A 72,089-nucleotide genomic window follows, 5' to 3' on the forward strand; every position below is an offset into this window, starting at 1 on the left:
GTGAGCGCTCTGTGTGCAGCGTGGACCTGTGAGGAATGCTAAAGCGCCGCGAGTCGGCGAGAGCGCCTTGTGTGTCCTGTGCAGGAATGCGGAAGTGCAAAGAGCCGGTGAGGAACTTGGTGTGCAGCGCGCTTCGCGCAGTGTAGCAGAGACGTGGAGAACCGGCGGGCGAATGGAGACGCCGCACAGGTTGGTGGCTGGTTTTGCAAAGCTTTATCGTGGTCGAAGGTGAGCAAGGTTCAGAGCCAGAGAGACAAGAGAAGGTCCGTGATCCGAATTCGTGGTCGTTGAGGCAAATCCAAGGGTCGATAACAAAACTCCGTGAGCGTGAAATCCAAACGTGAGACAGTGGCGTGGTCGAGAAGAAACGAAGCGTGGTCGGTAACAGGCAATCGAGACATGAAACTAACGCTGGAAAATTGGGCTAAGAAAGGCACACAATAATCTGGCAACGTGACTGTGGCAGAGCGTGGTTTAAATAGGTAAGGAGGATGATTGCAGATAATGCACAGGTGTGTTGAGAGCGGAAGGTGAGGTGGCAAGAAGCAAGGAGTGGTTGGGAACGTGGAGCAGGAGTGCTTATATGATCATGGCAGAGCTGTAGCTTGACGGGTTGTGACACAAAGGTTGATAAACGTGTGTTGTACAGTATATACACCGCGACAGCGCGCGCAGTTACTCACTTTTCACCTTTCATGTAGGTCTGCTCGGACTTATTAATTCATTTTAAACCCCTTAAAAATGCGTGTGTATACAGCTTAAAACCGCCATCAGTTATTAAAGATAGCATCTATTTAGAAAAAATGCCCCAGTGATTTCGGAGCTTCAGGAAATCTCCCGGCGCTCTGCGCATAACACCGGACCAACTCATGTCGGAAAGAATTTATAAACGGTTTCTAAACGTGGGCTATTGTTTTTTTACTTATAATATTTGTTAATTTAAATGAGGTTTGGGCTCAGGACTTTAATTCGGCATCGTGATTCTCCTCTTTAATTTACTCCATAGTTTTAATCAGCGCTCAGCCGCATGCATGGAGTTTTCCAGAGCGCACCGGCAGAAGTAGACTAATGATTATGAACGCGTCGGGAAAACAGCAAGCAGACTGACTCTGACCATTTAAAAAAACCTTTGCGTTCATTTTCTGACGCGCTCAAGTTCACCAAAAACAATACAGAGCAGCGCAGCTTATTTGCTTTCAAACATTTATAAAATCACGTTTTTTCGTTATTGTGAGTGCGCTTAAATAAAAGTTGAGTCTTATAAAGGCATGTAGTCTTATATAGTTTTATTATATAGTTTTTGCACATTAATCAGAGTCCTCATCTGTTACATTTTTGAGGACAATAGTTTTTTCAGCCTGTCACGGCGTGCGCCCAAATCAATATCGCGCCTCGCTCACTAGTTAGGCGGCCTCTCCTTTAGATATGCGAAGCAGCGGGGCCGCGGAATTAGGCACGGATAGTAATAGTTAAAATATTAACAAGGGGAATGTTTGATGTCATGTGGGCATTATACGATTTGTACTGAAACTTCTTACTAAAAAGTGGCGGCTGGCACGCCTAAAAATGGACGCATGTTAATTTTTTTTATAGTCCAAATAAAAATCCTCCTCTTTAGTGCCTCCTATTCCTATTAATCCTGGGTTGTTGTTCGTTTAGTGTCACTGCGCTTTACAATGCCAGACAACATTCAAATGCAAATTATTTACTCTCCCCATGTGTAAATCAGCTGTTCTCACCTATACATTCAGAGGAACTTTAAAAACCTTTAAAAAGACTTTCAGTGATTAAGGCCTCTTTTTAAATTTGTGTACATTTTATCTTCTGGATTCTAGATTCTAAAGTTGACATTGTCACCGTTTTTAATTCTTGGAATGGAAGAAATTTATATTTTCTTTATGAAAGCATAAATTGCATTTTTTTTAATCAAAAAGGCCAATTTGTCTTTTCCTCATAAAGTGTTTAGGTGAAATTCCACCTATACAAGTGTGCCAAATATGCAAAGAAAAAAAATAGGAAGGGGCAAATACTTTTTCATGGCACTGCCCATGTAGTCAGATTGTTCCACTGGGATCCGTGGTAACATAAACACGCGCTCTTTGTCGGCGGCGCACTTGCGCATCCATATGCGTAGAAAAGAAATGCATGGTTTTATGGTTTCCGTCTTTTTTTTTTAATATATACATATATTTGCGTACTGACTGGGCTGCCCCAGATTGGCCAGCGGCCCACGAGGAAAACCCCCGGTGCTCCAGATGGCCAGTCCGCCACTGCTCCTCCTTACTTTCCTACTAGAATCAGCGCTTAACCGCACGCATAAAGTTTTGTAAATTCGTTTAACTTGTATTTCATAAGGGTTTTGCCAGCGATGGTACAGCGCAACGGGGGTAATTATTTACTATTAAAGAAAATTATGATGATCTGCCACGGCGTGTGCCTGTGATGGGTGTGCGCCCATATCTACTATCGATACTTGCTTACTGCGTAGGCTCCCTGAATAGGCGGCAAAAGGACGGAGCCGCTTATTCGTTTCGGCTGGCGATAATTAACGTTAATATGATCTCAGGCTTGCTCCACATTATAAAAGCAAAGCGCGGAGTTTAGTCCGAGGTCAGGGAAGTACGTGATGTGGTGGGGAATAGGCAGTGGTGGTTCTACACTAAATTGCTCCCCGGGCGAGACTCTCCCCCGTCCAAAGAGCCACCAGTACCCATCTAGGTTTAAAGCGCATAAAAACAATAAAACAATAATGTTAGGCTAACATCATACATCTTTGTAGTCCTTTTGCACACGCGCGGATGCATTACAATAATAATAATAATAATAATAAATTCGGAGAACTACTACTAATAATAATAATAATTCTGAATGAAAATGAAGAATAAATACATATCAGTTTGAGCTTGACACGTTTATGAGCTCTGTCGCTTGCTGTCAATAGGCGCCTAAGAGACTGTAGCGTTTTAACGTAATAATGACAATGAATAGCTTTCAGCATTCTTCATCATTAATATGTAGGGTTTACATAATAAAGACAACGAATGACGGTTGCATTGTCCACCAATAAATATAGACATTTTAATGTGGACACAATGCCAACGCATCTAGCCCTGTTATTCGCTACAAGACATAACATTTTTCAGCTTCAGTAGACACACAATACTTTAGAATGAAACACGGCTGCCCCCTACAGGTAATGAAGGGCATTTTCACAGTTCCGAAAACGTGCGATTTTAAAGGCCAGATCTGTAATGTACTCAATGGTGATGAATTTGCCGCTTTAAAGTTACTGGAAATTCCCTTAAAATACAAAAACAAAGAAAAGTAGGTCAGAGCAGTCGTGACAGCAGCTGACCTCACCGGCGCAATCTTGGACATTGACATTGCTTTGAAAAAATTCAGCATTGTTCTGAAATGTAGATAATAAAATAACAAAAAAAAAAACATTGAATTAGATGGTACGTCTAAACTTCATAAAAAGTAAGGTGTGGGTCATGAACTGGAAAAAGGAAGTGCTCATAATACACAGAACTAAACAAGAATTTATACAAACTACAAAACACTTAATTGAATTATGCGCAAATAGACTACAACAGTTATGTCAGGACATTATGACAGTTCTGACACAAACATAAACACACACACAAAACATTTTGAAATTGCATCACTTTAATTAGTGCTTAAATCAAGTATTTAAACTCGACCAAAGGATACTAAAAGAGACTTTTAGACTATTTGGAGACACTTCTGTCCACAAGGTGGCAGCAAATAAAGAAGCAACAACAGCAGAGATGGGATTACTACAGTGGGAGCCACGTCAAACAGCCGCTTGGAGCATGATAGGTCCATGACAGGACCGTGACAGGACCATGATCGATCCGTGCACGGAATGTGATCCCCCGCGATGACGTGGTTAACGATGCCCCGCCCCATAAACGCCCCCATGCGCTTTCTAAAAAAGATGGTTGCAATGCTGTATAATTCCGCCAGATGGAGCATTGACTGCTTCAGTTAACTGCAGTGTCCAAGCAGCCGGTTACTATATTTAATATATATATAACATAACTTACATCAACATAGTTTCATAAAAAGATGATGTGGTAAAAAAGAGGGATAAAAACGATTCATAAAACAGGTTTAAATCACTCAATACACAACCCATGATGCTTATGCTATTTTTAATTAATGATTAATTTAATTAATTAATAAAACTACTTATTGCAATATTTTTCACGACATCCTTAATAATACTTAAAGACACGGTAACATCTGTAATTTATCTATACCAGTCTTTGTAGGTACGGAATACAAATGCGGGCTATGTACAGTATTTTACATTATGGTGTATTTTATCTATTTCCGTTTAATACACTGGTAGATAATATTTTGCTGCAAAGTAAAGCTTGAAATTTACCTCCCGCTTGAGTTTGTTTTCATTATATTTTTGATGTTTTCGCTGATGTTTTTTTTCGCTGATAGTCAAAAATTGGCATAACAAATCGATTAATAACGCATAATATCTGAAACAAATATCTGTTCATACGGATCAGTCTGTCTTTGGTCATTTAACCAGCATAACGTTCCCCCATCAAAGATCTGATGGGGCATTAATCACTTATCACTACGGTGAATAGATGCGGCAGCAGAGACAGATTAAATCCCCATAAACATTCACACCTAAACACAATACTAACAGAACTAAACAGGTCCAGAGGGTCAGCGCCTGTTATCAGGACAGGGATCACCTACAGGATACTACTGTAATTTTCACTGCTTATATATTTTTGCCATAGTTTCATTTGGTTTTACGCGATTTCATGTTTTATTTGTCTGTGTGTGTGTACGTGTGTGTGTGTGTGTGTGAGAGAGAGAGAGAGCATGCGCGGGAGAGGGCTTATATTGTGATTTATCCAAGGTTACTAAAGCCTGGCTTACTACTACTAATAAAAAATATTTCAATGTAACCCATGGGTCTCAATCACAAAATCAGCCAACGCTGTAAACAGATGACAAGACAAATTATATAGGCTACTCTGAAACGTTAATTTGAACATAAAAAAAAAATATATATATATATATATATATATATATATATATATATATATATGTATATATATAAATTACGGGGCTTCTCAGTCTTTCGTTAATTTTAGTACTGACTGGAAACCAATGTGGCTTATTAAAGATGCACTGTTTTATTGGACATGGCTGTTTTGTAATGTTCTGCAGAATAAACCCTGTCTACGGTTCGAATATACTGTAAACGTCTCAAAGTCACGTCTCTAGATCCTTCTGCAGTAATGTTATCGTGGTGTAAATTATTAATGTATCGATGTATTTCACTTGCAGACAAAATAGTCCAGTAACGAAAGTAACGAATTTGTCACTACTCTTCTCTCACGCAACACGGCTAAAAAGATAATAAAAATGACACCAAGCACTTTTGTGTAATTTTTATTATCTTTTTAGCCGTGCTGCATAAGAGAAGAGTACTGACAAATTCGTTACTTTTAATAACGTGATGTTTGGTTGGATATTATATAATTTCCAAGTTTGATAGTGTCGATTTTAGAGTGCATCACGTGCGATGCGAAAAGGAAGTAAATAAACACGTAGCAATGCAAAGAGGACAGAGCTGCGAAATATTTAAGCAATGCAAATTCAACAGTGTGATCGTAATGGTTGTTGTTGCTGCTGTTTAGGTAATTGTTTCCACCGTCTTACTGAACGCAACTGTGTTCACAAAACCGAGCATATAGGGAAAGAAAAAACACTCGCTAACGCGTTTGAATGAAAAGGGGCGGCGGCTTTTCTTTGAAGATAGCGATTGCGTAATGGGGGGCAATCCGTGGCTTGGGGGGGTGGGGGTGGGGGTTAGGGCATTACACACCTCTGAACGTCTTTTGTCTTGTAAATGACTTATCTTCGTTCACCTTCCAATCCCCCACAGCGCACACACTCTCTACACTGTTGCTATGTCTGTTGGGGCACTTGGTTATACACAGCACCTTAATGTATGAAACACTTACTTCCTGGTTTGTTTTATTTTAAATATTGCTTATTACCTTTTCCCGCAAAATAAACATTAAACATAAACAACATGTTATCATTGTGTAAGGACAAAAGGCAAGTTAAGGACAAAAACAGACCCTGCGCTTGTGTTTAGGACTGATGCTGAACAGCTGTGTTCATAGGTTTAATCAACGATTTACAAGACAACAGTTAAAGCGTTTGTGGATGAGAGGTGTGTGTGTGCGCGCGCTCCTGCATTTCTCCATTGGTTTAACACAAACATTGTGCAGACAAGTAAGCCTGAAGTACCCCTCCCCCCCGCCAAACACACACACACACAGAGCAATTAGCACCATGTCATAGTCAGTATTCTCCACTGAGGTTTCTTACCTTCCACTCCTTCTAAGTTTCTTAAAACCCCCCAAAAAATTATACTGAGAAAAAAATGATTATGGGTCACATAATCACAAACACAAACTAGCACAGATACATATGATCAAGTGTTTAACTGTTGTTTTCATTTGTTTCTATAACCAGTAATAATAATAATAATAATAATAATTATTATTATTATTATTATTATTATTATAATTATTATTAGCCCAACTCTTTGACTATTTAAAACAATGTCGGGTCCCATTTTTTGCACATTGAAGTTGTTGGTTTAAGTAAATGTATTTTTAAATACACAAACAGTCCCCCAACAATTAAAACATGCACACATGACTTTAAAAATAAAATTTATCCTTCCAAAACTAGTCAAAGGTAAAACAATAATTTGTATAAAACAGGTGAAAATGCTTAAAGGTCATTAAAATACCCGGATAACACCAGCTGCTTATCAGTCTCTATCTGGTTCTTTTATATTAAAATATAATTTTTTTTTATATTAAAGATGGAACTGTTTAATTCTTTGTTTCCCCCATAAAGTATCAGACGTTTTGCAATTCTATGTTCAGAATATACAGTAGACCTGACCAAACATCATTCTAAAGCTGTTGCACTGTGACGTCATCCCTCCTACAGCTCCCTCAACAGCTTGTTCAGGCTCCTCCAGTAGCTCCAAAAGGCCAACCGTCATCCGTCTGACCCCCCAATCCTCCACAGCAGAGCTCTGCTTAAAGACAACAGGAGAATTTAGTGAAGACAAAGATAAATAAACTTTACAGAATATCTAGTTGTAATAAATATAAAAGATATTAGTAAACCTACACCACAGAGTGTGTAAAATACTGTTTTGGGGAATTCTGGAATGTAAATAAACTGGGATAACTTTAACCATTGAACTTTGTTAGTGTTAACCCCGGTTTGTCTGTATTATCGTCTGCATTAAATTAAAATGCGCTTTTCATACAAATAATTTAGGCGATATAACACTCGTATATATTAGTTCATCTCTGAAGCCAAACTATAACCTTTCCGAGTACTGAAGCCCCCCTCACCTCCCCACACCTCCACACACACACCCTCCCCCCCACTCCTTAACTGATAAACACTTCAGAGTTTTTATCCAGCTCGGTAACTAAGCGCTCGCGCTACCGCGCAAAGTCACGGCCAAACTGAAAAAAATATAAACCGGGTTATGAGTGTTTAGCTCGCGAGCTCCTGTACATCTATCCTCAGCTTGTGTCCTTCATGAACTGCATCACATTATATTGACAGAAATAACCTGCAGATTAACTCTTACCCAAAGAATAAATTAATTCTAATTTAAACAGACACGCGGTCAGACTCTAAAGGCATTTTTATAAAACACAAACACTCTTCATCGGGTAGTGCAGCTTTTGTAATAGGGACATTTATAGTATTTTCGAAGCTTTAGTGTCTTTTTTTAGTTAAAGAGGAGTGACATTGTGGGTTTGTGACACTGACAGTAAGCTGTAATGTTAACTCCAGACTTGGTAAACAGATCATTAAGATATCTAAAGTTACATCTGACCGCTGCTGGTGCTGCCAGTGATTTTCAAAATGGCCGGTAAAAAACTAAACTGGGAAATAAACTGTAAACTAATCCCAAACAAATTTTATAAATTAAAACACCACTTACCGCGAATAGTCCATTAAGCCGCCATCTTCATCTCTAGTGCAGTTTGGCAGCGTCAGTTCGGCGGGGGTGGGGGTGGGTTGTTAAAATCACGTGATTGCAACTCAGCGCAGCTAAATTGCTGGCTTGTGTTAACGTGTCCTTGAGAACGAAGCGCCATCTAGTGGTGGAACCAGGTAAATACATAAATAGGGCTTGAATGGGCGTGTTTACTGTGAAATCTTGACACGCCTTTCTCGAAGAAAAAGGAGGGGGGACTACGGCGTGCATAGGGCAGCCGTACGCCATTCGTACGCAATTCACATGGCCGCGGCTATTTGGCGTGGCTCCATCTGTAATGGGATAAGTAAATAAGTGTTTCAAACCTTTTCAAGCCAACAAAAAGTAGTCCAGCCTTGCTGTGACTCCATATGTCAAGGCACAATTATATATGAAGCTGGTTCATCATGATTGTCATAAGAAAAAAAACAGGGTATTAAATACTGATTCTCTTTGTATGGTATTTGAGATTATCTTCTTCTTTGTCTTTTAGCTGTTTCCTTTCAGGGGTCACCACAGCGAATCATTTGCCTCAATCTAATCCTATCCTCTGCATCCTCTTCTCTCACACCAACTAACTTCATGTCCTCTCTCTCACTGCATCCATAAATGTCCTCTCCTACTCTAGACCTCCTGCCTGGCAGTTCCAAACTCAGCTTCCTTCTACTGATATATTCACAATCTCTCCTCTGAACATGTCCAAACCACCTTAATCTGGCCTCTCTGATTCTATCTCCAAAACATCTAACATGGGTTGTCCCTCTGATGAACTCATTCTTGATCCTATCCATCCTCGTCACTCCCAAAGAGAACCTTAACATCTTCAGCTCTGCTACCTCCAGCTCTGCTTCCTGTCTTTTCTTGAGTGCCACTGTCTCTAAGTCATAGGGCATTGCTGGTTTTACCACTGTCCTGTACACCTTTCCTTGCACCTTCTTTACCTCTGCTCCCTGTAGCCTCACCGTTCCTCTTGGGTCCCTGTCATGGCGTGTGCCTATCACTCCTTGCTCACTCCATAGGCTCCCTTCTGCAGGTATGCAAAGGGACGGAGCCACCTATTTGGGCCGACTTACAAAAAGTGCTTTAAAGTTTACGTCACTGGATAAATACTTACACTGGGTTAACTAGATTAACAACTAAGTGCCATTAGTCAAACACAACTGGAAAGAGTTTTTTTTTTTTTTGGGGGGGGGGGGGCGGTACAGGGGTTTGCCCTCGATCCCTGATGGTAGGATGAGGCCAGCAGTGCTGGAGGATTGGAGGGAATGTGGTGCAGTGCATGGTGTGATTAGAGCAGAAAGGTAAGTGGGTGCTGGGCCATTTTTAGCTTTGTAGTCAAGCATCAGCGTTTTGAATTTAATGTGGGCAGCTACAGGAAGCCAGTGCAGGAAGTGGAGGAGTGGGGTGGTATAGAAGAACTTGGGAAGGTTAAAAAAACAAGACGTGCTGCTGCATTCTGGATCAGTTGTAGAGGACGTATCGTGGATAGAGGCAGGCCTGCCAGGAGTGAGTTGCAGTAGTCCAGTCTTGAAATAACAAGGGACTGAACAAGCACCTGAGTAGCCTGTAAAGAAAGAAATGGGCCGATTCTTCTGATATTGTAAGGAAGAAATCTACAAGCGCGAGTAAGGTTAGTGATGTGTGGGGAAAATGTCAGATGATTGTCCACAGTTACCCCAAGATTGCAGGAGGTGGCTGAAGGAGTGATTTGATTGTTGTCTAGGGATATCACAAGGTCTTGACCTGGGGATAAGTCACAAGGGATGAACAACAGTTCAGTTTAACTCGGATTGAGCTTTAGCTGATGAGCTGCCATCTAGGATGAGATGTCTGCCAGACATGCTGAGAACCGGGTGGAAATCTGAGTGTCAGAGGGAGGAAAGGAGAGAATGAGTTGGGTGTCATCTGCATAATAATGGTATGAAAATCCATGCAATGATATGAACTTACCAAGAGACCAGGTATAGAGGAAGAACAGAAGAGGTACTGAGCCCTGCGGGACACCAGTAGAGAGTCTACATGGGGCAGATGTAGATCCCCTCCAAGTTACCTCGCATGACCTATCTTGTAGGTAAGAAGCAAACCATTGCCATGCTGTTCCACAAATTCCAGGGCTTGTAAGAATAGATAATAGAATCTTGTGGTTCACTGTGTCAAATGCAGCTGACAGGTCCAGGAGGATGAGGACATTTCAGCAGATCATGCAGCATGGAGCTTCTCAGTGACTGACAAAAGGGCAGTCTCTGTGGAATGTGCCACTTTGAATTCAGATTGGTTGGGATCATTAAGGTTGTTTTGCTTTCTGTAAAGAGGCATTTGGTTATAAACAGTCCTTTCAAGAATTTTGGAAATAAAATAGAGAAGTGATACCAGGCGAGTTTTTTAAGGATGGGAATAACTCTTGCCTTCTTAAAAGCAGCAGGAACATGACCAGATGATATAGAATGGTATGTCAAAAGTACAGAGGCTTCCAGCTTTTTTCTGTAAAAGGTAGTTTTGGCAGAAGTCACGTCACATGAGAATTTAGAGAGAAGAGTCTGGTAAGAAACAAGATTTGCATCAAGCTGCGATTTCTTCCATCTTCTCTCTGCAGTTCTTAATTGTCTGCTGTTGTTGCATAGTACATCAGATAGCCAAGGAGCAGGACCAGATGTCTCCCTTGGTTTAGATAACAGCGGGGAAAGGAGATCTATGGATGAGGAGAGAAAGGAGAGGAAAGTTTCAGTCGCAGTCTCTAGTGGTAGAGAGGAGAAGGAGTCTGGGTCTGGGAGGGATGTTAGGGTGCATGAAGACACAGAGGAAGGGAAGATAGAGTAAAGGTTTCTGTGGGTAAAAGAGCAATTTTGGTTGTTAGTTTTACATAGAATAGGAAGGGTTATGGTGAAGGATACAAGGTAATGATCAGATTTATGAAGAGGAATAGTAGTGATATCTGTGACTGGGCAAGGGCGGCAAAAAACGAGGTTGGGAGAATTTCCTGCCTTGTGTGTGGGAGGGCAGCTGTTTAGAGTTAAAGAAAAGGAGTTAAGGAAGGTGTTAAGGAGAGGGAGACTCTTTAAGATCTTGTTAAACAAACTATTCAGAAACTCTACTGCCACCTCTCCTAAGCACTTCAATACCTCCACAGGTATGTCATCAGGACCAACAGCCTTTCCACTCTTCATTCTCTTCAACATTATTCTTACCTCACTTTTACTAATTCTTGCTTCTTTCTGCTTTACAACAGTCACCTCTTCTACTCTGTTTTCTTTTTTTTTAAAGTTCTACTTCTTTCCCAGTTTTCACCACTTTGTCCTCTGCTCTGCCTTTGTCCTTTTCATCTTCCTCACAACCAGGGTTATTTTACACACCACCATCCTGTGTTGTCTAGCTACACTCTCCCTTACCAACACTTTGCAGTCACTGATCTCTTTTATGATTACAATGTCGACACAAGATGTAGTCCACCTAAGAGCTACTGCCTCCATTCTTATATGTCACCCTATGTTCCTGCCTCTTCTGGAAGAAAGTATTTACTACCGCCATTTCCATCCTCTTTCACCACCATCTGTCTACCACCATCTGTCCTTCTACGTTCCTGTCTGTCAGGATGAACTAACCTAGGCGACCAGATAAATTAGCTTTAGCGATTAGCCCAATGTAGCGTGGATGGTGAACCCAAACGCGGAAGAAAGCGAGTAGGTAGGATAACCACGCGTTTTAGTCTAAGGACTCTCACAAAAGGGGAGCAAGGGAAAAACACAAATTTAACCCGCATCCTATAAACACACATTCAAGATCAGAAAGCGAAACCCAAATAAAGTGAGTACTCACGAATCGATTATGGACAACCAGAACCGACATGGGCTGAACTCAATGACTGAGCGCTGAATCGTGGTTTGGTTACTCCTCTTATACTTCCTGATTCGCGACCGCTTTACTTTCGGGTCCTAGTGCTGGTCGCCGATTGAGTGTGCATGACAGTACCCCCTGTCCAGGACCGGCTTCTGACGGTCCTGGGGTGGAGGATACCCGACGACGGTAGTCCCGGATTAATTCGGGGTCGAGAATGAACCGGGCCGGGACCCAAAACCGTTCCTCGGGGCCGTAGCCCTCCCAATCGACCAGGTACTGGGTGCCCCTGCCCCGGGGGCGTGAGTCGAGGATCCGGCGCACAGTGTAAGCGGGGCCACCGTCGATGATCCGGGGAGGAGGAGCAGGGGGGGTGGGTGGATTCATTGGAGAGGTGGTGAAGTGTTTTAGTTGGGAGGTGTGGAAAACTGGGGGGATCCGGAGCGCCGCAGGCAGCTGGAGCCGGTAGGTGACAAGGTTTATCCGGTGGGTGATGCGGTATGGACCGATGAACCTTGGAGATAGTTTGCGTGATTCTGTATGCAGGTGCAGATTCCTTGTGGAGAGCCATACCTTGTCACCTACGTGGTACAATCGTCCCGGAGGGTGTCGGCGGCGATGCTGGGCAACGTAGGTGGTATTGGCACGTTGGATGGCGAGGTTGGCTTGGTTCCATAACCGCCGACACCTACAGACCAACTGTTGGGCCGATGGTACGTCAAACCATACGTGGAAACCATAACATACCTTAAATGGACTTAGGTTGGTGGCTGGAGAGACGTGAAGGTTGTGGGATAGCTCGGCCCATTTGAGGTAGCGGGCCCAGGAGCGCTGGCGATCCGAAACAAAACACCAGTTGTTGGTAGCGCTCCAGTTGTTGGTTGGCCCGTTCCGTCTGACCATTAGTCTGGGGGTGATAACCGGAGGACAGACTGCAGGTGGAATTGATCAGACGGCAGAAGGCCTTCCAGAACTGGGCGGTGAACTGGGGCCCCCTGTCCGAGATGATGTCCTTGGGGAACCCATGCAGGCGGACTACATGTTCCAAAATCAGCTGGAAGGTGTCTTTGGCTGATGGGAGTCCGGTGAGGGCCACCAGGTGTACGGCTTTGGAGAACCGGTCGATGATGGTTAGGATGGTGTTCTTTCCTTCGAAAACCGGCAGGCCCGTGATGAAATCTAAGGCGATGTGCGTCCAGGGCCGTCGGGGAACGGGCAGAGGCTGGAGCTCTCCGGAGGTAGGCTGGTTGAAATCCTTGGCCCTGGCGCACACCGGGCATGCCTGAACAAACTCTTCAATGTCCCTCCTCATGGTGGGCCACCAGAACGCCTGTCTTACAAACTGTAGTGTGCCCCGAGTCCCTGGGTGTCCTGCGATGGGCGAGGAGTGGCCCCACTGGAGAACTTCGGGAACCAGACGCTGAGGAACAAAGAGTTGTCCAGGCGGCGCACCTGCCGGCCCAGTCTGCTCAGCCTGAGCCTGGCGAACCCTCGTCTCGATGTCCCAGTGGATGGGTGCGATGATCCGTGAGGTGGGGATGACAGGCACGGGGTCCGCCTGGGGCATCTCCTCTTCTTGTTGGCGGGAGAGGGCGTCGGCCTTGGTGTTCTTGGAGCCCGGGCGGTATGACAGATGGAAATTGAAGTGTTCAAAAAACAATGCCCACCGTGCCTGTCGTGGGTTGAGTTGTTTTAAATTCCGGATGGTGATGAGGTTCTGATGATCCGTCCAGACCATGAACGGCTCACTGGCGCCCTGGAGCCAGTGGCGCCATTCCTCCAAGGCCCACTTTATGGCCAACAGCTCGCGGTCCCCTACCCCGTATCGCTGCTGAGTGGGGTCAAATTTCTTGGAGAAGAAGCCACAGGGGTGTAGCCCACATCTGACGCGTCCACCTCTACAACAAACGGTTGGTTGGCATCTGGGTAAAGAAGAATGGGTGCAGTGGTGAAGCGGTGACAGAGTTCTTGGAAGGCGGAGGTGGCTTCAGGAGTGAGATGGAAGAGACGAGAGAAGGGCCTGGTCAGACTGGTTAGTGGTGCTGCAACTGTACTATAGCCCTGGATAAAGCGACGATAGAAGTTTGCAAACCCAAGAAACCGTTGAAGCTGTTTAAGCGTCCTGGGTAGGGGCCAATGACGGACAGCTTCCAGTTTCTGCGGATCCATGGCCACACCCTGGGACGAGATGACAAAACCCAGGAACGTGGTGAAGTGCTGGTGAAAAGCACACTTTTCCAACTTACAGTACAGTTGGTGAGCGAGCAATCTCTTAAGAACTGCCCGTACATGTTGGATATGTTCTTCGGTGGTGCGAGAGTAGATGAGGATGTCATCTAAATATACAAACACCCATCGGCCTAACATGTCTCTCAGGACATCGTTTATGAATTGCTGGAAGGCCAAGGGTGCATTGCATAGTCCAAAGGGGATGACCAGGCTCTCATAATGTCCTGTGGGAGTGATGAAGGCCGTTTTTCACTTATCACCCTCTCTGATGCGCACCAAGTTGTAGGCGCTCCGGAGATCCAACTTTGTGAATACGGTGGCACCAGAGAGGGCGTCCAGGGCTGAGTTGGTGAGCGGCAACAGATGTCGGTTTTTGATAGTGATTTTATTCAACCCCCGATAGTCGACACATGGACGAAGTTCTCCCCCTTTCTTCTTCACGAAGAAGAAGCCGGCGGCCGCTGGAGACGAGGAGGGCCGGATGGTTCCATGGGAAGGGCTTTGGCGACGTATTCCTCCATCGTCTGTGTCTCAGCCGCCGACAGTGAGTACAGATGACCACGGGGGGGAACAGAACCTGGCTGCAGCTCTATCGCCAGGTCGTAAGGGCGATGTGGTGGAAGGTGAGTAGCTCTCCGTTTACAAAAGACTGCAGCCAGGTCACTGTAGGCAGAAGGAATGGCGTTGGTGTCGACATCGGGGGCCTCGGACTCCGTAGAACACGTCCCAGCTGGGTCCCGTAGGCACAGCTCAGTGCAGGTCGGCCCCCACTGGAGGATTCTATTTTTAGTCCAGGAGATGAGAGGGTCGTGTTGTAGCAGCCAGGGGTATCCGAGAATGATGGGAGGTGAGGAAATGGAGGTGTTCGTGGTGTTGATTGATGATGAGGGTGATGGTCTGAGTCTGGTGGGTGATGGGGCTGGATGACAGGGGCCGACCGTCGACGGAGGTGATCTGCACTGGCTGGGATAACGCCTTAATCTTTACCCCCAGTTCTTTGGCATAAGTGGAGTCAATGAAGTTGCCGGCGGCACCGGAGTCGATGAACGCTGCACTTCTGACTCGTTTGTGGCCAAATTGAAGGATTACCTGAATAGTAAGACGAGAGGTGGTTGTGTCGGTTGTGCTGGAGATTTGGAGGGAGCTGCGCGTTTCCCGGACGAAGAGGGCAAATCGCCCGGTGGTGTGCCGCGGACCCACAGTAAGCGCACAACCCCTCTCGATACCGGCGTGCGCGTTCTGCTGTAGTCAGGGAGGCGCGTCCTAATTGCATGGGTTCCCCGGCTTTGGTGTCAACCATGGCAGGAGGTGGAGATCCGACAGGTCCAGTGGTGGCAGCGGTGAAAATGGTCGGTGGTGGAGGTGTAGGATGGTAAGAGGTGAAAGCAGGCGGCAGGGTCCTCGGGGCTGGCTTCGGACGAGAGAGAAGGCACTGGTCAATGCGGAGGGCTAGCTGGATTAATCCCTCCAGTGTAGCTGGAAGCTCTCGTCCGGCAAGCTCGTCCTTTATGCGTGACGCCAGCCCCTCGTAGTAGGACGTCCGGAGCGCGGCGTCTCCCCAAGATGTCTGCGCGGCGAGGGTTCTGAATTCCGCGGTGTAGCGGCTCACGGACAATCCACCCTGCTGCAGGTAATAGAGTTTAGTGTCGGTCACCACCTCGCCCGCAGGGTGTTCGAAAGTGAGTCGAAGCTGGCGTGTAAATTCGTTGTATGAATGGGCGGTGTCCGAGTCTGATTTAATCACTGCCGTGGCCCACTCAGCTGCCTGCCCAGTTAGCAACGAAACGAGAAGAGCAATGCGTAGCCGATCGGTGGAGTATTTGGTGGAATTAAACTCAAACACCAGATCGAGCGCTGTTAAGAACACACTACACTTCCCGTCCGTGCCATTCCATTTCTCTGGTAATGCAAGAAAGACATCAGAAGAAGGGTGGGGGGGGCGGGGTGATGCGTGGCTGCGACATCAACAGCCGCCCGGAGCTCCGCGTTCTCCCGCCTGACCGCCGCGACGTCTTGGACGCCCTGGCGCAGAGTAGCGACCTCCCCGGTTAGCTTATTGATTAGCTCGGCATGCTGGTCAACCACGTCGAGGAGATGCGCGTAATCCGCTGGGTTCACCGCTTTTGGCTCAGTCATTCTGTCAGGATGAACTAACCTAGGCGACCAGATGACTTAGCTTTAGCGATTAGCCCAATGTAGCGTGGATGGTGAACCCAAACGCGGAAGAAAGCGAGTAGGTAGGATAACCACGCGTTTTAGTCTAAGGACTCTCACAAAAGGGGAGCAAGGGAAAAACACAAATTTAACCCGCATCCTATAAACACACACTCAAGATCAGAAAGCGAAACCCAAATAAAGTGAGTACTCACGAATCGATGATGGACAACCAGAACCGACATGGGCTGAACTCAATGACTGGGCGCTGAATCCTGGTTCGTTTACTCCTCTTATACTTTCTGATTCGCAACCGCTTTACTTCCAGGTCCTAGTGCCGGTCGCCGATTGAGTGTGCATGACACTGTCCTGAAGATCAAACCTGCCCATCACATTTACATTACCCCTGTTCCCTTCCCCAACATGTTCATTGAAGTCTAAATCACCACTCTTTCGACTCTGGGGATGCTCTGAATCACTTCATCTAACTCACTCCAGAATGTCTTTTTCTCTTCTTACTTACATCCTACCTGTGGGGCATAGCCACTAACAACATTTAACATCACCCCTTCACCCCATACTCATCAACCTGTCTGATACTCTTTTCACCTCTAGAACATTCCTTACAAACTCCTTTTTCAGAATAACTCCTACTCCATTTCTTTTCATATCCACACCATGGTAAAACTATTTGAACCCTGCTCCTATGCTTTTAGCCTTGCTACTTTTACACCTGGTCTCCTGGACACACAGTATATTCACCTTCCTTCTCATATCAACCAGCTCTCTTGCCTTCCCTGTCATACTGTAGTCCCAACATTCAAAGTCCCTACTGTCTCTCCTAAATTTTGACCAACAGTAGCCCAATTTCCACCGGCACCCTGTAGGTCAACAGCTTTTGTGGATTTCATTTTTTTATTAACTTTTTCTTAATGTTTTTTGGAAATTGTAAATTAAAAAACTTGCATGTACAGACACTAGGTATTTAGTGCGCTTAATGCCTTCTGTGGTCTTTTGTTTCCCCAGTGCATGACATCATATTAATTAAGCTGTCAATCAAATTTGAGGGATGTGCTTACTTTTTAAACTATAAAAACATCTGACCAGACTGATCTCTAATTTATTTGTTCATGATGTAACAGAGACTTTTTATTTTAAAATGCATGTATTGATGAACCTGTCAGAGTTTAACCAGTCTGATCTCTGTCAGCATTTCTTGTGTCCAGAGAGATCTGTATCTCCTGCAGTTTATATCCTACTGTACATGTGTTTAGCTGCTGTGGTTCTGCTAACAGTTTGTGGAAATCTGCTAGTCATCATCTCTGTTTTTCACTTCAAGCAGCTTCACACACCGACTAACATGCTCGTGCTCTCTCTTGCTGTGTCAGATTTCCTCATTGGGGCGTTGGTGATGCCACCGGTGTTGATCTGGACCACTGAGTCATGCTGGATTTTTGATAATTGTTACTGCATCAGTTTTTTTGTAATTGCTTATATTCTCACAACCCTGTCTATATATCATATTGCTCTGATCGCTGTGGATCGGTATTTGGCTCTCTCAAACCCATTTCTCTACACAAACATAATCTCTACCAGGACTATGAGCATTGTGGTTTCTTCCAACTGGTGTGCTTGTCTGGTTTATACCACAGCAGTCAGTTATTTCAATGAAATCTTCACAAGTTCTGTAATGTGTCCTGGAGAGTGTCATCTATTTCTGAATGAAGTTTGGTCTGTAGTTGATCTTGTAATAACATTTATATTTCCACTTTCTGTTATAATCATATTCTATACTCTGGTTTTTGTGATTGCTAAGAAACATGCCACTGCTATCAGAGAGCTTAATAATCACAAACAGCCTAAAACGCAGAAAATTACATCACACTCGATGAAATCTGAGAGAAAAGCAGCTAAAGTCCTCGGCATTTTAGTGTCTGTGTTTCTTGTGTGTTTACTTCCATATTTTATTTACAGTTTATTAGGTGATCTTATTGAGCTAGAGACAGAAACATTTCTTAAAGTCTTCATTGTGGTTTATCTTAATTCCACCATTAATCCAGTTATTTATGCTCTGTTTTATCCATGGTTTAGAAAAAGCATTAAATTAATTATAACTCTCCAAATATTCCAAGCAGACTCTGCATTAATCAATATTCTGTCATGAATAAGCTTTTGGGTATGTACATTATGTAACATAATACATTATTTAATTTAGTGTGGTCTAAGGATCTGGAATTAATGAAATAATGAAAATTTTTGAACAAAAATAAGAGAAGTGTAATGTTTTGAATGTTCAGTATTCACAATTCTGCCCTAGTTTCAGTTAACTATTTAAATGTAAACACATTTGTGATATTGATTATGTTAACTTTATGCAAAAGACCAAGATTCAGTTTTCATTAACTCTTGAGTCTGAAAATTCATTTTATTTAAGCATTTGTTCAGACAAAACATTTAATGACTTCGATATAAGATGTATAATCAGGTTTTCGAGAAACTCACGGAGAACGTGGAGTCTCTGGCACCATTAGTACAGAATCTAATTAAAGCAAAAGGGGGAAATTCTGATGTTCATGAACTTCCCATTTTTACAAGATATAACATATACTATATCTATAATATGGGCATGAATCAAGGATCCGACATACAGTGGCCACTGTTGATGATCCGGGGAGGAGGAGCGACCATGGGAGATGAAATGAAGGGTTTGAGTTGTGAGGTGTGAAATACCGGCTGATTTCGGAGCGCCACAGGCAGCTGGAGTCGGTACAGGAGTGATTCGGAAGTTGATGCGATATAAACCTGGGTGACAGTTTTTTTGATTCGGTATCGAGGTCTAGATTTCTTGTTGATAGCCACACCTCGTCACCTATATTGCAGAAGGCCTTCCAGAACCTGGCAGTAAACTGGGGCCCTGTGTCCAAGACGATGTCTTTTGGGAACCCATGCAGACGCACTACTGTATGTGCTCTAATATCAGCTCGGCGTTTTTAGTTGACGGAAGTCCGGTGAGGGCCACCAGGTGCACGGCTTTGGAGAACCAATCTACGATGGTCATGATGGTGGTCTTCCCCTCTGAGGCCGGCAGGCCCGTGATGAAATCAACGGCAATGTGCATCCAGGGCAGGAAGCGGTTGGAGTTCTCCCGGTGACGGCTGGTTTGTGTCCTTTGACCTGGTGCACACTGGGCATGCCTGGATGAACTCGACGAAGCGATGACAGAGTCCATTGAAGGCGGAGATGGCGGCAGGGTTAAGGGGAAAATGGTGAGGTGATGGATGGGTCAGAGCGGTTAAAGGTGCCCCAACTGTACTGTAGTCCCTGATGAAGCGACGATAGAAGTTCGCAAACCCGAGGAACCGTTGAAGTTGCTTGAGGGTCTTGGGTAGGGGCCAACGACGCACAACTTCTAGTTTCTGCAGCTCCATGGCCACACCCTGGGGCGAGATGACAAAACCCAGGAACCTGGTGGAGAGCTCGTGAAAAGCGTACTTCTCCAACTTATAGTCCTCCAGATATGCGAATGCCCACCGCCCTAGCATGTCCCGTAGAACATCATTGATGAAGTGTTGGAATGCGGCAGAGGCATTGCAGAGTCTAAAAAGAAATAACCAGGCTTTCGTAGTGTACAGTGGGGGTGATAAATGCCGTCTTCCACTCATAGCCCTCTCTGATACGCACCATGTTGTAGGCGCTCCGAAGGTCCAACGTAGTTAAGATGGTGGCACCAGAGATGGCATCCAGGGCAGAGTTGGTAAGAGGCAATGGATGTCGATTTTTGATGGTGATGTTATTCAGCCCCCGATAGTCGACACACGGGCGAAGTTCACCGCCTTTCTTCTTCTCGTGTCTCGGTGGCTGAGATGGAGTAGAAATAGCTGCGGGGAGGCACAGAGCTCGGCTGAAGGTCTATCGCCAGATCGTAGGGGTAATGGGGAGGAAGATGAGTGGCATGCCTTTTGCAGAACGCTTCAGCCAGGTCTCGGTAGGCGGGGGGGAGCTGGTCAGTCCCCACTATAGAATTAGGTTTTGTGTCCAGAATAAGAGGAGGTCGTGTTGTCTGAGGATGATAGGTGGTGATGATATGGTAGTGAGATGAAATTGGATCTGTTCTTGGTGCGTGTCGATGGTCAGGGTGATGGGTTGAGTTTGAGTGGTGATGGAGCTAGATGATAGGGGCCAACCGTCGACGGAAATGATCCGAACTGGCTGAGATAACGCCCCGATTTTTACCCCAATTTTTTGTCATAAGAAGTGTCAATAAAGTTACCTGCGGCCCCGGTGTCAATGAACGCAGTAGTTTCGACCTGTTTGTGGCCAAATTGGAGGTGTATTTGGACCAAAAGACGGGAGGTGTTAGTCGTGATGAAGGAGAGTTGAAGATGACCCGGTGAGTCGAAAGGTGAGCATTTCCCGGGCGAAGAGAGCAGATAGCTCGATGGTGTGAAGCCGACCCACAGTATGCACAGAGCCCTCCTCGGAATCGCCGTTCCCGTTCTTCAGCGGTCAAGGAGGCGCGTCCTAATTGCAGGCGTGTTTGAATGCAGGTCGAGTTTTAGGAATCACAGCCGCTGTGACGGGCGGTGGACCAGCCAGAAGAAGAGCAGCCTCGTGGAAAGCCGCGTTCTCTCAGAACTCTCTCTAAGAGCAAGAGTCTACACCAATAAACTTGCGTTTTTACAACACACACTCGGTCAGGAAGATAAACCCAGAAATAGTGAGTACTCATGATTTGGCAGGTAAAGTCGGAACCAGCATGGGCAACTCAATGAATGAGCGATGTGAAGCGCCATTTTGGCGCCTTTTATGCTTCCTGCGTTGCCGACCGTACTACTTCCGGGTCCTTCCGGTCGTGGAGCGAGTATGTATGACAATAAATGCTTTACGGAAACATAAGTAGCAGACACATCTTACTAACAACTGTTTACAGTTACGTAGATTAGACGCCTTTAAAGTTTTACAATGTAGAAAGTCATAAAAGATCAGGAGAAACCATGGAATTAGTGGGTGTTTAAACTTTTGACTAATACTGTGTATATATAATATATTTGTGACATGTAAAAGTGGACAGTAACTCAAACTGTGCCAAGAACATTGTTTCACAGGTGATACAGAAAAATAGGTGAACATCATACAAAAACATGTAGACATACACACTACAAGTCAAAAGTTTGTACACCCCTCTCTAACTCCATTGTCTGTCCTGATTGTTATTTCTTTACAATACTGATACTGAACAATACTGAAGGTGTTTATCCAAAACACACAATAATCTCCTTTGAACAGTTGATATTGAGATGTATATCTGCTACTTCTGCTCTGTAAAGCTTCATAACGGCTCTAATCTGAGGTGCTGGTTGTTAATTGGTGACTCTAAATAAACTTCTCCTCTGCAGCAGAGCTCAGTTTTAGTCTTGCTTTCCCGGGAAGGTCTTCATGAGAAACAGTTGTTCTTTAATCACATATTGCCATGTTTATTATTACATCTAATACACAGAACTAAACAAGAGTTTATACAAAGTACAAAACACTCAATTGAATTATTCGCTAACAGACTGTAATGTTTATGTCAGAACATTATGACAGCTCTGACAGAAACATAAACACAGACACACACACAACATTTGTAAATTTTAGCACTTTGATCAGTGCTTTAATCAAGTATTTAAACTCGACCAACAGATGCTAAAAGAGGTTTTAAGACTATTTGGAGACACTTCTGTCCACAAGGTGGCAGCAACTAAAGAAGCTAATGGGATGAGTAATGAAGTGTTTCAAACATTTTCAAGCCAACAAACTGTAGTCCAGCCTTGCTGTGACTCCATATGTCAAGGCATAATTATATATAAAGTTCGTTTATCATGATTGTCATAAGAACAAAACCAGTGTATTAAATACTGACTCTTTTTATGCTATTTGAGATTACCTATTCCTAATAAATGTTTCGTTTATATAATGTATCACATTTTCTCTTTATTCACACTGTAACATAATTAAGAACATGTAGTTTTGTGAATTTCATTTTAAAAAAATATTTACTTTCTCTTAATGTTTTTTTTTAAATTGTAAATTAAAGAACTTGCACGTACAAACACTAGGTATTTTGTGCGCTTAATGGCTTCAGTGGTCTTTAGTTTCCCCAGTGCATGACATCATGTTAATTCAGCTGTCAATCAAACTTGGGGGATGTGCTTACTTTATAAACTATAAAAAACATCTGACCAGACTGATCTATAATTTATTTGTTCAAGATGTAACAGAGAAATTTTATTTTAAAATGCATATATTGATGAACCTGTCAGAGTTTAACCAGTCTGATCTCTGTGAGCATTTCTCCTGTCCAGAGAGATCTGTATCTCCTGCAGTTTATATCTTACTGTACGTGTGTTCAGCTGCTGTGGTTCTGCTAACAGTGTGTGGAAATCTGCTTGTCATTATCTCTGTTTTTCACTTCAAGCAGCTTCACACACCGACTAACATGCTCGTGCTCTCTCTTGCTGTGTCAGATTTCCTCATTGGGGCGTTGGTGATGCCACCGGTGTTGATCTGGACCACTGAGTCATGCTGGATTTTTGATAATTGTTACTGCATCAGTTTTTTTGTAATTAATTATATTCTCACAAGTCTGTCTATATATCATATTGCTCTGATCGCTGTGGATCGGTATTTGGCTCTCTCAAACCCGTTTCTCTACACAAACACAATCTCTACCAGGACTATGAGCATTGTGGTTTCTTCCAACTGGTGTGCTTGTCTGGTTTATACCACAACAGTTTATTTCAATGAAATCTTCACAAGTTCTGTAATGTGTCCTGGAGAGTGTCATCTTTTTCTGAATGAAGTTTCGTCTGTAGTTGATCTTGTAATAACATTTATATTTTCACTTTCTGTTATAATCATATTCTATACTCTGGTTTTTGTGATTGCTAAGAAACATGCCACTGCTATTAGAGAGCTTAATAATCACAAACAGCCTAAAACGCAGAAAATCACCTCACACTCAATGAAATCTGAGAGAAAAGCAGCTAAAGTCCTCGGCATTTTAGTGTCTGTGTTTCTTGTGTGTTTACTTCCATATTTTATTTACAGTTTATTAGGTGATGTTATTGAGCTACAGACAGACACATTTCTTAAAGTCTTCATTGTGGTTTATCTTAATTCCACCATTAATCCAGTTATTTATGCTCTGTTTTATCCGTGGTTTAGAAAGAGCATTAAATTAATTATAACTCTCCAAATATTCCAACCAGACTCTGCATTAATAAATATTCTGTCATGAATGTGCTTTTGGGTATATGTACATTATGTGACATTGACATTTAATGTGGTCTAAAGATCTGGAATTAATGAAATAATGAAAATTTTGGAACAAAAATAAGAGAAGTGTAATGTTTTAAATGTTCAGTATTCACGATTCTGCACTACTTTCAGTTAACTATTTAAATTTAAACACATTTGTGATATTGATTATGTTAACTTGCAAAAGATCAAGGTTCAGTTTTCATTAACTCTTGAATCTGAAAGTCCATTTTATTTAAGCATTTGTTCAGACAAAACATTTAATGAATTTGATATAAGATGTATAATCAGGTTTTAGAGAAACTCACTCTCTCTGTCATTAATTATCTTGGTCATTCCATTGATACTAATGCTTATTCTATCAGATCTCAGTGCTTCTTTTAACACCCTTAGCCTAGCATTTTGTTCTCCTGGCTTTTCTCGATCACTGTTTTGACTTATTTCACATTTTATATTTCAGATAGAGATTTATAACCACTGGTAAACGTAAATGCTTTACTGCTCCCTGTTAAATCTTTTACCCCTTGTTTTCTCCTTAAATCTGACGCATGGAAATGATCCGCTGTTATTATATATATATATATATATTCAGCAAAAAAAGAAACGCCCCTTTTTCAGGACTGTGTATTTCAACAATAATATTGTAAAAATCAAAATAACTTTACAGACCTTCATTGTAAAGGGTTTAAACAATGTTTTCCATGCATGTTCAATTAACCATAATTAATTAATTAACATGCACCTGTGGAATGGTCGTTAAGACCTTAACAGCTGCCTCGCCTTTGTGACACAGATTAAAGAAATGCGTCTTGAGTCTACTTTTGAATTAGGAAACCGTGTCTAAGCCCCGAACACTGTCTGGAAGGCTATTCCAAAGCTTTGGAACTAAATATGAAAAAGCCCTACCCCCTTTTGTAGATTTTAAAATTCTGGGAATTACCAGAAGTCCAGAGTTTTGTGATCTTAAGGGACGTGGTGGATTGTAGCGAATCAGAAGACTGGTTAGGTATGTGGGAGCTAAACCATTTAAAGCCTTGTATGTAAGTAGTACTATTTTGTAATTAATTCTAAATTGAACAGGTAGACAGTGCAGGGATGATAATATTGGGGTTATATGATCATATTTTCTGGATCTAGTGAGAACCCTGGCGGCTGCATTTTGGACTAACTGAAGCTTGTTTATTGAGGATGCAGGACAACCACCTAGTAATGCATTACAATAGTCCAGTCTGGAGGTCATGAATGCATGAACTAGCTTTTCTGCATCAAATACAGATAGGATACTCCTAGGCTTGGCAATATTTCTAAGATGGAAAAAGGCTGTTTTTGTGATATTGGAAGTATGATTTTCAAAGGACAAGTTACTGTCTAATATTACGCCCAGGTCTTTTACTGTTGAGCTGGTAGTAACAGTACATCCTTCTAAACGCAGGCTGAATTGTGAACGCTGTTGTGTGCGGGTTTTTGGGCCGATGAGTAATATCTCCATCTTATCTGAATTTATTAAAAGAAAGTTATTGGTCATCCAATCTTTTATGTCCTGGACACACTCAGTTAATCTAGACAAATGGGGTATTTCGTCTGGTTTTGTTGAGATATATAATTGGGTATCATCAGCATTAACAATTAGCTGATATCGGTTGCTCAGGAATCGATTTTTGACTCCTTTTGCATGCCAGCGTTAAGAAAGACGGCACTTTCTATGCAAATTAAACAGTGCATTGAATTCTTTTAATTGCGTTTCTTTCGACATGGGTTAACTTATCAATAGCATGCGATAATAGACAAATATATAAATTAAATCACCAAACTGTCGCTTATATTTTCATGTAACCTGTGGCGGTGAAACGAACCGAGTATACAGTACAATCATAGTTGATTGACAAACAGCTGACAACACTCTTCACCAGCTTCAGAAACAATGCGAAGTATGTCAGTGGTCGGGGTTTTATAGCGCACTATGGAATGAATACGATGAGATGACAGAGTGGAGGTTAATACCACTATCTCCCCTACACGGTTTCGCGCGGTGGCTGTAAGTGCAGTTCATGATGATTTAGCGCAAGTTTTGGTGCCATGATATAAAATAACCGGGAAAGGATGCGGGGTTTGAAACTCCCATGTTTATTTTCTCATTTAACTAAATCTAATTTCATCATAAAATAAAATGTGTCAAAAGAAAAGTCCATCCAGTCATAAATGATGGCTAATGATCAATGAAACATTTTAAACAAAAGCAGCGAGCAGCTAGACATCGGGACGTAGAGCGCAAGTACAGTACTGTACGACGCGTTGGCCTGGCAAGTGCAGGTCTGAGCAGGTCAAGAAGCTCCATAATCTGTTGCCTTGGAAGGCGAAACTTTTTTTTTTAAATATCCACCTCAGGCAAAATATGAAAAGGGCTGAAATTTTCCCTAAAGGAAAGATGTACATGAACCACACGGCTCCACGGACGGCGTCGTCTTCAGTTTAGCACAACAACACGCTGTATCGCTGCCAAATTATTTGCCACCTGTTCAATATTAAAAGTGATCGCCAATTTTAATGCATTAGTCACATTATGAAATAGGCTAATTAAAAGTAACTATATTAGTTCTGATATTAAATAAAATAAAATTCATAAACAGGTCTAAAGTATATTCCATCATTAATATGACTTTGATAACGTGCCATAATGTGCTTCCATACGCCGCTGATTTATAAAGACACTGCTGCTCAGTGGCGGCGAATAGCGTCGTGAGCTGAAACTACTTACTTAGCGTAAGAATGTTTCGGAAAATGCGCCATAACGTTCAGAGAGAGGTTAAGGTACAACTTAAGAACTACTTAGCGATAAGAAGCTTTTGAGAAACCGGGCCCAGACAGGTATGATCTAAACCATTTTAATGCCTGCCCCTGAATACCTATGTGATTTTGTAAGCGATCTATAAGAATATTATGATCTATAGTGTCGAATGCAGCATTAAGATCAAGTAAGACTAGTATTGAGATGCAGCCTTGGTCCGAAGGTAAAAACAAGTCGTTTCCAATCTTAACTAGTGCAGTTTCTGTACTATGATGGGGCCTGAAACCTGACTGAAATTCTTCTAGGATGATGTTTTCCTGCAAGAATGTGCATATTTGAGCTGATACTACTTTTTCTAATATTTTTGTTATGAATGGAAGGTTTGAAATTGGTGTGTAATTTATTTCATTCGCGTCCAAATTAGATTTTAGATTTTATTTTTTTATTAACGGAAAGACTGTTGTTCTCCTCTAAATTATTCAAGCTTCTCCAATTTATTTGTAATGTTGCTTGCGACAGCGTAACAGCCCGTTAATTCATGCTCGTGTAATGATGAGATGGACAAACTGGTCGATGCCCGTTCTTTTATTTTCTGCATTGTCAGGTTATAGTACAACCTTTCGGGTGGATCCTGCACATAAATCCAACTAAAAAAACTACTGAAGAACAAAACTCAGGCTCTATATCCTAGCTTACATCTCGCATTCGTGTTCACACATACTGGACTGCATTACCCACAATGCATCACGCACACTAGACTACACTTCCGTAAACAGCAGTCAAAAATCAAAATCTCTCTCCCGCTACACTGTTTTATCTGAAATTAGCAATAAACATCGCTAATGACACTCGTGTGAGCGCAAACCAACAGAATCACTGCTGTAAAGTAAAACAAACAAATGACCCAGCACTTTACCCCTGAAAAGATTTGCGACAGAGTTTCTCTTGCCTTCATTTCTGTGTGCGTGTGTGTTTTTGTGAATGGGAGCTTCACATACACACACACGCGCACACACACACACACACACACACACAAAAATAGCCGGCACAGTGTCAAATTACGCTCGCGTGCACACACACACACACACACACCACGATGAGGAAGAAAATAGATTTTAACCTCTGTATCGAGAATTTCTTTTGCCTTACTCGCGCGCACACACGTGTGTTGTAAGAAACAGTACACTCACTGTACACACGCTTCATGCTTCCGAACACAAAATAAAATATGTTTCGCACACACACGTAGTCACAGTGTTATAGTAAGCAGTACACGCGTGCACGGATGTTAATTATTCCAGTAAGAGACGAGCACAAAGTCCCGGCAGTGGAGACGATTTCGCAGCGCAAAAGACAGAAAAACTGTTGGCTCAGTTGTGATCACGTGACGCTCGGCGTCAAAACAAGAAGTGCATGCGTGAAACATGATACTCGGTGCTCGTAAACCAAGACAATGCTCGTTTTTCAAGTTAAATTTATTAAAAATCTTTGCTCGTCTTATGGAACACTAGTAAACTGCGTTACTCATATTCTGAGGTTCCACTGTATATATAATAATAATAATAATAATAATAATAATGATAATTAAAAAAGTGTTACAGTTTAATTATGAGTTATAGCTTTGAATGTTAAGAAAATTATATTTAAATTATTATAAACAGATTAGCCTGTATATTCATAGATACTGTAATTCCATGCTTATGGATATGTTTTGTGCGGTGTGCCCTTTGATGACATCATTCCATATATTCTGAGTTTTTACTTCAATATATTCAGAATCCATTCAATAATCAAACATTTACTTCAATAAATTTACACTTTTTATTTAATATACTCTGAATAATTTCAATATAAAGTATATACTTTATATATTTTTGTTCTTTGAGACATGTGGAAGTGGACAGTAACTCAAACTGTGCCAAGAACATTGGGTCACAGGTGATACAGGAAAATAGATGAACATCATACAAAATCATGTAGACATACACACTACATGTCAAAAGTTTGTACACCCCTCTCTAACTCCATTGTCTGTCCTGATTGTTATTTCTTATTATCCCAAACACACAATAATCTCCTCTGAACAGTTGATATTGAGATGTATATCTGCTCCTTCTGCTCTGTAAAGCTTCATAACGGCTCTAATCTGAGGTGCTGGTTGTTAATTGGTGATTTCTGAGGCTGGTGACTCTAAATGAACTTCTCCTCTGCAGCAGAGCTCAGTTTTAGTCTTGCTTTCCCGGGAAGGTCTTCATGAGAAACAGTTGTTCTTTAATCACATATTGCCATGTTTATTATTACATCTAACACACAGAACTAAACAAGAGTTTATACAAAGTACAAAACACTCAATTGAATTACACACTAATAGATTGTAACAGTTATGTCAGGACATTATGACAGTCCTCACAGAAACACACACACACACACACACACACACATGATCAGTGCTTTAATCAAGTATTTAAACTCGACCATGGGATAATAAAAGACTTTAGGACTCTTTGAAACCACTTCTGTCCACAAGGTGGAGGCAAAGCGCTTTAAAAACTCATTAGACTGTCAAGTCACTGGCTTTATATTGATTTGTCAAGTCTGATTTGGTAAAGGGTTACTAAGGGTTAGTGAACAGCCTAATCTTCCTAATAGTGCAACATAATATTCCCTTTTGCTGAAAGTTTAAAGGATATTGTTTGAATAAATATCATTATTATTATTATTATTATTATTATTATTAATATTAATAATAAAAGGTATTGTAATCTGATGGGAAGACTCCTATGCTCATAAAACAACCCCCTCATCGCTTTTCCTGATTCCTTTATATGGTAACAAATCCTCTTTTTTAAACTTGTGATTTATATACTGTTCTGTTCTCAGCAGTGCAATAGTATATAACTATACTTTGGCACTGTATATATAACTTTAGTATATCTGGTATATAACTATACTTTTGCACTGGTCAGTTCTGTGTTTACAGACTACATGTGAGATATAGAGTGTGTTATCACATCTACATCTATCTATCTATCTATCTATCTATCTATCTATCTATATACATACTCTATCTTTTTGTCTCTCTTGAAAGAATACATTAATCATAAACTACTGATCAAGTTTAGTCAAATCTGTCTTTTCTTTTAAAAAACAAAAATGTAAGTAGATCACTCTCATTTAGACTTTCTCGATATGCTAGAAATAACTCAAATGGTGTAAGCTTATTGTGTGAATTTGTTGTACTGTACTGAATAAGTAGATAAAAAAAATGTCTGGAGAATGCTTTTGACAAGAATATTTTTGTATGCAAAAACAATATATAAAAGTAGTGTTTTTTAATTAGATAGATAGATAGATAGATAGATAGATAGATAGATAGATAGATAGATAGATAGATAGATAGATAGATAGATAGATAGAGTTAGTGTTAGGAAACTAATGGATAGATCGATCCAGTAGCAAGTATAGTAACATAATAGATGATAAAGAAATAGCAATTACAGATTGTCCAAAAAAATTTTATTAATTAAATTAATATTTGCAAATATCACTGAACAATGATGAATATTATATACTACAGGGAATTAAGATGTGCAATAAGTTTAGTGCAAGTTACGATCGAATAATAAACAAAATCATAAATTTAATAATAACAATTGTAAAAATTATACTATGTGTAACTATGTATAATTAAGACTATGCATAACTTTTTATAATATGTATAACTATGTAGGAATAAATAAGAAAGTGTATAACTATGTGTAACTATTTTGTAATTATGTATAACTGTCTATAACTATTTACTATAACTTAATGAGTGTATTATATTATAATTATGTGGAACTATCTAAAATGATTTAAAACTATGTATAATGCTGTAAGACTATTTATAATGATCTATAACCTTATATACATACGTGTGAATGTGTATAACTATTTATAACTATTTATATTTGTATATATATATATATATATATATATATATATATATATATATATAAACCTATGTATAACTATTATTAAATATATAAATAACTTATAAATAAAATGTTGTTTGATTCAAATTTTAATTATATTTCATTAGCAACAGTACATATTGTCAAGTTTTTTTCTGTATTTGTATAATTTTTTTCTTATTTCATATTTATTTATTTAAATACTCTATGTATTATTATTATTATTATTAGGTCACGTGAGGTGGTGTAAACGTTTGATATCAGACTGTGGTTGTGTCTGTGACGAAAAACAGTTAAAATTTAAATTTTGAAAAAAACGTTATTAAACGTTACGGCGGCGCGCGCGGCCTTTAATTTTGAAAAGCGGATCGGTTGTGTCGTGCGGCGCGCGCGCGGTGTGTGTGTGACGTCAGAGAGCGACTGGAGCCAGCAGATCGAAAGTGGGCGGAGCCAAAGTCAAACTTTCAGTGAGAGCAGAGAAACTTCCTCTTGTGTGTGTGTGTGTGTGTGTTAGAGTCACAGGCACGCGGCTCGGTCTGTAGGTTTAATAAGTTAATCTAATGATTCACTTCTGTGTTTTAGTTCAGATTTACTGATTTTATTTATTAATAGTTTGGATCTTTGTGAAGATTTATCCTGAAACTTACACACACCACACACTCACACACACACACTAATCCTAACCTGATTAGCTGGTTAAGTGTTATTATAATCCAGGGTTTATAAAGTTTCTAATCTGTCATGTCTGATAAGAGCTGACACTTGAATGACATCGCCGCAGTAGACGCCGTCCTGACCGAGTGTTTTAGAGAAGTGATCTGCTCTGGTCTGATCTGATCTGATCTGATCTGGTCTGATCTGATCTGATCTGCTCTGGTCTGATCTGCTCTGGTCTGATCTGATCTGATCTGATCTGTATGTTGAATCTGATCCTGAGCTGGACATCATGGGAGAGAGGATGAGCGCGGACGATGAGGCGAAGGACAAGGGGTTCTCCGACGGCGAGGGCCGGGCCGACAGCCGAGTGCAGGTCTTGGGGGACGGCGGCGCGGCGCGTCCGGATCAGACGGAGACGCGGTTGTACAGGAGGAGGTGGCTGATCGTGTTCCTGTTCAGCTCGTATTCACTGTGTAACTCGTACCAGTGGATTCAGTACGGCATCATCAACAACATTTTCATGAAGTTCTACAACGTCGACTCCTTCACCATAGACTGGATGTCCATGATCTACATGCTGACCTACATCCCGCTCATCTTCCCCGTCACGTGGCTCCTGGACAAGAAGGGGCTCCGCGTCGTGGCGCTCGCCGCTACCGCCCTCAACTGCGCCGGAACGTGGATCAAAGTCGCCAGCGCCAGGCCCGACCTTTTCCCCGTGACTTTTCTGGGGCAGGTGACGTGCTCCGTGGCTCAGGTGTTCATCCTCGGGATGCCCTCGCGCATCGCCTCGGTGTGGTTCGGCTCAGATGAGGTCTCCACCGCGTGCTCCATCGGGGTTTTTGGAAATCAGGTTTGTTTAATCTTCTTTGTCTTTTAGCTGTTTCCTTTCAGGGGTCACAACAGAGAATCATCTAACCCTATCCTCGGCTTTCTCTTCTCTCACACCAACTAACTTCATGTCCTCTATCACTGCATCCATAAATCTCCTCTTTGGTCTTCCTCTAGACCTCCTGCCTGGCAGTTCAAACCTCAGCATCCTTCTACCGATATATTCACCATCTCTCCTCTAAACATGTCCAAACCACCTCAATCTGGCCTCTCTGACTTTATCTCCAAAACATCTCACATGGGTTGTCCCTCTAATGGACTCATTCTTGAGACTATCCATCCTTGTCTCTTCCAAAGAGAACCTCAACAGTTCTGCTACCGCTAGCTCTGCCTCCTGTCTTTTCTTCTCTAGGCCGTAGAGCATCACTCGTTTGTTCAATAAAAATGATAACTATTACTTAACCAGTGAGGTAGGGGGCGTTACTCCAAAAAAAAAAATACTGGAACGGAAAAATCTCCGACGTATTTTTCGACATTTAGCGACATCCACATCCGTCATAATATTTTATATACAAAGATAAACATAATACTTTGTTACCCTGGGTGCATTTAAACAAGAATTTGCTGAACTTCATACTCGCTACCTCTAGATAGTAAGGATACGAATGAGGAGGGACGTGCCGATATGGTATTATTACGATGCCTGTCATCTTTAGGATTATTTCACCTCTAATGCAGAAATATACAAATATATTTTAAAGGAAGGATTCCTGGACTTTGGGTTCAGATACTGTTATTTTTCCCCAAAAAACATACCGGTAATACTGGTAGGGAGTACCAGTATAGTGTTCCACCAGTCCGAGATGTGGTGTCTGAAACCTTCAGAGTTGAAAGAAAGGTATCATTTGATGGAGGATAAACAGACTCTGGTTAGTGTATCCATTATCCAGGCTTGTAATATGAGTGCTCTGATTTGTGGCGGGGTCGGGACACTGAGCGTGGACCAAACCTGGACCTCCTACATGGCCAGCAATGATTCTACCCCGAGCCATCAATAACTCTCATAGGCAGGGCAGTGGTCGTCACGGGTAACTCATAGACCCACCTGTGAAGTTCCACATTAGTTAAAGGTTCTGTATTTTATCTTGTATTTCTCTAACAAGTTAACCACGCTCTCAGACCTGCACCACATGGGTATGTGTTAATGCCCCAGCTTTAAAAAATACCACTTGATTTTTCACTCCCTCTGTTTCACCCCTCCTCCGAATGTGCCATTTCAGTGTCTATGCAAATGAGCCACTCCCTCCAGAGAGCAGCACAGCTGAGCAACAAGCCAAGGGGGATGGACTCTTCTTATATGATGTCACATTAATGCGGCAAAAATACAAGCAAGGAAAGGAGTTTTGCACAGTGGTGCCCTTTAACGTCGTTGTTTCAGATGAAGGTTGCGGCGTGTGAGACGCCTCACACTCTCACAGGCCTGCTTTGATCTGGGCTTAGCGCCAGCGAGTTAAAGGCTAACTGTAAGGATGTATTTTCTGTGAAATGGTTTTAAGATGATGAAAAAAAGGTTCTGCTTTGTTAAAGTTAGTGCGAGCAGCTCACGGTCACATGCTATAAAGCCTCGTTAAGCTCGGTTAGGAAAACCGGTCACGCTGGGTTAAAGTCCTCTTTCATAACTCTAACGACGAGCTTTGTGTGTGTTTCACAGTGAACTCCTACTGGATGATAGCTCCATCCTGAACCAGTCCACCAAAGCCAGGACACATGTTTTGGCGTATTCAGGTGACGCTAAACGTCTAGACGTTGTGTGAGTGTCTACAGTCTATCGGGACATTTGTGTGTAACGATTATAACGAGTTTCCCAACGAGTCTGGTCATTTAATTGGCGTTTCATGAAAAGCAGGATTAGATTAGAGTGTGACACTGTTTACAGGCGTAGAGGTATTGACATGGAAAGATTAGTAAACCATGATAAGGTCACAAATTTTGTAACGAGCCAAAGTAAACACCTCCAACCCCCTCCTCCCCCTGACTTACATCGGTCATGGCTTTGGACATAGACCGCGCAGCACTTCTTATCCTAGCTTGTCATTCCAACTTTTTTTCACACCCGTTTAAGGAATCGCTAGCGGCGATGTCACTCTTACCCGTCACACTCTTCTTCTTCTATCCGCAAAACACTCACATGGAATTTTACTAAACCTTGTGCGCTGTCCACTACATTTTCTAATAACACGACACCTTTTTCCTGTATAGCGGTTAAAAATACGTAGCACGTTCTGTTTGTCTTTTTTGGACGACTGGCTGACATCTATTTGTTTAAGAAATTTTCATCCACGGTTCCTTGCAGAACGTTTCCTAGCAGAAGGTTCCTCCTGGGCCATCGTGCATGCACAGTGACGGCGCTGGTGATTTGTTCCGATTTGTTCGTCATACACAGACGTACGGCCTTTTTTAAAACGTTTGCACCAGTCAAATGTTTCACTGCGGCTGAAAGTCTGGACACAGTGCTGTCCTCAAAGTCTTCTGTAGATGTGGATCAATTTCACGCCTTCATTCACCAGGGATTTCAGCACAAGTCCCGTTTGTCATGGATAATGTTTGAGTCTGCTCCTGTAACATGTACGTGTACAGTATGGGAAAGTTTACGGGTGCCTAAACCTTTGCATACCACTGTGTAGTCACTTAGAATAAACATGGAATCGAGGAAGTCGTCCAAAAGCCATCGTGTTTTAACCGCCAGGATCTTCAGCTCTACCGCGGACTGCTGTTTATTGTCAGATCAGGACCGTCTTTAAGATTATTGTGGGTTATAACGGCCTGTTTTTTGTTGTTTGTTTGCTGGTTTGTGTCTCTCAGCTCGGCATCGCCGTGGGATTTCTGGTTCCCCCGATCCTGGTCCCGAACGTGGAGGACATGGACGAGCTGGCCCGTCACATCCAGACCATGTTCTACATCACAGCGGGCGTGGCCACGTTTCTCTTTATCCTGGTGATCATCGGTAAGCGTAATAACGGATCATATGTTTGTTTGTTTGTTTGTTTGTTTGTTTGTTTGTTTGTTTGTTTTAATGCTGGATCTGAATATTAAAAGCATATCGTATGTATTTTCAGTCTGAACGTAGCCTTTAAGTCTCGTTCACTCACATTCTCAGAAGGAAAAGAAGGATCACGTGCTTCGGTTATTTGTCATTGATTAATTTTGCATTTTGTTTTTAGTGATTTAGAGAAAGAAAAAAAAACATTCTGGAGTATCGTAACCCATCATGAGTGAACGATCTCTCAGCTTTCAGAAGTTTTACAGTTAGATTTCCTCCCCAGTTTAAACACACCCCCCCACCACCACACACACACACACACACACACACACACACTGAGCTTAGCACGTCTGCTATTGTCTTTAACATCAGTTTATCAGTGTGACGCTGCTGCACTTCTGCTTTTATTTATTATTTTGCTGTCCTTGACGTTTTTTTTTCTTATATAGATCTCCTTTTGAAGTCGGGGTCATGTGATCAGTGATGTACCGTCTCGCTGTCAGGGAAAAACAGCTCACGTCTTCCTCCTACGAGTGTCTCTCTCACTGACTGTCCTCTCTCTCTCTCTCTCTCTCTCTGTGTCCTTTCAGTCTGTTTTTCTCTCTTTTTTCTGTCTGTTATTTATTCAGGTTGTCTCTCTCTCTCTCTCTCTCTTTTCACCTTGAGGTCACGGCCTTGACAGTCTGATCGTTTTCACATAAAGGCGGAACGTGTGTTTAGTGAATGAATTATTCTGCAGTGCAATTAACTTGTATATCTTTTTTTATATATAAATATATTTTTCTATTTTATATGTGTTTGTATTCCAGGTGATAAAATGTTGCTGTTCCTCTTTGATCCTGCAGGTGGCGAATTCACAATTCACTAAGTTGCTAAGTTTGTTTAGAATTGTAACAAAATAATCTTATAATAATAATTATGTCACGAAGACGAGGTTGCCAGATTGATAGGGTGCACCCTCAGAGCTACTTTTTTAAATAATCCGAGCACTGAACAGTCTGAAAGTCTCTCTCTGTCTGTGTCTCTGTCCATGTCTTTGCCAGTGTTTCAGGAGAGACCCGCTCTGCCTCCGTCTCAGTCTCAGGCTACAGCCCGTCTCATCCCCCCGGAGAGTTACTCGTACTCGTCCTCTATCCTCCGACTCCTCCGTAACGTCCCCTTCATCCTGCTCATCATCAGCTACGGTAACAAGCTTGCATTTACGGTACTGTGCAAAAGTCTTGACAGTCATGAGATGAGGTCGCTGCGGCGGTTCTTTTCACACCGTTCAAATTGTTTCTTTGGGCAGTTTAATTTATTCCACATCATTTAATTTCATTTAATATGAGGGAAGGAATGGAGGGGGGGGGGGTCAAGACTTCTGCACAGTACTGTATGAACCTGCACTACTTTCAGAGCAGCAGTTTTAGAGAATAGATCCACTCATGTAGAACTAATAAGAACTCTGTGTGTGTGTGTAAATATTTACAGGGTTGAACGTGGGTTGTTTTTACGCCGTGGGGACGCTGCTCAACCAGATGATCATCAAACACTACCCGGTAAGTACGTCTCATTCTGAAGAAACACCCACCGCGTCCCATCCCGGTCCCGCGTCAGGTTTGCGTAGCCGCTTGTCACATGACCGTCACGCGGGTGCAGTTCCCTCTGGCCCCGCCTCCTCCGCAATCACTCAGACTGCAGAATCATTATAATATTTAAGGACTCTGTCACATGACTAGGGCTCATTATAATATTGAAATATTCAGTCACGTGACTAAAACTTCTTTGAGCAAATGAGTTCTTGGTCATGTGACTGAGGCTCATTATGATATTTAAATACTCGGTCACGTGACCGAGGCTCGTCATGTTTAAGTTCTCTGTCACATGACTAAGGCTCATTATAATATGTAAAGTCCTTGGTCATGTGACTAGGGCTCATTATAATATGGAACTACTCGGGTCACGTGACTTTAAAAGATGGAGATCATGTGATTGTCATGCATTTTGTGTAAGTTAAGCGTAACTTCCAAGCGTGCGTAGACGTGCAGAGCAGCAGGGGCCGCCCTGACCTTTGACCCCAGGTGCCTGGTGTATCACGTGCAGTGGTCTCGAGTAGAACTCAACTACAGACAATTAGACGCCCATAGCTTTAGATAAAATGATTCTGAAGAGATATTTGAACAGCAGAAAGACGTCAGTCAGGAGGCCCAGTTCAACCAGTTTGTGGAAAAGGAGTGTTTCAGGATTCCAGGCTAATTATCTCGGGGAATGTATTTCAGAGAATAACACTGTGTTGTGGTGTTTATGTAAAAATAAAGACTTTTTCTAATTCACAGCATTTACACAAAGGAAAGGAAGGTTTACTGAATGCAACTTATCTGGCAGCTAAATACTTTTCTAATAATGGATCTGCTGTAGAACTGTACTAAGGCTAATGTTGTGTCATTTTGTGTTGCCTGTCCTTGATGAAAGAAACCCTTCCCATGCTTGCACTTACTCTAGAATATATTTCTATTCATGCTCCACCAGCGCGTTCAGAAATGTTAAAAATTTCCCCTCTGTCTGTCCAGAGGGCAACATCTGTTTAAAGCACACCTTCATCTCCTTCTGTTTATATCACACCAGCAGGCTTTACTCTGTGTGTCGGAAACATATAAACATTCGAAAACTCAGTCGAGAAATGCCTCCAGGGAGTCAACATGAACCCCCGATCACCAGCTCGAGGCCCGGTGCTGCTGGAAACTGATAACATAAGAGTTCTGGCTCGAAAAGTTAAATACCAGGGAGTTCTGCGGTACAGACGTGCACACACGGTCCAGCACCTCATGGAGTAGTGAAGGTGTTTCGCATGAGTTTCGCATGAAGCTGTTAAAGGTGTTGAAATACATTTTGCCTAAATTTAATCTAAATCTCTTTTTAATAACTTTAACATTTTCAAGTTGGGTTATAAATGAATATATTTGAAATGATGAAAAAATAAACTCAAGACTTACAGTATACCTGATGCTGTAGTACAGATTTGTAGTTCAAAGTTTTTTTTTTTTAAATCCTAAAAATTTAATACAGAATTACAGACTTAATATTTATAGCGAACGCCGAATGATTAAACTACAAAATGTTAAGAATAAAGGAATTTTATAGCTACAGTATGGCCGAATTAATCCAGATTTTGAGGTTAAATATGACAAGTTCTAAAAGTTTGTTACAAAATGACAGCTAAGGCTTAATAAATATATTTAACACTAATTCTAAATAAAACTTCCTGTTAAACATGAAACATATGAAAAATCGATCTACAGAATATTTGTAACTGAGGCTGAAAATGATGGGTGTTGAACTGTAGCAGGATTAGGACAAAACTAAATCTAGTACAGAATAATAGAGATATTAGAGTTAAATTAGGGGCAGTGACGATGAAAAGTGCTAGAAACTGGCTGGAGGATTATACAGTAGCCGAGGTGAAATAATGCAGGTGTTACAATGCAAAAATTCTATATTTGCATTAACTTATATATATAAATATTAAAACAGTAAAAACCTAACTACAGAATGAGAGCTAAAGCTCAAGAATTGTAACTGATGCTAAAAAATGTAGGTGCTGTAGCTCAGTTATGGAAGTTAAACGGTAACAAACCTAAAAACTATGAATCTTAACTATAAAATGTGATTTAAAATTAAATACAGAATTACACCTTCACTGTGATGAATTTTGTGTTTTAATGCTCTGGACTGGTGAAGTATATATTCAATTCGATTTTAACAATTGTCATTGTCCCAAAGCAGCTTTACACAATCAAAAGGATTATTTAAGTCTGTATGGAACGCTATTTAGTGAACGCTGGTGGTGTTTCAGGGTGAAGAGGTGAATGCTGGGAGAATCGGCCTCACCATCGTCATCGCCGGGATGGTCGGCTCGCTCATCTGCGGGATCTGGCTGGACAAAACCAAAACCTACAAGTAAGAAACACCCGAATGCACTCGTGCACACTCTCCTGAGGCTGGACTGAGGATTGGAAGAGAATTAAAGCGTTTAGACTAAAGTCTGATCCGAAATCAGCCACGAGGACGTCAGCACTGAGTACAGCTCACAATAAACAGAGTAGGACAGACCGGATTCGCTCCCTGACCTCACGGCACGCACGGCCGTGGTTCGATTGTACATCTCTGCGTGATGCTCGGCTCAGGTTGCTTTAGCCGGCTGCAGGCAACGTGACCTCTGACCTTTCACCAGGGTTCTTGTTTTTTCAGCTTGCCGCGAGACCAAAGACAATGTCTACCTGGAATAAAATAAACAACGTAGCGCTAGTTCAGACTCGCCATCTGGCCGGTGGTGGGCGGGGCTAAGTTCACTGCATGCTGTTCATGAATTGTACAGTGCAGCGCCTAACTGGGGGAAAGGTCACGAGATCATTTCACACACACACACACACACACACACACACAACGTGACAAGGCTCTCTCTGGTCTGTAGGAGCCCACATGTGTGGGTGTGAAATGAATCTGTAAGAACGGAAGGGTGTGTGTGTGTGTGTGTGTGTGTGTGTGTGTGTGTGTGTGTGTGATCAGACAGACCACGCTGGTCGTGTACGTGATGTCTCTGGTTGGTTTAGCTGTTTACGCCTTCACACTGGACCTCGGACATCTTTGGGTCGTCTTCATCACAGCAGGAGCTCTCGGGTAATAAACTCATCTTCCTCCTCCTCATCCTCACTTATCTCCTCTCTCTCACTCATATTTACATTCATTACTTCTTATTTTGTTGTTTTCCTGTTTTCTGATATTTATTGAACGGTTCCTTTCATCTGTTCATCTGTTATGTATATATTTAATTGATGTTCAACTAACTTTTTAATAACTGTTTATAAAATCTTTAAAATATCTTTATTTGATGTGCGTTCGTGTCAAAGCGGGACTTTTGATTGTGCAGAATAACTTTATTATATTATTATGATATAATAATAATTTATGACGTTATTAAACTATCTCAAGGAATCTTAAACGCTAGAGCAATCAAGCTCTGAAACTTTACATCTATGAAGGCCGTTCGAGTCAAAGCGGGACTTGCAGAATTCTGAGCGTAAACACTCCCTTTATTTCTCTATATAATCCCCTGACACACTAATGCACTGATCCCAGTGTCTCACTAGTGTTTGGACACCATCAGGGTAGAAACTTCGGCCTCCCAGGAACTCCTCTAATGGCCCAAACATGTGTAAATGTCTTGGAGCGAGGTGAGGACTGTACGGGGGACGCGGCGATAACTCCCAGCCGAGTTCCTGTAACGTGTGAGTGATGTAAATGAGTGTGTGTACAGTTCACACACACACACACACACACACACAGACGTGACTTGGTGTACATGAGCGACTGCAGTGAGCTCTGATCCACCTCGGCCGTTTAATCGTGACTGAGAGTCTCATTCAAATTCAAATTCAAATTGTATTTGTCACATACACAGTCACACACAGTGCGATATGCAGTGACCGCACTGTGACTGACGTCATCCGTCAGGTTCACGCCTTTATTCACCACAAGTCCCGGTTTGACTCGAACAGCAGTCCTATATTGTATCTTGTTACTTACCCATTAACTACTGACCTAATATTTATTTGCTCATTGTATTCCTCCTGTGTGTGTGTGTGTGTGTGTGTGTGTGTGTGTGTGTGTGCAGGTTCTTCATGACAGGGTATTTACCTCTGGGTTTTGAGTTTGCGGTTGAGCTCACGTACCCAGAATCTGAGGGCACGTCATCAGGACTGCTCAACTGCTCCGCCCAGGTGTGTGTGTGTGTGTGTGTGTGTGTGTGTGTGTGTGTGTGTGTGTGTGTGAGCGTGGTCACTTTTTTGTTTCTTTTTTACTTGATACATTAATGAAAAAATGTGCAGGTTAAGATTTAAGTGTGTGTGTATGTGTGTATGTGTGTATGTGTGTGTGTGTGTGTACATGTGCAGGTGTTTGGGATTATTTTCACCATCTGTCAGGGGAAGATCATCAACACTTTTGGCACACTGCCAGGAAACCTCTTCCTGTGCGCCTTTCTGATTGTTGGGACTGTTTTAACTGGTACGGCTTAGCATCACACACACACACACACACACACACACACACACATGCGAGTCACCCCTAACAGCCAGGTTACACGGCTCCAAAGGAAGCAGTGTCTCAGTGTGTGTGTGTGTGTGTGTGTGTGTGTGTGTGTGTGTAGGATTTATTAAGTCGGAGCTGCGCAGACAGAGGGCCAACCAGCTGGCCAAGACCTCCGTGAGTACCCGAGCTCCAACACCTGACGTCAATCAATCATCTAATCAATCACTGGCAACACTGCTGAGTGTGTGTTACTGTGTGTGTGTTACTGTGTGTGTGTGTGCGTGCATATTTGAATCATAAGTGTGTGTGTGTGCAGCGTTCTGCCACTCTTCCTGCTTTCATAAATCTGTGTGTGGTGTGTGTGTGTGTTAGTGTAACTGAAACACGGCTAATCACGCAGCTCCGCTCTGTGCAATAATGTGTGAAGCTTCATGTCGATTTCACCCCCTCACTCCCCCCCCGCACACGCCCCTTTTACCCCTTCACCCCCCCACCCCACCCCTCCTCCACCCCAGGTTCTGGATTACGGTGCCACGACTCCAATTAACTACTGATCAATCAATCAACACACGCCGGCCCAGGTACGCTAAATCATGCTAACGCACGGTCACGCTGAACCGTCATCGGTCAGTCGATCAGTCAATCACATAATGGATCATGTCTGTTTGTTTGGTTATTTGTTGTTTTTTTTGTTTTTTTTGCCTTTTTTTTTGGAAACAATAAGTAAATAATGACATGATATTGTTCAGAAAAGTTCTCTATCTCTCACACACACACACACACACACACACACAGGTATGGGTGTGTCCCAAACCACAAACCACATACTGCTACAGTACGGCGGTACCTCAGCGTACGAGTTTAATCCGTTCCGGAAGTGAGTTCTTAAGGTGAAATTTTGTATTGTGAAACACATTGTCCCAAAGGAAATTATTTAAATGCAGATAATCCGTTCCAGACGCCCAAAAATATTACCAATATTACCAATTTCCATCACTATAATCATATATTTGCATATAAAACCAATGAAAACATTTAGAAACGACGTGTAAATGAAGTAAAATATGAAATAAATAGACATTAAACCTTACTTCCTCTCGGCACCGGCTGCTGTAAAAACCAAACTGAACGATCTTAGAGCACTGCAAATTGTAAACAAAACACAAATTTTGTTCCTAAAGTACCTATATTTATAGTTTAAACCCTAAATCTGCTCCCAAAACACTTTCAAACTCAGCTTAATACTTCTTCTTCTTTGTCTTTCGGCTGTTCCCTTTCAGGGGTCACCACAGCGAATCATCTGCCTCCATCTAACCCTATCCTCTGCATCCTCTTCTCTCACACCAACTAACTTCATGTCCTCTCTCACTGTATCCATAAATCATCAAACTCAGCTTAATACATTACCCTTAAAAAAAAAAAAACAGTGTAAAGGTAAACCCGTACAGTGGAACTTTGAATCACGAGCATAATTCGTTCCGGAAGCTGGCTTGTATTCCAAAATACTCCTAAACCAAATTTAATTTTCCCATAAGAAATAGTGGAAACTTAATTTTTTGTTCCACAGCCCCAAAAAAATAAATATATAAAAATAATTAACACAAAATATAAAGTAAAAATAAAACAAATTAACCTGCACTTCACCTTTAAAAAAAGTAAAAATTAATCCTGACAGATAAGTCCGCACGCGTAATTTGACACCGTGCCGGTTCACAAACACATACACACTAAAGGCGAGAGAAAGACGGAGAGAGAGAGAGAGAGATAGTGTGAACCAGCACAGTGTCAAATTATATGCGCGCACACAACAACAGGCTAAGGGAGAAAATGCAGACGCGCACTAAGACCCAGAAGGGCAGCACAAGAGAGAGAAAAATTGCTGGCTCAGTTGTGATCACGTGACGCTCGGCGTCAAAACAAGAAGCGCATGCGTGATACATGATACTTGGTATTCGTAAACAAAGACAATGCTCGTTTTTCAAGTCAAAATTTATTAAAAATCTTTGCTCGTCTTGTGGAACACTCACAAACCGCATTACTTGCAATCCGAGGTTCCACTATATACTGTACAGTGCTGTATTGCTGAGTCTCCCGCGGCGTTAGAATGTAAAACACAGATCTATATGTACTGTAATTTATGCGAGCGTGTTTTTTTGGTATCAGTATTGTAGGGTAAATACGGTAATAATTCACTATCACAAGCCACGATTTTCTCTACGTCACTTTGTGTTAAATTTATACAGTTTTATATTTTGCATGGAAATTTAGCTAAATTTGCGTTAGTAAATTATATTGTTCTTAATAATTTAGCGTTAAAACACATGAAAATTTATACATTTCCATAAAAAAGAATATTTGTAGTTTCCTCGAAATTCGGTCGAACCTTATCTTTCCATTGTGACGTTTGTAAACGTATTTTAAATTAAACGCCGTCAAATTCCTGCTAAATTTCAGTTGTTAAGGTGAAAATTCGTTCAGGTGCTCGAAGTGTCACTCAATAGCTCCATGGATGGAAGGACGACATTCTGAACTCACATCTCGTATTAACGCTCTCGTCACGTGTGTATAGAGTGTGTCTCAGAGAAGCTGGTGGGTATTTTAATTTTCATGTTTCAGATATGACGAGTGTGTGTGTGTGTGTGTGTTTACAGGAAACATCAAACGGATCAGATGTGAATTCTACTGCTGTCGGACCTGCTACAAGAATGTAAACACGCGCGCGTACTTTAACGTTAACGTGTGTGTTCATGTTTAAATACGGAGGTGGTTCAAAAGTCTGAGTCCATCGTGGGCGTGTCCAAAGTCAAATACCATTTACACAGTACAGGCCACATACACACCACCGTCATGTGTGTAACAAACCAAAGACGATATCGTCCACATAACCACACACCTCATACACTGTATATCTCATGTAAACACAATGAACACAATAAAGTGTCGACTTCGGTCCATGGACACGTCCCAGTCCCACGCCACATCTGGTGGTCTCAGACCTCTGGACATGAGAACTTGGGCCTCTGTTACAACTTTGCACTATTAACGCCCGCGCATCTCATTATTATTATTATTCTGGATGTTTTTCATAGATGAAATCTAACGATCGCACATCGTGTCCAAAATGTTTGTTTCTTTGCCTGGTGCTAACGGGGTTGAGGTTTGAGCTTGGACAATTCTGATCCTTAGAGCTCAATTTCTATGCGTGAGTGAGAGCACGCGCTATACCTAGCCTCCAAATGCGTTAACTTCATATCATCCAAAAGCTGATTGCGAACTCTTGCTAACAGGGCGTGAAAGTAACGTCAAAAGTTAAACGCGTTCGTTTCATTTTTATGCTATGAATCGTAGCATTAGGTGAAGGTGGGGGGTAGAAAGTGGGCTTTCCAATAGGTAGCTACAGCACACTCAAGCCCCTCCCTCCCCCTCTGGCTCCACCCATGTAGACCAGCACTCGAGTGAATGTGTGACTTTATACTCCAGGATGTAATCTGTTACTCTTTAGCCCATAAAGCGGATGCTGTTACACCAGCGCGTCTAGCCTCGCTCAAACTGAACATTTAACCAGATTAATGTTTAAGATTTTAATTAACATGAAATTTATTAACTATAAAAAATAAACACTAACGTCATTTTAACAGACATGGGCACGCCCTGAGTCAGTATTAATAACGAAGCATTATATTAGATGTAAACCCTGTCGGTTTAGAAGCACAAATCATCTCTTTCCAGATGTGAGCCATGTTTTTTTTCCTTTACATCAGGTTTTCTTTTAGAAACAACAACTGGATTTTTTAAGATTTAGTTTAACCTTTTTATTCTGTCGCCCTTATCGACTTATACACACCGCGCTTGTCATCTTAACAGCCTTGCCATCAGTTCATCTGTTCAACTTAAAGCGACATGCATAATTATTGGCATTGGCTTAAAGAAAAATGATTGTTGGTTAATACATAAAAAAGTCATTTAAATATTATACTTAAAATAAGATATAAATTACTTTTAATTAACATCTGAACAGAGGTTGCTATAAACAACCTGAAACTTACTAGCATAGAATCCGGAGATGACTTTTTTCTTCAAGGTAGATTGTTCAGGAAGCAAGGGTGCCAATAGTTCTGAAGCCAAATGACTTTATTAGCCCAGGATTTGTTTGTTTTTTTTTAAGTATAATGTAAAATGATATTTTTATTTTACAAGTCGACAAGGGTACATCTCAAAATACGACTGATATTTAACTTCATAAGTTTTAACTGTAATATTTACTATAACATTTAATCATCTAATCACGTCTTCAGGTTACAAAAGTGAAGTCACGACTGCGTTTATTTCATCGTTCACTTAATTCAACTCATTTTGCAGTAAATGCCAGACTCAGGCGGTGCGTTCTGATTGGCCGAGAACTTTACAAACGGTAAATCTCTATTAGTTAACTCTGTGTTAGGTTATGGAATAAAAATATGATTTAGCTTGACTATTAGGATATTTAGATTTAGATATACACTGTAATTTCTTAGGAGAAGCGATGAAATAAACGCAGCTGGTTTTGCATAACTCAGGCACTCAAGACACTTTTGTTTCTGTTACTGAAACCTAAAGCATTTAATAGTGTTTCTGCTATAAAGTGATTTAAACAACTGGAATAAATGTGAATGCTTTGGCAACAAAAAAACACAACTCTGTAAGTTTCCTACTTGAAGAGCCACAGATTGTGAAACGATGAAGTCGCAGGTGTGATTAAACAAATTACTACTTTTTAAGAACTCATTTTATATATATTTTTTCCAACATTGTTACTGATACAATTTAATACAGAATAAATAAAATGTTTGTAAAGGCACACACTGTCCAATGTTTAATGGCTTTTATTTCACACGTTCAGCTGCTTTCACATCTGCTTTATACTTTAAAGTGTTCACATACACTTCCAGTCAAAAGTTTGTACACCCCTTCTAACTTGATGTTTATTTTTCTCTACACTGTAAAACAACACTGAAGGTGTTTATTATCCCAAACACACAATAATCTCCTCTGAACAGTTGATATTGAGATGTTTATCTGCTCCTTCTGCTCTGTAAAGCTTCATAACGGCTCTAATCTGAGGTGCTGGTTGTTAATCGGTGATTTCCGAGGCTGGTGACTCTAAATGGACAGTTTTGGTCCAGACTTTAGACTGATTCTGTGAATAAGATGAAATAATAAGGTACAAATGAAGCTCTTATCAAAGTCAAACCACATACAGTTGTTATATCTAACACTTCTATCTATACACATCGAATATATAATTAAATATAAATAATATATAATATATATATATATATGTTTATAATAGGTTGTTTTCCACAATTCTTTTAGAAATACACTTTGGGACATTAAAAATTTTTAGATATTTTTCCTTAATGTTCATATTTTTATAACCTTATACTTAGTATATATAATTTTAACCCTTAAAAAATAACCTTAGGAATAGAGTTACTGGTCTAACTTTTTATTGTTGACTGGATTGTTATTGTTGTTTGATTGTATTGCTTTACTTTTTTTTTTTTAATCATAAGATTTATCCTAAAACCATTTTCATAATTTTAAGCTTGGAGAAAGGAATTTCTGCCAGTACAATAATTTTTTTAAAGTACCTTTTTTAAAAAAACACACACATACATATAATTGAAAAATATTTCAGTTTATGTAATTATTTGTTTAGCTAATTAAGTACAGTATAGCTTAGTTCAGCATGTAGGTACAGGTTTTTATCTTTGATTTCTTTTCTTTTTATTATTTATGATAATATTTTTAAGTCCTGAGATTTTGTCCTAGGAAAAAGTGCTTTTTACATTATATTTATCATTACTAGTAGTATTAGTGTTTTTATTAATAGTATTAAATGTTACAGGAACGTACAACAGAAACAGCTGTAAAAAATATATATATGATTATAAAACTGCTCCTTTTGTCTATAATTTCTACACAAAACAATAATAGTTTTATTCGGTCAGGTTTTTGGTTAAAAGATACAACCAAAACACACAATTTTAATTCACATCTTTAATGAGTTTTATAGAAAAAAAAAAGTTTAACAGCATTTTTGATATCATAAGCATTTACTCTATAAAAAAGCACATCTTATCCACATATAAATAACCATAAGTACTGTATAATCATTTCTTCTACATACATAAAAAAAACTTTTGTAACATGAACACATCTTTAGAAGAAAGTAAAATCAGGATTTATACAACACTGAAATTCTTGAAAAGAGTGCACTTGAAAGGGCATTCGTATGTAAAAAATACAGCTGTAGTTTCAAGCAAAAAGTGAAATTCCTGCCAGGAAATGAAACCGACTCGCCGTAAAATACATTACCAAATCTTTAAAATAGTAAAAATAAGTCTGGCTTTACTTCTGCAACCTGTACGTGTTTACGCTTCAAGGTTCGCTCTAGTTTTTATTTGTTAATTGTGGCTATTCGTGTGCTCTTAAAATCGTTATCAGGAAGTATTGTGATGATTGACGCTCGGCGTAAGTTCTGTCTTTAATAAAGGAAGGCGATGCCGTACGGCACCGAACGAAAGCATGTGCGAGATTGATTGCAGGAAACTGTGATAAAACGCTAGGCAAGTATCGCGGTAATAATATAAAAATATAACATCGTCACAAGTCGAGTGTGGAGTTAAGAAGTGAACGTCTGTGATCAGTGACTGTGATTTCTCGGCGTCCACGGCGGCACGACTGATCAGGCGCGCGTGTTTAACTGCCGACACTGACGATCATGACGTTCTTCTGTGAGTGTGTGAGGGTTAGCGACGGAGCTGGTGTGTGTTTGGCCCTAAGGCACGTTTAGGATTCTGATTGTCTGATAAAAATCACGACTCGTGAGTGAAACAATGTCGAGGATAAAAACAAAAATTAGCAGTGCAGTTTGTAACGGTGCGAGAGAGTAGGCGTTATTTCTTATATATCGTATAACATTAATGTAATTATCGACCTGCTGAAAGAGTGAAATATAAAAACCAGGTTGTAGCGGTGAACTTGTTTGAGGAAGAAGGTGAACCACAGAAACTCGGATATATCGTGATAATCGGTTTCTTAATAGCGACGATATTACTGGACTTGTTTACTTGTGATCTCGCCGTTATACTCAGTGTGACATCAGGTGAAGAAGCTGTGCGTATTCTGGAGTTAAGTCACTTAAAGTGTTTCCGTCACGGTAATATCGCCGTATATCGCAGAATTGTTTTATCGGCCCTCGTCCAATCCGATATATAGATGCAGATTTATATATATTAGATAAAATTTTGTTTAATCTAGGTCGTATCACTCTTAAATAAAGCACTTAAAAATTTGTCCCTTTTTTTTTTTACATTTATCAGAATTAGGAATAAATCCATAAATCCCTCATATTCCTGTAAATACAAATTCATAGCGCTTTTATTTTACAAACTCATATACAACAAAAATAAATAAATACTATCCATTATTATTATCATCATTATTGTTGTTCACCAACTCCATTTATACCCAATAAACATTATCTTAATAAACATGACTGTTCTTTAAAACAGAAAGAAAGAAAGAAAGTAAGAACACGTTAGGTCCAGTTCATGAGCTGGTCATGTGATAAAATCAGGCCGTCTCATTGGACACTGATAAAAGCTTACAAGAAAAAAAAACGCATCTATCCGTCTATTTGGTCACAAAACAAAACCGAATAAATAAATGCATTTGCCCTTATTTATCAAATTTATCTTATTTAGTTTTTGTTTCATAAAAACTGTAATTGTTAGACTTTTAGTCTAATTTCATAGTAAATCTTTGTGTATTAAAAAATAAAAAATAGCTAGCTTAAGATGTTCAGACAAACTCGAAGTATTGAACTTTCTTCTATTTTTTTAGAGTATAATTACCTAGATTAAATTAGATTAGATTAAATACAGCTCACAGTGTTTTATAGACTTAGATGAGTGATGTTTTTTTTTTTTTTAAAGAGGGTGGGTTATTATATATATATATATAAATTGTACTGTGATGAGAAAATTACAAACTTGGAAATTAGGAAAAATCCAAGTTAAAAATGTGCAAGGAATAGATCTTTGATAAATAAGGGCCAAAGTTTTGGGAAGAGTGATAAAAAATAAAAAAAAATCTTAATTAATTCTTAATTCTTTTATAAATGGCTTTTTCTGAGAAAACTTGACCTACATTAGGAATTGTTTTCTCTTCCTTATCCTCCCGTATTTCATCTCTTATTCGAATTAAAAAAAAAAAAAAAAAAAAAAAAACATCTGATAAATAAAATTAAAAAAAACACAAAACTATGAACAGTTTTTTACAACCCGTTTGAAAGCAGTGGCGTTTTTACACTCGGACACACAAACCAGGTTTCTGATCAGAACAGCAGGACTGTAGAGCAAAAGGAGATCCGACCCCAAGTCGGTGTCTGATTGTTTACAGCACTGCATTAGCTCGGGTTTTAAATATCATTTTACAATCAGGATTTACAGTTTTTTTCTTTTCTTAAACAATAACTTAAAAAAAAGAATTTAAGCTTAGTTAAAAAATTGTAGTTACAACTTTTTTTTAATTGTTATTAGAAAAAAAGGTAAAGTACAAATGTTAGTAGTAAAACTTTAAAACCTGACTGTAAACATATTCAGTGTCCGTCCACAGAGTTTCTCTTTATTTTATTCATTTTTCAGCCAAATCAAAAACCTAAATTTCTCATCCTATATAAACAAATGTGTATTTAAATAGTCAATACCCATCGTAAATGTGCCAAAATACAACTGAGGTCCTTGTTAAAAACTTTTTGTCCCATTAGAAAATTAATTCAGATATTAAAAACAGAAGATTAAAATGAATTTAAGAATTCAGTAAATGACAAAAAGTTTAAAAATCGTCCAGCTCAGACTGAGCAAAGGTATCGAGACAAAGTGTCTGGTCAGAGCGAGTATAAACCTTCAGGATGTGAAATGTCTCTCGGCCCTGAGGATCTTAAAGGCTCAGGTTAAAGGCTCAGATGTTAAAAATCGAGTTTAAGGCGACTGTCGTGCATCGATGTTCTCATTGCAAAAGGAATTTTGTTTGTTGTTGTTGTTTTTTTCCCCACACAAAAGAAATGACCTGTTCAATGAAACTTGTGCTGAGATCAGCAAAAAACTGTCTCAAAAACAAGATAATAAAAAATACAAATAAAAAGGGTTTTCTTAAATCACCTGTTCGAAAAAAAATAGAGTTGTTTTTTTTTCTGCTCCTTCACATTTTCTATCTTTTGTAACTCTTCTTCCTGAAGTCCTTTGATCTCTCTCACTCCACTGTAAGGCATTCACAGACTCATAGGCGGAATTAAAATACACGACCGAAAAAAAAAACACCCCCCAAACTAGCTCGGTTGTAAAGATGGCTTCTGAGTGAGCAGTTAGCGGGGACACCGTCTCCGTCCAGCGGCGACTCGCACTCCTCCTCACTTCCTGTCCGTTTTTTTTTTTTTTTTTTTTTATCAAGTTCACCTCAAAAAGGCCTGTTTAAGAGCACAAGTAACCCGAGGGGAGACGCCAGGAGCCCCGGACCTCCTCAGTGTCTGACCAACTCCCTCGGGAACAGGAAGTCGTAAAGCGTGCTCGCTAAACGCCACCAGATCAGCTGCCGGTTTCGCTGATGCTGCAGGAACTGCGGAGGAAACAGACACGAGTCCAGACCTATTAGTTCTTTATTGTCAATAATTCACATGATTATTTCTGATTCTGATTCACTAGCGCTCCCACTAGCGCACGACTTTATGAGTCTCTCAGGAACAACCACTAGAGGGTGCTGTTGCTCTGTTTTTCTATTTTATCTTTTTTTCTCCTCTCTCATGAAGATCTCTGCAGCGAATCAGAGCTCTGCAGATACCGGACTAGAGGCGGGGCTTAGGGGCATCCAATCAGGCGCAGGGTCATGGAGGGTTGGGAGGGTTTTTTTTTTCCCCTTTCTTTTTGTGAGGAGGCGGAGCTAAGTGTTGCAGTGTGTTGCATAAGCCATGTCACATGAACACTCTCTCACACACACACACACACACACCAGCCTGATACAACTGAATGGCAAAATAATAATACAGATACACGAGTAGAAATCATTTCAAATTTTACTGGATAAATTCCTGTAGCTCTGAGAAATGTGTATAAGAATAATCAGTATTATTATTATTATTATTAGTCTAGACATTTTTCTTTGATCTTTAGGAGCACTTCCTGGTCACGTGACCACAGAGTTCCATTAGCCTATAGCAGGTTAGCCTGCAGCAGTCACATTACTGGTGATGTCATGACTGACTCAGAGGGCTAAATTTAGCCTGCTGTATAAAACACACCCTCACACACACACACTCTCACACACACTTGGCCTGTCTCTGGCTTGTTTCACATCTTTGGTGTGAAACATTAAAGTCAACCATCTCTAGTGGATATAATAAAGCTTAAAATGAATGATTAGAATAGTCTAACAAACTGATATTTGTAATCTTTTAATCTTTAATTATTTTTTATTAGAGTTTATTTTCCCCCTTTTTATACTTTAATAATTTTTATAATTATTTCTCCCCAATTTTACTGTTTTTAAAACCTTTACAGTGTCGTTGATTGCTTAACGTGATTATTCTCCCTTTTTTATGTTATAAACACAAGAAAACATCACTTCTACACACACACACACACACAGAGACACTCACTCAAACCTACTAAACATCTCTACCGAAGGGTTTTTAGGGTTTTTTTTTTTTGGACTTAGCATAAACGTATAAAAGTGCATTGAAATAATTAATTAATTAACCAACTTAAAAATATATATTTCGAAAATGTTACGTATATTTCATTACGATATTAAACAATTCACTTCTAAATCGACATATACATTTATCTACATATATTTTGAGTATTAATAATAAAGGAAAAAATGTGCTGCCATTATTATTATTATTATTATTATTATTATTATATCCACTAGGTAATGTGTCCAGGTTTACACTAATGTATTCATTTCTTTCTTTTCTGCTTTTGGATTTGTACAGATGTTTAGAATTATATAAGAGGTCATTAAAAAAATTAGTTTGAGTGGGCGGGGCTTTGGTTTTATCGAGCTAGATTTGATTGGGTGGTGAAAAAACACTCATTAATCATGGATAATTTGTTCTTATAGAAATGAGAGGCGGGAAAACGTATTGCGATTTCGCTAACGGTGAACGATTGAGTGGTCTCGTCAGTTAGAGTCTCGTTTCTCTCACCAGCTGCATGTGCTCCTGCTGGAAATGATCCCCGATCTCACGTAGCTTGCGTCCGATCTGCACTTCCACGCTCGTCCTGTCCTCCTCTCTCTCGTCCCCTTTCCCTTCATCCTGCTGCTCGTCTACTCCCGGTTCCTCAGAGGCAGACGGAACGCGGACGCCGAAGCCAGAGTCTCCTCCGGGGTAGAAGATCAAATCTGTAAAATTTCGGAGGAGAAAATGTAAACGATGACGTGTTTTACTCTTCACGGCTGCGTCCCTTATGTCAGACTAACCTACTAAACCCAGTGTAACACAAGTCTGCTGCTTGTCATGAGCAGCGTTCTTGTCCTGTTGCGTTAAAGCTAAACAAGGGGGCGGAGCTTAGGTTAGCTTTGATCACCCAATCACAAACCTTTACTCTTTCTCGCGCTAACATGAGCTGGTAAACTAGTTTACGTTATAATTAGGACTCGTTTGCTTACTGTGAAGAAGCGCTTGTGAATCATCCGACGGTGTAGACACGAACCCCAAACCCACGGCTCCGTGGAGGGAGCGGTGGAGCGGACTGACCGCGTTTGGGACGGAACCCGGGTTCCGGAAGCGCGGCGTAGTCTGAATCAGCGGCATGTTCCCTCGTTGGACGTCTGCGATCTCGAGCGGTGCGACTGTAAACGGTAAAGGCGTATCCTCCTCGTCATCCTCCATCAGCGGAAGTCACCCTGCGCAAAAAGAAACAAGCATACAGGTATAAAACGTGTACTGTGGAAAGGAAATTACAGGCACCAAACGATGAAGCTGTACAAACTTATACTTGCGCACATTAATAGTTCTGAATATTTGTTATGATGTTGTGTATTGCACATGCTAACCTTTGTTATATTTTAAATGTTGTACATTTATGCAGCCATTTCTAGACCTTTTCACGAAGTGTGCCAATACTTTTGGACAGCACCATCCTTTATGTACGAGGTATACAGACCTGTATGCCTCCTGTATAGAAATCATTTACCGTTAGCATACTTACTTGTCTGTTTAAATATGTGTATAAAACAGAGATGCGAGTACATTTTTGCTAACTGGCTACGATCGCCCCCTCAGGTTAGCATGTTGAACCGCCGTTATTGTCTTGTTTTTTTAAAATGTGACATAAGACGTGACGAACAGTAAACCAATGTTTTTTTTTAGGGTCATTAAGGTCAAACTGACCCCGTCCTCATCCCTGTACGTGTTTCGCTAGCTCTCTTAGCAGCGATGTGACATCAGCGTAACTGCCGAGTCATCACAGTCAAATAAGGGAAAGTTCCAGAGTTTCGAGGAAAACAAAGCAGCCAATTCAAATGCGCGCGGAATCAGGAACTGAGAGACGGGAGGTTGATGTGATCCTTAGTCTGGTTTACCGTGTTGTGGATTCAGATGCGGAATGTTAGTGTTACCGTATAACAGCTAATATGTATGCTAATTACATTTCAGTATGAACAATAAGGGCTAGCCATAATAATGAGGACTCAACCTGTCCTGAAATAACGGTGTGGAAATGACCCTGAGCTCGACCCTCAACTCCTGTTACAATAACTATTATTGCTAATTAGATATTAATTACGTGTTAGCGTACTGAAAAATAACATCGGCTAACAGGTCAGATAGATGCTGTAAGCTGTGACTGTAACCATGGAGCCATTTAGCGCATTTCTTCCTGTCTCTGGAAAAAAAAAAAAATATATATATATATATATGAATTATATTATTAGTATTATTCAGCTCCACACCTCAACATCTACAAAGACTAAAAGTAACTAATCAACACCACACAAACATCAGTACTGAACAACCTAACGCTGAATGGTCCACAGCGAAAATCTGCACACTGACAAACTCAATGTTGAAAGAAGCCAAACATGGAACAGCTCAACACCAAACACCTCCACACTGAAGACTTTACCACTAAACAGTGCAACCACACTTCCACCCTGGAAAAATTTACCTTCTTATGGACAAATTCAACACTAAGCACCTTCACACCAACAATCTCAGCACTAAACGCATAAGACCTCCAAACCAATAAACCCAACAACAAAGACTTAAACTTGAACACCTCCACACTGACAGACTGAACACCAAGCAGTACAACAACACCGACAAACTCAACACCAAACACCTTAATACTGAGAGATGGAAAAACAATCACTTATAAACCCAGGAACCATCAGCTGAACACTGAACATCTTCACACTAACAAACCAAACACTCAAACACTGAACATCTCATCTTCACACTAACAAACCAAACACTCCAACACTGAACATCTCCACACTGACAGATCCAACACCAAACACCTGGACACCTTCAGTACCATCAGACAGTTCATTTAACACCTGGACACACTTGAGGTCCATCAGTGTTTGCCTGCTCTAACACACCTGACTGGACTTGGTGCATTAATACCCACACCAACACTCCTGATGACTAAAACACACACACACACACACACACACACACACAATACCACACCACTTCCTATCACACTAACACACTTCTCATTAGTTAATGTGAGTGTAAGATTAAAGCAGGAAAACCCCAACACACATCAACTCATCTCAACACCAGTCCAGTCTGTAACACACACACACACACTGTGACACACTGAGCAGCTGCAGCAATGTGTGTGTGTGTGTGTGTGTGTGTGTTAGAGAAGGGAAATCACCAAACTGTATAAACTCCACATGACACAGTGTGTATCTGATGGATCTGACTCTTAGCTGTAGATCAGACTGGTGTGTGTGTGTGTGTGTGTGTCTGCACTCTGACCATCATCATCATCATCATTATCATCATTATTATTATTATTATTATTTATCAATTATCATTAGTCATAAGCATCATCAAACTGCGACACAGATGACATCATCATCATCATTATTATTATTATTATTATTATTATAACAATAACAACACACTGACATGCTGATTTACTCACACTGATCACCTTTTCCATAAATATTCACCCCCTCCATCTGCATGATCACGTGCCTCAGATCAATCTGACACTCTTTCTTTCTTTCTTTTGATGTAAACAAGTTGACATTCCGTACAGGAAGCGCGCGACTTACCGCCACAGTTTTTCTGATTGATGTTATTTCTGATCAGATGTGTGCAGGTGGTGACCGAGCCGATAGATCCTCTCTGTGGTGTAAATCCGAGCACACACACACACACACACACACACACCGCTGCACTCCGCTCTAACAACTTGTTTGTAAAGAAGCGCTGTAAAGAGAGAGACGCTCGCGTGTTTTGCCCGGACACGAGTTCAGCCGAAGCCACGCCCCTCAGCCGGACACGTCACTCTGTATGCTAATGTCCTTTAAAGGAGCTGCTCCGTCCGTGTTGTTGATTATGATGATTAGACCACGCCCCTCCTCACGCGGCTCTAAACCTTCTCCTACTTCCGGGTCAGGAGTGACACGTGATCATTGCTACATAACTTCCACAGCTTCATCAAAACCAAGGGTTAGTTTGTACTGTATAAACCACTGACCTTAACAAGCACATACTGAGCCTTGCAAAAGTATTCACACCCCGTGAACAGTAAATGTATATTATTGGGGATTTTACATGATGGTGTGAGAGGAATGGTTTATTAAAATGTTTTACAGTTGTGTATCTGAAAGGTGTGACGTGCGTTCGTGACCCCACGTGGCTTCTCATAAACCGCAAACTGGGTGTCTTACGGCTTTTATTCTTGCCACTCTTGTCCACTTCTTGCCGACCTGTGGACAGACTCTCCCACTCGCTCCTCCATGGGCCTCTCGGCTGTTGCTGTAGGTGGACCGCCACGCCTTTTAGTTAGGGGTGTCGGGGTATAAACTGCCTGAAGGCGCATTCACATATAAGCGCACACAGCATGACCATGCTACGACATATGTTCTTGTTACGGGATGCCCCGTGTGGTCTGCTTGGGCTGCGTGGTGATGACTGGAGACGGTTCCTTCAATCTGGTGGCTTCAATCCATCTCAGCACCGTTGCCCTCGGCTTGACCTTCATCAGGGACGATCTGATCCAGGGTTCAGGTTGGCCTCATGTCTGTGTGCAGAGTTTCGATGTTCTTCCCGTGATTGGTGAGTTTGGGTGGAGTTTTTCCTCCTTTTTAATCATCTCGGGTTTTATTCATGTGAAGCTGGTTCATGACAGTGTTCATCCCTAAAGAGCATCATACTGTACAAATCAAATTCAATTTTTAAAATCGGATTTTTGCTACAGTTTTACAGCTGATAGATAACATGCTATTGTGTACATGCAAATCTATCTTTCTACATCAGACTGACTTTAAACTGAAGAAGAAAAAGTTGAGAGGTAAATTTAATGAGATCTTTTTTTCTTGAGAACTTGGGTCAGTTGTAAAGCGTGATTTTTTTATTTATCCCATTTGAGCTTCTAAATTTGATGCTGTGAAATGAAATGTTTTAAGGTAGGTTTTAGGTAGTGTAATGTTAAAAGAGCATTGATTGTGTACTCCACATTAAAGATTTAACATGGAACAGTGACCACTCACTACCTTCCTAAGGGGTGGTTCAAGTAAAACCGGGACTTATACGAGTAACAGAACACAGGTCTGAGAGTAAACACTCACTTTATTTCTCTATATAATCCCCTGATACACTAATCCACTGATCCCAGTGTTTCACTAGTGCTTGGGCACCATCAAGGTAGAAAGTTTTCTGTCAGACAGCCTGCTTCACATCTGAAACACTGGCCTCCCAGGAACTCCATTAAGGATGTTTCCAAGCAAGGTCAGGACTGTACTTGGGATGTGGCAATATTTTCCAGCTGAGTTCCTGTTATGTGTACGTTTTACTGGTGAATGATTGTGTGTACGGTTCCCACAGACCGATGCGTCACTTCTGCAAGTTGGCGACAAGTTATTCATTGATTTTCAAAGATCAGGCGTTCCACTCGAAGAATGGTCACTGGAACGACTGCATTGGGCTCCAAGCCACCTCGGCCAGGATCATCACATCAAAACGTTTTCACTGTTCATTTGTTTTATTGTGGCTAAGAGTCTCTTCACCGTACTGTGCTTGATGTCGTCTGTAAACGTTAATCAGTTTTACACCTTTTATACCAGACATTTCATCACAAGAGAAACATGACATCCTGGGTTGATCTAATAAAAAACAAACCTAATATCTTTTTTTCTGATTTTAATTCCTTCAGTAGTTCATATTCTAGTTATGTTTACACGAAAGGAACAAAAAACACCTAACAGGTTGAAAATAACTAATGATATGGTGATGTGCTACAGCCAAACCCAAAACTGTTACTGCTGCCTCTTTAAAGTTTCCAAAGCCTTGTGCTTCAGCAATCAGCCCACAGTTATATCTTATATTATTTAATGACGCATCACGCAAATGTAAATCATTTATAGTTTTATTTAATGAACGTGGAACATACAGTCATTTTTCTCTCTTATGTTATAGCAGCTATTAACTGCTGTGACTTCTCCAGTCTCTCATTATTTTTTCTCACATCAAATTAATAAGACATAAAATATAACTGAATGCATCTTGATACTGAGAAACCAAAAAGCATAAACTTGCATAAGCATGTCCTGACGATGTCAGAAGAATTAAATGTGACACCTTTACCTTTGACACTGGAGACTCCTTACATTTATGTTACTACTACTACTTTGAAGTCTGTATGTGTTTTAATCACGCCGTGTGAACGACCTGTCACCATAGAAACAATGCCACCAGAGCGAGCGCATTAATATACAGTTAGTAATCAACTGATTTATAGTATTTGTTTAGTTGGTGGTTTGAATATATTTACATTAGAAAATTTGTTCTAGTAATAGATGATGTTGTACGTTGTGAATAAGGGTCTGCGTAATTAGCTTGAATGATGTCATTTAATTAAAGGAGGATGTGAAATGTGTGAGGTGAGTTTATGCGCTATATTTATCCTGAGCATGGTTTTCTGAGAGGGCTTTAGATTACCCAGTCGACGGTGTGTATCTTGGTGAGAGCCAGTGAAATGCAGTGTCAGGGCAGAAAACCGAGCTCCCAGCTCATGAAACTACAGCAGTCTTTATCAGGGAGGGAACAAAGCAATTTTTTTTATAAAGGTGGTTATACAAGCATATTATAAAATAACATGAAATACTAAAGATAATTTTATTGCTTAACATTAGATAGTGACATACAGTGCATCTGAGTAAATCAATGAAATAACGTAAGAATTATTTTTTAATGAATAAATATTAATGACACTTTCTGCCATTGATGATAAGACAGCTCACTTGGCTATAAATTAAGAGATTAAGATTAAGATTAAGATTTACTGCTATTTCTTATATATATGAACCGCAACATCTAAAAGTACACTGCACAAACTGACATCTTAGCAAGTTAAATCTTCTTAAATCTAGCCAAACCTTATCTATAACTTCTTCAAACTAACAAAAATAAAATTATAAAGATTATTTCTTGTCAAATTATAGAACTACAGTAAGTAGTGTTCTATAATTTTGCTCCTGTCAAGAAATACATTCCTAAAAATTAGTAAAATTATCTGCCAATAGTAAAGAAATCCTGGCTTACATTTAGAAAAATATTTGGCTAAAAATAAGCGTAATCTTGTATTCGGTTTGGTGGAATCATATTTTAAGGAATTGCACATGAATTTATATTAGATTAAAACTTTATGTCGCAAAAAAAATTATACTTTACCAATAAAAATGAGATGAGCAAGCTTATTTCTAATCACATTTTTTATGCAAAAAAAAAAAAAATCTTGTTCAATCGGCAGATAATTTTGCTAGTTTTAGAAATTTCCAATGTCTTGAAAAAAGAGCAAAAGTCTGCCAACAGAACAAGATTTTTTAAATTCATTTTTGCTTGCAATTTTAATAACATTTGAGAAGAAATAGGTTTAAAAAGCTTATTGAACATTGGGATGTCATTTTTTTGTAGGTCCAGTGCTCGTATGCTAGCTCTAGCCTGTAGCTACAGCATTAATCTAACGCATTGTGATATGATTTCCCCCCTATATACAGTCGCACTCAGATTGTTCTGTTGTAGGGATTATTCTTATTCTATCACTTCTCTTAGCTGGTCATTGATAAGTGCCACTGGATCCAAATCTAAATCAAACTCAGCTGAGAGTTTAAGGCTCTTGAATCTTCCTACTGAGGATTAGATTTACCAATTGGATATAATAATTAAGGAGCTCAGTAAAATAAAGAAATAACACGTGTTTCAAACGTACTCTTGAGTAACTATAGGCCTAGGTTAACATACAATGTCAAAACGTTTTCCATCCCAAGGAGTTAACAATGTATGTAATTGACTGATGTAGTTAACATTCACTAGGTGATGTTCTCTAACAACAAGCACAAAGTCAGAGAAAGTTATGGGAGAAGACAAAGATGAAAGACCTTATCGTGATCGTCATCAACAGTATATAGACCCACTTCCTGTTCAGTGCATTTGATCATGCAGCTGTTATTTATTCAACAATTAGATGGTCTGCTTAGATTGACGTGTCATTTCCTGAATCTCTTGCTGTGTGTTATCTGTCTTGTTCCTCTAGGTCATGGTGCATTTCGCGTAGGGTCGAGCACAGGTCACGGAGTCTCCACAGTCTGCTTCAGATCCTATTTGAGTTCTGGTTCTCCCCTCACACTTCCTGTTCCGCTGAGATGTTGGGTCAGGAGACCTGGATAGCTTTTCCTACTGGTAGCCTATGAGCAAGTTAAAATGACGAACTAGCCATTCTTGGGCCTTCTGTCACACTTTACCCAACAGCACACACACACGCACAGAATTCATCTTTGGAAATCAACTCTGTGCCAGTGCATTTTCTGACACGTGAATAGCTTTTAATTGTAATTACAACAACGTCTAAATCCGAATGTGATTTCATGACAGGAATAAAGCAGCGGCGGGGCACGGTCTCGCTGTATTCCTCAAATAGCAAAACGATGAAGATGCTGAAACAAACAGCACTCTGTTCTTCTTTTCTTCTTCTCGTTTTAACTCACTTTTCTTTTTAGGACAAAATCCCACAGCTTTCGTTTCTCACTATATCAGGTCTAGACTTACAGTAAGTGTATATTGATAAAGACGAAACGTTGACTGTGCATAAATGTTTATGAGTAACAAAGCGGTTTTATGAATTTCATGCTTGTTGTCTTGGTCCCTGGTCCATGGGTGAAGGGTCACAAGGGACAGAGCCTATTCCAGGAGACCTAGGGTATCAGGGTACACCCTGGACAGGGTGCCAATCCATCACCAGGCACACACATACATACACACACTGAAATGCTTATTTACACACTACGGGCAATTTGAAAACGCCAGTTAGCCTAATCTGCATGTCTTTGTACTGTGGGAGGAAACCGGAGTACCCTGAGGAAACCCAACAAGCATGGGGAGAACATGTAAACTCCCTGACTACAGACCCCGAGCCGGGAACCGAACCTAGACCCTGGAGGTGGAAGGATCTTTTTTAGACGTTCTTTAATTCTTACCAGATACAGTTTAAAGTTCAGAGCATTTAAGCTATTATTTATTTTGCTTTTTTTTATAAACACATATATGGCTCAGGATTGTGCAGTACAAAGTAACATACCTTTTTTCAGCATAAAATATGGCTCAGGATTGTGCAGTGCAGGATTAGTCACAAGGGCAAAGGAATAGCACAGATACATAAAATCACATGTTTTTCTGGTTGTTTTGAGGTTATTTCTTTGACCCAAAAAAAACAACAATATGCTCATTTTGAGAGTTCAACGTTTTTGCGATGTCGTTCTCATATTCCAGTAAAGGTCAAATTTACACATTATGAAAGTAATGATGTTCCACCTGACATATCAGAAAACCCAAATACACAGTTTGATGTCTGAAGGGACGCCTCCCCGTTAACACACACCAACAAAGCTTCCATAGAATCCCTTTTTTTTTAATCATCATTGACCTTTGCTGTGTTTTAAGTGATATTATTATTACTGTAACACATTTACATTTGGCAGACGCTCTTATCCAGAGCGACTTACATTTTTATCTCATTACACATCTGAGCAGTTCAGGGCTTTGCTCAAGGGCCCAACAGTGGCAACTTGGTGGTTGTGGGGTTTGAACCTGGGATCTTCTGAAATGTAGTCCAATGCCTTAACCACTGAGCTACCCCTGGCCCCTACACACCTGGCCCCTTCCTACCCTCTCTACCTCAAGCTTGTAGCTTCTGATCAGACCAGATTAGCTTTGCCACACTATGCAACTGGATTTTTAGCTGCTTTAGGTTGCAGGTAAAGTGTCCTTCTCTGGAGGATTGGTACTACATTGGTATATCATTTACCTGAAAAAACCCTGCTCATCATTCTAACTTTTTCTTTCCGATGACATCATCTTTCCCGAAGGTCAGCGTTCCTAATGGACGTTGTCAGGCCTGATAAATGTAAAAGCTTTCCATGCATATTTTATATGGTGTAGGCTGTTAAGGATGTGTGTAGAGCATGGCGGTCTGTCTGATCATCTCCAACATGCACCAAGTTATCCAGGCAGAACGAGGAGGAAGAGGATGCAGGCCACAACTGTCTCTCTGAATCAAAGTGTGATGTGATGATTCCAGCACAGAACACACACACACACACACACACACACACACACACACACACACACGAGAGAGAGAGAGAGAGAGAGAGAGAGAGAGAAGAGCTGAAGTAAGAGGACAGATTGAAATAGACTTGGTAGTTACTCTGTTTCTAGGGTAAATGAGGATGGGTAGGAACAAGGGGTGAGGCAGGAGGTAAGAGCAAACTCTGGCACTGGTTCCATAGCAACAGCTTCATCATTGGCTCCTGAAAGGAAGTTTTTTTTTTTTTTTATTTAATAAAAAAAAAACTAAAAGGACAACAAAACAAGCAGCCCAGGAGATGCCACCTCCCCTCCACCACCACAACACAAGGCGGGTTGCATCAGAAGGATGGAACAAGAGCCAAGAACACGAACACACACACACACACACATCATCATCATCATCATCCACTTCACTCCTCCTTCCTCACAGCTCTGTGTGTGTGTGTAATTGTTTATATATTATTTATAGCATTCACTGGGTTTTAGTGTTTATTTCATTAGTGTTTATTTAAAACAGTCACATTTTTTTTTATTAAGTTAAAACAGTAATAAGCTGAAACTTTCCCATTATAGTGAAAAACAATAACAATCTCTTCAGGATCTTCAAGCTGCCTGGATACGGCTCCTACTTCCTGCTTCCGCCGCGCTCTGATTGGCCCGGCCCCTTAGCAACGGCATGTGCTCACTCAGCCAATGGAGCGAGACGCGGTCGTCACTCTTGACCAATCACGGCCGGCCCAGTCCGCACGAGGCAGAAAACAGTGACCCGGTAACTCGCGCGCGCATTCCGATTGGCCGAGAGCCGTGCTCCCTCCTGATTGGCTGCTCATTACTATCTCCTGGTCATTCATATATTTTGCCGCTCGGCTCTCTCTCTCTCTGAGGAGGCGCGCGCGCGCCAGCCTGAGGGAGAAACATGGCGAGTTCTCCTTAGTAACAGATCATCTCAGTGATCATCACCAAGAGCTACAGCACCGTTCAACACAACACGTAGTGTCTGTCTGACTGTTTTAAACAAGTCATCAACTCTGAGTTCCTCCTGAAACAAATGAAGAGTTGTTGTACGACAATGTTGGGTCTGTTTATTATCATAAAAAAAAAGATAACTTGCTTCATATTGTGTTGTTTCAAAAGGACAATGAGTGATATTCACATTTTACTTATTCTGTGTGAGAAAATATTGACCCTGTGCACTAAACTACTAAATATCAGTCATGGGTCGTGTTCATGAACGTTTTCACAAATCTTTAACGTGACTCAGAAGAACGAGTCGTCTCGGAGAGTGATTCGTTAATTTTCTATTGGGCGTGCATGCGCAAATCATCACAAAACCTCCGTATGTTATGTACAGGAAACAGGAATGAGTAGTTACCTTTAAGTCTTCCGGTCCGAATCGTTCGTTCTTCCGTCACGTGACTCGCATAGACGCTATGCAGTGCAATAGGTTCACAACTCGGACTAGAAGACTCATGAGAAGAACTGCTCAATTCTGTTTCCTGTGTAATGCACTGCATAGCATCTACGAATCCAAGCCTCCCATCACCACGAAATAGTACGCTCTAACAGATATCAAATCCCACCCGGCCCACTACTCTACTGTATGTCTGTCCAGCCCGATTATGTCACGTCATCACGCAAAACTGTCAAACCGGACAGAATTGACTGAATCTCCTGCAGTCCTTAGATCTCTGTCTGAAGTTTAATCTGCACCATCAGTGAATCTAAATGTGGAGTAAAAGTGATGTTATGAACAGTTATGTGTGGGATTTAATAATCTCCTTTATAATAATCTACTAATGCGCTACTGTCTCAATGTAAACAAACACCTGCACCAATAGATATTAATTAGAAAAGATAAAGTGAATATTTTTACTGGGATTAGTTCATATTTTCACTTTGGCTGAAATAACAGCGCTGAAGTGGTATAAGTGAATTTTAACACGCTGGAGTGGTTTTAAGACAAAAATTTATCCGATCTACTTTTAAAAAGTTTTTTTTTATGTAAACAACGTGTACGTGGGCTTCAACCTCAAATAATAATAATATTAATAATAATAATATCACTGATTACATTAAAGATCAGCAGATTATTTTTAACCTTTTAATTGTTTCTACAAACTCTTTAACTGTCTATGACACGTACTAACGCTAGTAGATACTAAATCCACGGCCAAATCCCACTTTGCGTACTAAACCACTAAATAGTGCAGCAACATCAGTAATGTGGGAAAGTCCCCTAAGGTGTGTAGCGGTTGAGTTTAGATTCCTGGCACAGCGTGCCTACCACAGATTCTGTACAAGTCAGAACGTTTGGATGTAAAAACTTAAATTGTACCAGATCGTGCTGTAGACGCCGTGTAATCAACAAATATCAAATCATTGCCTTCTGAAACTAAATCACAGGGTGTCACGAGGAAGACAGACGGATTTTATTCCTGTCTGCAACGAATCAGGGCTAGTTAACTGGCAGTAGCAAATAAAATAAAAAAAAATCTGTAAAGCATTGCTGATTGAAGACTGTTTTGGATTTCATCTCGAACAATTGTGTGCTGTAATAGAGATCAGCATCATACTCCCGCTTGCTGTAAACCTTAAGCACACACACACACACACACGCATTCACAGCGTTCAGCCATGTAGTTGAGTCATTCAGTGAAAGAATGGCTCCAGAGATTAGCGACACAAATATTACACTTGTACTCTCACAAACACACAACCACAATGAAATGTCAGGAGACTGAGATTACATCATGCCTAAAGACTGCATGATATCATCCTTCTGTCAATTTGCATGTCATTTAGAAACCACACACACACACACACACACACACACACCACAGACTGAAGGGAAAAACTTTAATTTCATGAAAAAACGGAGTAAGAGAGATTAGATTCCACTCAGTTACATCTCAAGGTGCAGAAATACATTTCAAACCCCAACAGGATGATCATTGTATGATATAATTGATGATGATGATGATAATGATGATATTAATGAACTTGTTTTCATACATTATAATAAATGACAAATAATTAGCAGTTGGCGTGTGAGATTAGCGCTCTGCACTTATACAGCATGTGGGACGCAGAACAGGGTCTGTGTGTTTCTGAGTTTTTCTTCAAAATGTCTGACTACACATTCCCCCGTCTGTTGGTCCACGCCCGTCCCACCACCACGTCCCAGCATTCCACAGGTCAGTTGTCAGAGTAACCAGGTGGGGGTAAAAAAAAAATAACAGGAAGAGGTGGAAACCTTGACCAACATCCCATAATTAGATTGAAAAAGCCCCGTCCGTCCCACCACAGGACCTCGGCCTCAGACACACCCGTCCCATGCCACACAGTGAGAAGAAAGCAGGAAAGAACGCGTGAGGAATGTGAGGTGTTGTTCAGGTGATCTTGAAGCACTCCGTTGAAAACATCAGCCTGATGGTGTTGGTGATGGATGGAAGCGGTGGGGATGTAAAATAAAGCCCTTCTTTACTAAAGCATGAGGAAGTCGAAAAAAGTGAATCTATCTGTAGTCAGGGGAAGGAAAAAAAGAATTACATGCTAATAAGATTGAGCTAATACGATGATTAAGGAAGCTAGCATGGTCTTAAGTCGTGACCACAAAACTGGCATTTGGAGCAAATCGATGCTGCACAGTGATGATGTCATACCAGTCTCTGTCTACTGTGGTGTAGTGGTTAGCACTGTTGCCTTGCACCTCCAGGGTCCAGGCTCGATTCCTGGAGTTTGCATGTTCTCCCCGTGCTTGATGGGTTTCCCCAGGGTACTCCGGTTTCCTCCCACAGTCCAAAGATATGCAGGTTAGGTTGATTGGCGTTGAGATTGAGTGTGTGTATGCATGTATGTGTGTGTGCCCTGCGATGGTTTGGCACCCTGTCCAGGGTGTACCCCACCTCGTGCTCTAGTCTCCTGTGATAGGCTTTAGGTCCCCCGCGACCCTGAATACAGGATAAAGCAGTGTAGATGAGTGAGTGAGTGAGAGTGTGTTCAGGGGATCTCCCCCTGATGTGACCTCATATAGGAAGAGCCCCTCCCCCGGCTTGTTGCTCAGTTCTGCTTTTCTTTGGAGGACCGTCTTTTCAGCAGGAGCTTATTAATGTGGAAAAGTTCAAGGGGTATGAATACTTTTGCAAGGAACTGTATGAGGTGAGAGGAAAAAATAAACGATGCCTGAGGTATCTTTCAGCTGGGACATTTACACATTCACACACACACACACACGCATAAAGGGAGCTTTGAGACCTATGTTAACCTGGTTAAAAAAAAAAAAAATCTTTATATAGATATATTGGACCTGGGAGTCATATAGTACGTTTGAGTTGATTTTTTTAAAGATTAATATCGAACAACAGATAACCAAGTCACGGCACACTGAGAGAGGAAACTTTGAGCTCATATCTGTGTGTGTGTGTGTGTGTGTGTGTGTAAGAGAAGTATGAAGACACAAAGGAGGAGAGCACTGTAAAGTGTACACACTGTGATGTGTGTGTGTGTGTGTGTGTGTGTGTGTGTGTGTGTGGTTTTCGATTCAGTCACGAGCATTATGAGTTCATTTCCTGTTTAGAGACGGGAGTGACATCATCACAACTTTCCAAGATAAAAGATAAACAAAAGTATGAAATGATAACATAGGAAAAATAAAATCACAGACAGGATGAAACAGAAGCCGAGCGCAAAACGCTTATCGTTATACACACACACACACACACACACACACACTTAGTGTGTGCTCCAGCTCAGCCTCCTATATAGACCTAAATGTACCATGTTTTTCACCAGTGGGTTCACACACACACACACACACACACACACACGTACGTACACCAGGTACAGCATGTTGATGTCACACTGATCAGTTTACATAGATGTCTAATGCAAAGCCATTACATCACTCCTACACTGGTAGGTTCACTCTCACACATCCTGTGTCACGCGGCTGCACCGCCATCACCTCCAACCTCGTTAAACCAAACTCGCTCAAAAGCAGCTTAGCCTCCAACGCGGCCGCGATTTCATCACTTCCTGTGCATCACTCCGGCCTTTCAGACGCTCTCAGCTTCTTCCTTCTTCTGTTCAAAAGTCTTTTCAGGTCTTTTCTTGACTTGAGCTTCCTATCTAAATGGGACAAAGGCAGGACTTATAACCACACCCTCAGGTTCATCTCGTACACGATGTTACTAGCCTTACCGGATATAATAAAGCGCTTTGGGTAATTACTTGGTACTTAAGAGCTGCGGTTTGTGTCCAGCATGTTGTGACCCGATCAGTGTTAACGATGATCTCATTGCAGGACCAATCAGGGGAAGATCTGCTGGGGACAAACAGACTGGTCCACAACCAAGCATCTCAGATCTCACCAAACTTTAAACCTTCTGCTGTTGTGGACTTGGACACGCCAAACCGGACAGCGGGACATTTCTGTTTCCTGTTTGTCTCACTTTGACGTGAGGTGGAACCTGCAGTGTGAAGGAAATCCCATGAGATCATCAGCAGCCCTGATCCCTGAAACACACACACATACACACACAAGACATTCTTTAGATGTGACTGTGTGTGAGTGAGGATGAAAGGAAACTTCTCGCTCTGCCACCCATAAGCCCCTGGGAGGGATGGAGACTGGTGATGTCATCACACTGGCATCCAATCCTCAACTCATAGGAGTTTCCATTCCAAATCACCTGCTCTCTGCCATTCTGTGTATCTGTGTGTGTGTGTGTGTGTGTGTGTATGATGTCATACTGTTCTGAAGCATGAGATGGATTTTCTAAATAAAGATCTTATTTAGGGTGCAATTTTTGCTTCTAATCTTATATTATTGAGATAAAAAAAGTGTACGAAACAAACACGTGAGTCCTAAAGTGAGTTTATTTGCACGTGTCGGGTTGATTGAGAGGCAAAATGGATCGACGGCAGCAGAGAAATGAAGATACAGACGGGGAGACAGACGGACGGAGAAAGGCTGAAAGAGAGACGGACAAAGAGACAGACAGATGGACAGGAAGAGACAGAAGGAGAGAAAGGCAGAGAGAGAAATGCATTCAGTGTGTGTGTGTGTGTGTGGTTCAGGTCTCTTTACCTTCAAAAAGAGATTTTTTTAGTTTCTAACCACAGAGTAGAGTTATATTTAGCCTTCGAGTGGAAACTTCAGAAGAAAAAATTCAGTTCTTCTCCAAAACAGCAAAAAAAAAAAAAAAAAATGAAGAAGTTTAGACTTCCTGAAAGCATGGGAAAATCTGACATAACACACACACAAACACACACGCACGCACACTCACACACACACACACGTATAATAGTTAAACCCAGTTAAGCCTGGTACAGTATATACACTAACGCTCGGGTCTTTATTCTTACACTTATTAAGTCGAGCACGATCTGCAGTGACACACTGCTCACAGCGAGGCTCGTATACCGAGTGTGTGTGTGTGTGTGTGTGATGCTGTAGAAAAGTGTGTATGATAGGGTAGTAGAGTTACAGAACACTGTACTGATGTAGTGATGTAATGATCAGTAAACACTGACTACACCACAGTGCTGATACTGAACACCGATCAGCTCAGTCACAGTACAGCGTGTCTCTGCCACCTGCTGGCCAGGAAGAGGAATAACCTGTGGAGTTTAGAGCGGAGGGGATTGTTCCATCACACCTTATCATCAGAGCGGGAATAATGAATCACTTCTGTTATCTGTGTGTGTGTGTGTGTGTGTGTGACAGAGAGAGAGAGAGAGAGAGAGATGGAATATTTATCAATCTTCATACTCTATGTTACAGACTATATTGTTAAATAATGAGGTTAGTCAATTATATGTTGTGTTACTATTATAGTGCGTGTATAGTTTTATAGTGTGTGTATAGTTTTATAGTGCGTGTATAGCATTAAAGTGCGCGTATAGTTTTATAGTGCGTGTATAGTTTTAAAGTGTGTGTAAAGTTTTATAGTTTGTAAAACAAAATTTCAGCCTGTTAGAATATTTTATACTGTATAATGTGTGGTTACAATGTGAGTGTTTATAACTTAGTAGTAGTGTAGTGTGTTATAGAGTGGTACGGTGTGTTATAGTGTGTTATAGTGTGTTATAGTTATATGCTGTGTTATAGTGTGTTATAGTGTGTTATAGTGTGTTATAGTTATATGCTGTGTTATAGTGTGTTATAGTGTGTTATAGTGTGTTATAGTTATATGCTGTGTTATAGTGTGTTATAGTGTGTTATAGTGTGTTATAGTTATATGCTGTGTTATAGTGTGTTATAGTGTGTTATAGTTATATGCTGTGTTATAGTGTTATAGTGTGTTATAGTGTGTTATAGTTATATGCTGTGTTATAGTGTGGTACGGTGTGTTATAGTGTGTTATAGTGTGTTATAGTTATATGCTGTGTTATAGTGTGTTATAGTGTGTTATAGTTATATGCTGTGTTATAGAGTGGTACAGTGTGTTATAGTGTGTTATAGTGTGTTATAGTTATATGCTGTGTTATAGAGTGGTACAGTGTGTTATAGTGTGTTATAGTTATTGGAGTAACTGTTTCAGTCATGTACGATTTATGTTTTAGAAATAATAATGATTATATATGCATTATATAACATTGCAACATTCAATGAAACAGCTAAACTTACCGCAACATGTTTCCTCAGATTAGACGTTGTGTCTACTATGGCTAAAGATCGTTTTCCCGCTCTGCAGCCAGTTTGTGCGTGGTCATGTGACTACATTCGATTATTGTTACTGCGTCTGATTGGTGAAACCTTCATGCGGTAGATCCCCCGGCTGCATGTGTAGAATAAACGGTTAGAAAAGTACCGAGTCGAGTGTAGCCAGATGTAGCAGAGTGAGAGGAGCGTTTCTTCTTCACAAATCTACTCAAGTGAAAGTAAAACGCATGGTGCAGTAAAAGCGGTATAGTGATATAGTGTTTTATAGGGTGTTAGAGTGATATGGTGTGTTATGTGATGTGTGTCCTGTGGCGTTACAGTATGATGTTCTGTGTTTTATCTATTTATCATTACAGTAGCGCCCCTTGTGTTAGAATAGATGAAAGTGGTACTGAGTAGAGGATCTGAGTGGAGAAACACGAGGGGTTAAGTCACAGGACAGAACGGTTAACTCCGCCCACATCATGTTGTTTGTCCCAGATTTGCGTAGGTGTGATATGAGGAAAAAAGATGATTAGATAACAGACAGTAACATTGTAGGGGCTCCTCTGATGATTTGCAAACCAAACACAGCTCATGCGTACCTGCAGATTATAGAGACAACAAAACTAGATAAAGTGTGAGATAAGTCATAAATAACTGTGTGTCCTGTGTCAGGAATACATCAGCTACAGGGTTCAGCAGAAATGTGCACAGGAAATACACAGGAACAGTGTGTGTGTGTGTGTGTGTGTGTGGTACAGCTTTTAACATATAGACTATAAATTTTTATAATTTAAGAATAAAATGTGTGTGTGTGGTTGTGCTGATTAACACAAAACCTTTAAATGAATAAATTGTATACAAGTGTGTCAGTGTGTGTTGGAGTGTCTTTGTCTATTACATGCTGGTGTGTTTAAGAGTGTTAGTGTGTGTTTATGTGTCGAGTGTGTGTTTATGTATCTGAGTGTGTGTTATGTATCTGAGTGTGTGTTTATGTGTCTTAAAGACTGTTAGTGTGTGTTTCATAATAGTATTTTGGTGGCCCTGTAATTAGTAGCAAAACGTCCGATTTTAATCTCTTAACATCTACAACAGATTGCCTAAATTCTCTTTTACAAAACAGGAGACAGTGTGTCCCCATGGGTAACTTTAGATCAGGCTATTTAAATTATACACCTGGCGTACCACAGGGCTCCATCTCGGGTCCATTACTTTTTGTTTATATATTACTGATCTTCCTGATGTGTGTCCTCCTGGAGCCGCCTACCAAATGTACTCACATAACACAGTTATTTATGTGCATGCAAATGATTTATAACAAGCTGTGTTTCTGTTATCAAATGCAATGTCCCTTATTCTCGACTGGCTAAGTTCTTCTTTTCTGCATCTAAAAATAAATTTTTTTTAAAAAGTCTACATCCTTTTTGAAATGAGGAAGAATCTAAAATCAATCAAAGTGTAATCCAGGATGTAAAACATGAGGTAATACAGGAGTTTAAATACATGGAAATAATAATTGATTCACTGCTTTTTAAAAAAAATTGAAAGTAGGTAGTGTATGTAGTACTGATTTAACTTGTAAAGCTTTTCTAATGCCTATTATACAACAGACAGTTCCGAGCTAGTAATATGAGAGCTGTTATTCCACAAGTGATGATAACAGACAGTAACAGCACTGTGATGTGTAACTCTGTGTATGAGTGGGCGTGTCCCAGGTGTTGTCCAGTGGTTAATGACACTAACTGTGTGTCTCAGCGTGGGTGAGAGTAGGTCTGTACGGTCCGCAGTACTGAGGAGAGAGCAGCTGTCTGACTAAACCCACATTCACACCCAGTCACAGAAGCACTTTCAGTAAGAACACACATCTGATAACGTTATGGCGTCTTAAACAACACGCCGTCTCTGCACTAATCACTTCTAAGTCACATCTGAATCGCCTCGGAACTGTCCGCGTCGTTCTGTTCACAGCTAACACTTAGCTACAAAGCTAACTAGCTTCTATCATAAGGCTGAATTCTAAATCATTTTCTAACCCCTGATCAAGAGCACTACACAAGGGGGAGTGTACACCCTACATAGTGCACTAGCTTTCCATTTACCACTATTTGGGCTTCGACCCCAGAACCCTGAGGTTAACAGAGCTAATGTTCTAAAGTGTAATAAGTGTAAATATAAAGTAAATCTATTATCACCTCTGATAATTCCATTTCTTATGTCTTTCCCTCTTGGCACCGTGTTAACAAACGCCTGAATACTTCAGACCAGCAAACTGCCCAAACTTCTGTTTTTTAAGATGTCTGCACACCACAAGGGCTGATGATTAGCAGCACCAGTCTGCACCCATATTTTACCCATCACAGTCATGCTGATATTCAGTACAACAGCACAACCTTAAGGGTAATATTGCTTAATTGAAATTGTATATACGCAAGCTTTAGTTAAAAAAAACAAACAAATGATATTCAGAAATCAGTTTAATGTTTTATTTTAAACTGTGAGTATATAGTGAAGTTTGTTGGTGTATAAGACATGTAATGGTCTCGAACCCTCTGTGCTTTATAAAGTGATTTATATTAACATTCGTTTGTACAGTCAGCTGTTTTCTATCAATCATCACATTACGGGTGACCTG

At 40.7% G+C, this 72,089-nt stretch overlaps 4 protein-coding genes across 6 annotated transcripts; 3 read left to right on the top strand and 1 right to left on the bottom strand.

The window, feature by feature from the left end:
• The first annotated feature begins 17,468 nt into the window (after positions 1–17,468).
• On the top strand, positions 17,469–18,473 carry LOC128518005 (trace amine-associated receptor 13c-like). Its single transcript, XM_053491122.1, has one exon. The coding sequence runs from the start codon at positions 17,469–17,471 to the stop codon at positions 18,471–18,473; it is 1,005 nt and encodes a 334-aa protein (XP_053347097.1).
• Positions 18,474–22,586: 4,113 nt separating this feature from the next.
• LOC128518008 (trace amine-associated receptor 13c-like) lies at positions 22,587–23,588 on the top strand. Its single transcript, XM_053491126.1, has one exon. The coding sequence runs from the start codon at positions 22,587–22,589 to the stop codon at positions 23,586–23,588; it is 1,002 nt and encodes a 333-aa protein (XP_053347101.1).
• A 7,417-nt stretch (positions 23,589–31,005) lies between these two features.
• flvcr2b (FLVCR heme transporter 2b) lies at positions 31,006–45,782 on the top strand. 2 transcript variants are annotated; one of them, XM_053491114.1, is made up of 11 exons: positions 31,006–31,856; positions 34,697–34,838; positions 35,918–36,058; positions 36,345–36,412; positions 38,707–38,810; positions 39,420–39,530; positions 40,525–40,630; positions 40,805–40,916; positions 41,059–41,114; positions 41,456–41,521; positions 43,592–45,782. In XM_053491114.1, the coding sequence occupies exons 1-10, from the start codon at positions 31,293–31,295 to the stop codon at positions 41,492–41,494; spliced, it is 1,443 nt and encodes a 480-aa protein (XP_053347089.1). In that variant the 5' UTR covers positions 31,006–31,292; the 3' UTR covers positions 41,495–41,521; positions 43,592–45,782. The 2 variants fall into 2 exon arrangements, with proteins under 2 accessions (XP_053347089.1, XP_053347088.1); XM_053491113.1 differs by lacking the exon at positions 41,456–41,521.
• A 1,188-nt stretch (positions 45,783–46,970) lies between these two features.
• Positions 46,971–55,414, bottom strand: bmf2 (BCL2 modifying factor 2). Of its 2 annotated transcripts, none has more exons than XM_053491134.1 (4): positions 55,278–55,414; positions 52,653–52,889; positions 52,189–52,385; positions 46,971–50,600 (listed from the first exon to the last, which is right to left on the bottom strand). In XM_053491134.1, the coding sequence occupies exons 2-4, from the start codon at positions 52,873–52,875 to the stop codon at positions 50,505–50,507; spliced, it is 516 nt and encodes a 171-aa protein (XP_053347109.1). In that variant the 5' UTR covers positions 52,876–52,889; positions 55,278–55,414; the 3' UTR covers positions 46,971–50,504. The 2 variants fall into 2 exon arrangements, with proteins under 2 accessions (XP_053347109.1, XP_053347110.1); XM_053491135.1 differs by lacking the exon at positions 55,278–55,414 and adding an exon at positions 55,145–55,260.
• Positions 55,415–72,089: the final 16,675 nt, after the last annotated feature.

This window comes from Clarias gariepinus, chromosome 2 (assembly GCF_024256425.1).
Source record: "Clarias gariepinus isolate MV-2021 ecotype Netherlands chromosome 2, CGAR_prim_01v2, whole genome shotgun sequence".
NCBI classification, from domain to species: Eukaryota; Metazoa; Chordata; class Actinopteri; order Siluriformes; family Clariidae; genus Clarias; species Clarias gariepinus.

Coding starts and splice junctions, on each gene's coding strand:
- LOC128518005 (XM_053491122.1), top strand. CDS start 17,469: ATGCATGTATTGATGAACCTGTCAGAGTTTAACCAGTCTGATCTCTGT.
- LOC128518008 (XM_053491126.1), top strand. CDS start 22,587: ATGCATATATTGATGAACCTGTCAGAGTTTAACCAGTCTGATCTCTGT.
- flvcr2b (XM_053491113.1), top strand. CDS start 31,293: ATGGGAGAGAGGATGAGCGCGGACGATGAGGCGAAGGACAAGGGGTTC. Junction 36,059..36,344: donor CCTGCTCATCATCAGCTACG/GTAACAAGCTTG, acceptor AAATATTTACAG/GGTTGAACGTGGGTTGTTTT. Junction 40,631..40,804: donor TGCTCAACTGCTCCGCCCAG/GTGTGTGTGTGT, acceptor GTACATGTGCAG/GTGTTTGGGATTATTTTCAC.
- bmf2 (XM_053491134.1), bottom strand. CDS start 52,875: ATGGAGGATGACGAGGAGGATACGCCTTTACCGTTTACAGTCGCACCG. Junction 52,386..52,652: donor TTCACAAGCGCTTCTTCACA/GTAAGCAAACGA, acceptor GAAATTTTACAG/ATTTGATCTTCTACCCCGGA. Junction 50,601..52,188: donor AGCAGGAGCACATGCAGCTG/GTGAGAGAAACG, acceptor TTTCCTCCGCAG/TTCCTGCAGCATCAGCGAAA.